Below are 72,089 nucleotides of genomic sequence, written 5' to 3' on the forward strand. Positions count from 1 at the left end.
CCGATGATGTCTCCAACAGGGACACCACCTGACGAAAAAGGGGGACTGTAAGGTATGGCGGAGGATCAGTGGCCTTAACAGGTTCCGAACAAACAAGAACTTACTGTTGAAACTCCCTAATTACTGAAATAAGCCAACTAGTCTCCACAAGCACAATAAATGTATTGACAAAGAGACAATGAACTATTGACAGAGAACCACATGTGACATCCGCATGCTCACCACGTGCTTATCGTGTGGACAGGAAGGGGGAAACTTTGAACGTAAAAATGTGTGTGTGTGTGTTTTCAGTTAAACACAGAACTGCATATTGCTAATGAAATACGTGTAATCCCTGTATGTTGTGTATTTCTGAGGTATATCAAACTCGTTAGAACTGTTTCGTTGTGTGTTTTAAACTCTGAGGCCTCATATTTAATAGCCTCAGTGTATATTCCCTTTTTAAGTGTACTAAACACACGTTTCTTGGTATCAAATTAAACCTTACGATTTGTCCGAGCTGAATTCGAATATAAGATCTCTGTAGAATGATATTATGCGATGTTTTACTATCTTTTGAGTCATTCAGCCCAAAATCTCTTACTGTCATAAACATGCAAATGAGCCTTGACAAAGGAATCATTCTCCTGTCCCAATGGAAGGAGAATTTTACGACCTCCAAAGGAATGTTCAGAGAAGTGCTGACCCTCACTTCATTCTCTTACTGAGAAAGAGAAATGAACCCTGTTAATCCTATATATATATTCTATATATCCATGTGATAAATATTGACATGTATCTAATGTGCCATCTCACATTTTCCCTTAAATGTGCTTGATCTATGTTTTCTTGCAAACTAATGGGTTAATGTTTCAGACTTTGCATACTATGGTTAACCAAAATCATATGTGTGGCATATTTGGTCTCTATAACTTGGTATTTTGAAGATTGAAATGACTGTGTACATGATATGTCGATAACAACAACATATTAGTATTACAAGTATATTTCCTATTTTCTTTCTTGCACATGCAATGAGAAATGTGAGAACAAAGAGCAATAAACCAAATTCCCGCCTGGAACCCAAACCCTTCTCATTGGTCGAGCCAATGAGAGGTGGGACATGTTTTCTAAGGGTATAAAACTACTGCGCCCACTTCCTTCTCTCTCTTATCTCTTCACTCTCTTATGCTCCTCTGGCTTCCTGCCTCTCTTGTTTTCTGGTCCTCTGAGCCTTGTGCTCTCTCACTCTCTCGCTGAATGATGCCAAACTAGAAGGCCCCAAGGACTCCCAAGCGTGTGCCAGGCTACGGCCTTGTCTCTGACTCCCACTGGTTCTCTCTCTCATCAAGACAACGTCATCAAAGATCAACTCAAGCCATCAACAAATTGCATCAGGACAGTTTAATTCAAATGGGACATGCAAGTATCAAACTTAGTCTCATTATTTGATACATTAAGTATCCTTAACCCCTTTCTAAAAAGGGCGTGTCAGAACTAATATGATGGTTTGCTCAGGCTGTTGATCTGCTGAATTTCAAACAATACTATAACTTCTTGCCTTCCTGTATTCTGCTTCAGCCCTCTTTCCCTTGGTAAACTGTATGAATGTATGTATATGTATGTTAGAGTAGTTTAAATGTTTAGTCTAGTTAATAAAGTCTTGTTCATGTCACATGTAAAGTTGTCTGTGTCTCAAGCTCATATCTAAAGTCACTAATCATAGATTTTGACTACTTGCTCTTAATACTTAGTAAGAAAGACATTTCCCATGCCCCGGAAATGTACCTTTCTATTAATTAATTAATTACCAATATTGAGTGTTCACGGGATGAACCGAGTATTTGGTTGTAATGTTAATGTAGCTACATCAAGTTAACCCGATTAACTGATCCAAGTATTCATAATCGATTATAACAAGTTATGACTGATTATTAATATTTCATAGAGCTGATTCGCTACATGTTTGTTAAGGAGAGGTGTCCTGTTACTTTTGTAAGCAACCCGACCTATGGTTTTTGCCTGGCAGATAATAAAAGGAGTGAAAAAAATCCCATAGTCTTGCATTATAGGAGTGACCTGAGCCATATCTTTGGACAAAAATATGATTGAGACTTGGGGATGGACTTAGTTTTTTCATAGAAAGTACAAATCTATAATTATTCAAAACAATTTCATTGCTCTCATCATCTAATTTCTTAGAGTACCACTGTGCAAAGCCTCTTTTGAAAATACATAGAGAGACATCGGCCTGTATTGCTGCTTATATTTATCGTATCCAGTACGATTCATATGAGACTCAATTATATGACTTTAAAAATAACAACATATAGGTTGCATTTGAGTCATATTTTAAAAAGATTGTAAAAAGAAAATTTGTAGTACCTTTTACTTTTTGATACTTAAGTATTTATAAAACCAGATACTTTTTACTTTTATTCAAGTAGTTTTTCAATGGATGACTTTAACTTAAGTATGGAAATTATTATTTCCGTTACTGCTTTATGCTATGCTTTGATTTTCATTTGAACAACTATTAAATGTCCTTAGTACAATTTTTCAAGTGTAAATTATTGACGTACCTCTTCCGAAGCAGTGAATGAACAGTGTTGTCACGTGTCATCTGTTACTTTTCTCAGTGCTGTTCAGGATGCACCAATCACAGTCGATAAAATATCTGGTTCCCAGTCTGTCGCTCACTTCGACGTTGTGTCAAATGACGCAACTTTGCTCCCCGACATATTACCTGCTCCCCACACTGTGAAGCCCCATCGGGTACTTCATTCATGATCGTCCCCTTAGTGCCCCCTGCTCGGAGCTTGAAGCTTGAACTCACAAACGAGCGCACACAGCCGGTGCTGAACTGCCGAAGTTCGCTCAGGTTCCACTGCGGCGATTCTGGATACTCCTGAGGCATATGACATCCTCAGCGGCTTCCGTGCCGCTCTTGTTTATGCATATGAGACCGCTTCAGCACTGGCTTCAGACTCAAGTCCCGAGATGGGCATGGCGCCGTGGCACATACCGTGTGTTCAACACCTCTTTCTGCCACCAGACATCCAACCCTTAGACAGACATCTGTTTTCTGCCCACAGGAGTCCCCCTACTGCAGCTGACCCTATGCGTTTTGGTCACCACAGACGCCTCCAAACAGGGTTGGGGCGCTGTGTGCAATGGGCACTCAGCCGCCGGCTCCTGGATGGGGCCCCGGCTGGGTTGGCACATAAACTGCCTAGAGTTGCTGCATTCTTGCCATGCAGAGGTTTCTCCCGCTATTTCGGGGCAAGCACGTCTTGTTTCGCTCAGACAGCACCACCACGATAGCATACATAAATCGCAAAGGCGGCATGCGCTCTCGTCACATGTCACAACTCGCTCGCCATCTCCTCCTTTGGAGCCAGCAGTGACTCAGGTCATTGTGCGCCACTCATATCCCGGGCAACCTCAACACGGCAGTGGACATGCTGTCGCGACAGGGCACGCTCAGCAGAGAGTGGAGGCTCCACCCCCAGGAGGTCCGGCTGATTTGGGAGCGGTTCGGCAAAGCACAGGTAGACCTGTTTACTTCCCAAGAGACCTCCCATTCTGGTTCTCCATAGCGAAAGCAGAATCAAAGGCTGTCCCCCTCCACCTGGAAGGTTTATGTAGCCGCCATATCGACTCACCATGACACAGTGGACAGTAAGTCCCTAGGGAAGCACAATCTGATCATCAGTTTCCTTAGAGGCGCCCGGAGACTGAACCCTCCCAGGCCATGCCTGTTCCCCTCATGGGATCTCTCCTTGGTCCTTTTAGGCCTTCAGAGACCCCCCTTCGAGGTGCTAGAATCAGTCGAGCTCAGAGCCCTCTCCTTGAAGACAGCTCTCCTGATCACGCTTGCTTCCATCAAGAGGGTTGGGGGCCTGTAAGCGTTCTCTGTCAGCGACACTTGCCTGGAGTTTGGACTGGCAGACACCCTTGTCGTCCTAAGACCGCGACCGGGCTATGTGCCCATGGTTCCTACGACCCCCTTCAGGGACCAGGTAGTGAACCTGCAAGCGAAGCTGCCCCGGGAGGAGGCAAACCCAGCCTTTTCGTTGTTGTGTCCGGTGCGTGCTTTGCGTACCTATGTGGACCGCACACAGAGCTTTAGATGTTCTGAGCAGCTCTTTGTCTGCTTTGGTGGACAGCGGAAAGGAGGCTCTCCAAACAGAGGCTTTCCCACAGGGTCGTTGATGCCATCACTTTGGCCTATCACACCCAGGCTGTGCCCGCCCCCTTGCGGGTTTGAGCACACTCAACGAGAAGTGTGGCATCCTCGTGGGCACTGGCCAACAACATCTCCCTAGCAGACATTTGCAGAGCAGCGGGCTGGGCAACACACAATACCTTCACGAGATTTTACAATCTCAGGGTTGAGTCGGTCTCGGTACTAAAATTACTCTCTACTGGAATAGGTGCTCCATAGGAAGGGCCTTTGTTTACTAATCCCCCTCTGTGTATATTCTGCGGTATGGTCCCCCTACTGGTGGGCCCACATCTCCCTTGGGCAGTCCCCGCTGCCCCCCGGTTGCCATGTTTGTAGCAACTCCTCCCTCACAGCAGGTAGGATCTACCATCGTGCCATTTCAACATGTGGCCTGAAAACCCATGTGACGTATTTCGCCAAACTTTACCTTCCTCCAGCCTGGGCAGGTGGTGGTCTCTGTGGGGTCTTTTCCCCCTGAAAGAATAGGAGTTGGAAAATAACGCCTTCCCCGATGCATGTGATAGCGTTAAAATGGCCCCAGCCACTTTAGCTCAATGCAAGAAACATCGAGAGAGAAAAGGCGCAGCTGGCGCGGCCTGCTCCCATGTTTGGCACGTCGTCCGGGGGAGGGACATGCAAATTCTGTCTGCCAAATTCTCATTGGCCTTTTCTCAAGATCAGAGGTAACTGAGGCCTTCAAGAAAGTCCCCTAGTGTCACTTCATTTGAAACAAAGGCTTGTTTACTCCATCAGGGAACGGAGGTTACAACAGTAACCTAGACATTTTCAGGAGTTTACATGGACAGATTTGTATCTTATGTCCAATCCTTGAATTTAATAGATTTAAAGCATACTTTCATGTACAAATGTCCTGTATAAGTAAAATATGTCCAGAGTTTTACATGCAGCCCAATTGAGGAAGACACCTTAAAATTTGAAATATTGTATTGTAGGATTTTAAAATGCTGATAGAACTCCCAATGAATGTTTTATTTTGCACATTGGAGAAGAACATCAGGGTAGATTGAAAAATAATATTTTTTCAATAAAATAAGACATTTGTTAAAAAAAATCAATAGCTGCAGGCAAAGGCCTGCTTTGTGCATGAGGCCTACTTTTTAGATAAAAAAGTAAGTACATATAAATAAGCAATAGGAGAAAAATTATGTTGGAATTGGAAAGCAGAAAGTGTGGAAAAATGTCAATGCTCCATTCTCCTCATAATTTGTTTATCTTGTGATGTCATTTTGCACAAGTAAATTGTTAATTTACTCTACACTTTTTTTAGATTTCCATTCGTTAAAAAATAACCAACTTTCAAATTAAACCTATGCCCTTGTTTACAACAACTTATCTGCAACTCTGAGGAAAGGTGTGTCTCACAAGGCAAGACAGTTTGTTCAATTGTTTGATAAACTCAATAGACCTCAACACTCAACCCCTCAATAGCGGTGACAATCATCAAACCTCGTTAATGATTGAGCGTGACAAAACGACAACAACAAAAAACAATAACAGCACAAATAAATTCAGCAAAAAACTAAATAAATAAGCCTATAACATAAACCGAATAATTTATTCATGTTGCTATCATGCTGTGAACTCACAAATCAGCAACATTCTTCAATTTGAAATGTTTTATTAGACAACTCTGTTAGGCTAGTTGGGACAACATTTGGGGGAATATTGTTGGTCTAACGTGTGTTTTAATCACGATGCAAAGTATTTAACATTTCTAAGTGACTTTGACTCAAAAATCCCCATAAACTGGATAAAATGTAATATTTTTTTTTACAGTGGTAAGCTGACAAGTCCTGTGATGTAACATCATAATATACTACATTTAAAAGCATTTTGCTAATTCTTTTTATAGATATTATGATTATGCATGACGTTTTAATAATAGTTATTATGCGTGCATACTGTCACGGAGCGCTCAGCTACGCCTCCCTCTGGTTTCATCCGCTCCCTCTCTCCGGAGTTTTAGAACTGCACTTCCCATCTTTCCCTCTTCCCTGCCTGGTCTATCTGATTATCCTCATCACCATCACCTGTTCATCATTATCTCCCCTATATCTGGACTGCCCCGTACATTGTTACTTTGCGAAGTGTTGTTTTGCTCAGCGGGCCGCAGATATAGGGGAGATAATGATGAACAGGTGACGGTGATGAGGATAATCAGATATTATCCTCATCATCCGGGTGGCCCTTGGACGGTCATGGCTACTGGCGCTGGCTCAGGGACGGTCGAGGCTACTGGCGCTGGCTCAGGGATGGTCGAGGCTACTGGCGCTGGCTCAGGGACGTCTGAGGCTACAGGCGCTGGCTCACTGACGTCTGAGGCTACAGGCGCTGGCTCACTGACGTCTGAGGCTACAGGCGCTGGCTCACTGTCGTCTGAGGCTACAGGCACTGGCTCACTGACGGTAGGGGCTGCAGGCACTGGCTCACTGACGGTAGGGGCTGCAGGCGCTGGCTCAGGGACGGTAGGGGCTGGCTCGCTGACCGTGGCGGGCGTAGGTGCTGATTCGCTGACCGTGGCGGGCGTTGACTGGGGAGCGGAAGCCTTTCTTCTCCTCCTCCTCTGGGTGGACAAAGCTGGCAGCACTGGCTCTTTGACCAAGGCAGGCATGAAGGGACGAACCACGGGCGAATGGAGAGTTACCACTGTGGGAGGAGCTACGGGGTCCTCCTCGACGACGCCCACAGTGAATGATGAACCGCAGGCCAGCAGAGTCTCCTCAACGAAATCGTGGAGCGTCCAGCCGCGCGTCGCCGGTGGCAACCACTCCTTGAATACACCGTTCAGATTAGCCCGGAAGAACACCACCAGGGAGGAGTCAGGGAAGTCGGTGGCACTCGCAATCGTCGAGAAAATCGCGGATGTGCTCTTCAACCGGACGGTTTCCCTGCATCAAGCTGAGCAGACTACAGTTGGCTTGTAGAACCGCTGGATCCATTATCTGGTCGGTCGTTCTCCGCTGAGCAAAACAACACTTCGCAAAGTAACAATGAACGGGGCAGTCCAGATATAGGGGAGATAATGATGAACAGGTGACGGTGATGAGGATAATCAGATAGACCAGGCAGGGATGGAGATAGATAATGACCAAAGGGAAAGATGGGAAGTGCAGTTCTAAAACTCCGGAGAGAGGGAGCGGATGAAACCAGAGGGTGGCGTAGCTGAGCGCTCCATGACACATACAGTATTCATACTTGTAATAAAAAAAGGCCAAAAAGTTGATAGAAAATGGTGAAAAACTTCTGACAACAACACCTATTTATTTTAGCCATGTACACTATATAGGAAAAAGTATGTGGACACACGAACCCCACACCCATATAAGCCCATATTAACATTTAATTTAAAAACCGTTTTCTCCCTTTGCTGCTATAACAGCTGCCACTCCTGTGGAAGGGTTTTCCACGTGATGTTGGAACTTGACTGTGTGAATTTTCTCTCATTTAGACACAAGCATCTTTGAGGTCAGCCACTGAAGTTGGGCGATAGGTCTGACTTGCTGTCGGCACTCCAAGTCATCCCAAAAGAGTTCAGACCAGGACTTTTGTTCTTTCATACCAGAATCAGTAAACCATTTCTTTAAGGACCTTATTGTGTGCACAGGGCTAAAACAGAAATAGTATGCCCAATTTAACTAAAAATATTTGTGTTATGAGATTGCATGGCAGTATGCTTGATTTTATGCATTTACATTTACATTTACATTTATGCATTTGGCAGACGCTTTTATCCAAAGCGATATACAGAGCACTTATTTCAGGGACAATCCCCCCGGAGCAACCTGGAGTTAATTGCCTTGCTCAAGGACACAATGGTGGTGGCTGTGGGGTTTGAACCAGTCTGATTACCAGTTATGTGGTTTAGCCCACTACACCACCACCTGCACCTGGTATTATTGGGTTTAGCTGAAATAGCCAGACCTGTTAATAAGAAGGGGATTTCCACATACTTTTGGCCATGTAGTGAACATCTCTACACTGCTGAAAGGCTGCTTTATCAAACACAACTAAGCACTTGCGATTAAATGCATTACAACTTGTGAAAATTAGCCTTGAGAAAAATCCCTGAATATGCCAACTGAGAGGAAGTTTTAAATTGTATAACAGATTTTCAACTAAAAAAAGTGTTTTAAATGGTATTTGGTGATTCACACATATAGCTGTTCAGAGGAAGATGCTGTTAAAGAATTGCTAACTAAATTGTTTTCTTACTCAGGAGGTGAAGAGTGGTTTCTAGCAAAACAGATCCAGTAAATGGTTTTACATTGAGGAGAAAAGAAAGGATTTAGAATTTCACATTACCAGCATTATTTTTATATATATATTTGTATGTATGTGTGTGTGTGTGTGTGTGTGTGTGTGTGTGTGTGTGTGTGTGTGTGTGTGTGTTTTGTTTGTTTGTTTTTTTTTTTTTTATGTACAGTAATTTCAAATCTGATGATTGCAACAACACCCTCCAAAAAAGTTGAGACAGACAATTTAAGACTAATAATTTGGCTAGTTGAAATAACAAGGCGATGTGAAACAGGAGATTTTAGAGGCAATCGTGTCTTAATACTGTACATGTATTAGGAGCCTCAAAAAACAGCCTAGTCCTTCATGAGCAAGGATCTCTTGCCAATTTGCAAACAGATGCTTCAGCAAATAATCTTCAGCACAAATAATCTTCAGCACTTTGGGAACAATGTTCCCCAAAGACAAATTGGAAGGATTTCACCCTCTACAGTGCACAATACAGTTAAAAGATTCAAAGAATCTGGTCAAATCTAGGGTTAATTGCATTATTACTAAGGTTTCTGGCAAAAACCATAGTAGTATTAAAGGAAATATTAAGAGTGGGACAAACAGCAGAATCAGACCAGGGTTGCTAGGACAACACTACACATTCACACACCGTCTTTACACCACACCACTACAGCAACACCTTCTGTCTGGTTTGCTGTATATTCCTGTGATTTCAACAGACTATTGGGGTGCAATAGTCACTCCAAAGAAATTTAGCCACAGTTGCAGCTTATTTCTACTGTGTTTTCGATTAATATTGTTATGTTGTGGCTTTTTCTTTGCGTTGTGGCTTCATTTTGTTGTGACTTAATTTTGTTGTTTGAAATATTTATAGTTCAAAGCTCATGTTATTTATACCACAACCATGAGCATAATTTAATATACAAATCTCAATGATGATCGTCAAAAACAACATATTAAGAATAAGATGAGCTCTGAATAATCACCAAACAACAGTAAATGAGTTACAACAATTACAATAATAGCAGTGTATATAAAATCTGCAAATAAAAAAGATATAAGCAGCTCAATGACATTTGCATAATTTATTTATACCACAATGCAACGCCACTTCTTTTCAGATTGCACACCTTGCTGAATAATGCTCACACCCTGACAGAAATGTCAAAAGTAAGTCATGAAAAATATGTTGTGGCTATTTTTAGTCTTTGAGGCTTACTTTGTTTAACAGATGGCAGAAACAGTGCTTGTCCAAACAAAGAGTTTATCATGTTTTGTCAAGAATAATCTGGGGAATGAATTCAGACAATGCCGACATAGATGTAAAACTCACACAGAGTGAAAATATGAGCAATTAATCTGCTAAATAACCACAAAATCTGCTAAATCTGTTCTCTAAGAGGTGTTTATTCTTAACATATATATGTATTTCTTATAGGCCCTATTTTAATTACATTTTTACATATTTATTTTCCCACATTGCTTTAGCGACATGATTTTCACTGATGTTTTAACTTTTATCACTTTTGCATATATATTGCCCATTATTTAATCGATTCTGTTGCACTAAATAAACATTAACATGCAGAGTTATGTGGGAAATTGACTTTAAGAGAAGTGTCCTGCGGTGTAATTCTTCATCGAAATCTTTTAAACTGCATTTTCTTATTTTGTATACTGTCATGGGTTAGGCAACACTTTACAATAAGGTTCAATTAGTTTATATTAACTTCTTTATTTAACATGAACCAACAATAAGAATTAATTAATAATCTTGATTAATGTTTTATTTCTATGCATAATCATTTTTAACATGAAAAGTTGTTTTCATGTTAAACGACAATCAGGTGCGAACAATGACAGAGTGATGAGGGCCGGGAATCATGGGAATTGTAGTGCAACACGGGGCAGACAACGGGGGATCGTGACAGTTGTACAGTATACGGTATAAATTATCATTAATTAATGCAATATTAACCAACATTAACAAACATTGAACAATTGTATAATAATAAATTAACATTAAACAAGATTATTAGATGCTGTAAAATTATTTTGTTAATTGTTTATTCATGATACCTAATGCATTTACTAATGTTAACAAATAGAACTTTATTGTGTTACCCTGTAATTACAAACTGCACTTGCCATTTCCATGACCTCATATTTATTGAAGCACTAGTTTATTTGAACTTCTGAAAAAAAGGCTGAAGGTGATTAAAATGGTTGTGAAGAAATTCTGACTCATCACAGCACCTCAAATACACACTTTCCCTTAGACATTCATGTGCATTTTAACCTAAAATCTTCATGTTGAGAAATAAAAGTAGTTCTACCGAGCTACAGAGTGCTTATTTTTTTAGTGCTTTCTCTTTAAAAATAAAAAATATATAAATAAATAATAATAAAAAAACATTCATCATGTTTGCAGTGGTTCAATGGATGTTTTAAATTATGACAAAATTAACACTGGTGGGGCCCATTTTTATGATCTCTGTCATTGGTTGTCTAGTTATTAGTTCATTCCTTATTGGTTATCTCATTATCTTGTTTCCCCAAGTATTTATGCCCTAATGTTCACCATTAGGTGTGTTTGACTTCATACAGCATGGCGCAGACCGATCGGCGCTGGACTTAAAGCAGTATATGAAGGTCAGAAATTTTGTCCTGTCAAGATGGCGAGCTACAGGAAGCCAGGAGCGCCAGTAAAAAGGCATATTATTGTGGCCCTTTGGGATACATCGAAGGCCATTTAATCTCACCTGCACTCAAAGGCTTTGTATGATTACAAACAAGTAATTTGAATAAGGTTGTGAGAAGTGAAACCGAATGTGAATGTTTTATGCCAGAGCATAAGTTCATGCTCTTTATTTTTTCAATTAAGTCTTAATAGCTGGTGTTGTTCAATCTCCAGCTGTGATTCTCCAGCTTGTTAATATTGTGCTATTATTTGTTCTATGTTTCAGCTAAATGGCAATCTTTTTTCTTTCACTAAATGTTAGAGGTCTATGTGACATTACAAAAAGAAAGGCTATGTTTTTATTTTGTTAAGAGAGGAAGGCACAAAGTGTTCTTTTCCAGGAAATGCATTCAAGTGGTAGTGATGGTACCTTTTGGTCTAATCAGTGGGGTGAACCAATTTTATTTGATTATGGTACAACTTGTTCAGGAGGCATTGTTCTTCTTTTGAACAGATTATATGGTTATTTTGCAGTTTAAAAACTGAACATTTTAGTTTTATTTTAGGAAATGTGTATGGTCAAAATAATTTGTCCCAAATAGAATCTCAATTTCTGAAATTTCATTGGTTATAGCAGAAATGAAAAGCAAGTATTCTACTGACTTCATTATAATGAGCGGTGACTCCAACATTGTGTGTGATGAGTGGTTATATAGGTCTCCTACTACATATAATGCCCATCATTATAACTCGTTAGTTGACTTTCAAACCTGACGCTTCTAGCAAGTCTCAAATTAACTTTTGGTTCATTTATCGTAGAGTTTTATTTTATGAAACATTCTCTAGTAAATCTGCAGCTCCCCAAACAGATCATTGTTCAATTTAATTGACAATAAATCAGAAAAATAAACCTTCTCATAATAAAGGATATTGGAAGTTTAACTCTAACCTTCTCAAAAAAGAGGACTTTGTGAAATCTGTTGAAGATATCTTTTCAAATATTATAAAGGACGATAGCCTGAGATCTTGGATAATTAAATGGGAATACTTTAAATACAAACTTCGCCAATTTTCTGTCCCTTAAATTAAACAATTAAATAGAAGTTATATTTTAGAAGAGACTTCCCTTATTAAAGAAATAAATGAGTGTTCCAACAAACTAACTTGAACAGAAATTGAAGATTGTTATCTTTGCAGTCACAGATAGATTAAGTTTATATGAGGAAAGCTAGAGGAGCATATGTTAGAGCTAAATGGGTGGTTAAGGGCGAGAAAAGCTCATCATATTTTTGGTTAAAAAAGGGTATCAAGACAGAAATGCTGTTAAGACTTTAATTATTAATGGTGTAGAGTGTTCTGATGCTAAATTAATAGCAAAAAACTCACTAATTTTAATACTCATCCTCTACCTCAATTTAGACTTGCATGCCCTTTTTTTCCCCATATCTTCTTTTCACCAACTGAATTTGTTGTATTTGAAGTTACTGTATCATCAAAATTTTACCCCAAACAGAACCCCCATTTGGAATAGCCATTTCATTCTGTCCATACACAAGTCTCTATGTATTCTTGATTGGCTTGCAAAAGGTATTTGGTCAGTGGTCCACTTAATGGATGGGGATGTGAATCTGTTAACTTTCACAGATGCAATCTATATTGTGAACGTAAACAATTTGAGCATGTTTTAAATGCCATTCCAAAAAGTTTTTTTCATTTAGTAAAAACACCTTTGTAAACTTCCTTTAAGGTTCATGCAAACTCCCATTCCTTCTATTTAATCATAATGACCTTATGAAAATGTTTCCCAACAATTGTATTTGTTGTTGTTTTAATTCTATACTGTATCCTACACTTCCATACCACAATGGTATTCTACAAATTTATGACAAAATAACTATAAAAATCATTGCAATGACTCCTCAAGCAAAAGTGGAAATATGCAATGAATATAATGTCTTGGCATTATTGTAAAATACATCTGTAGTATTGTGTACTATGTATACCCCTGGCTTGTTTCTAAAATAAAATAAAAAAATGTCTGACGCAGGTGTACATTGACGGGTCCTTAAACAAGCCCTCATAATAAATCTCCAACTGATTGACAAATTCACTTGTGAAATGGATTGCTGTGAACTGTGTGCCAATGATTGACTTATGATCAATAATATGGTAGTAAACAATACATTGTATTCTAAAGCCGCTTTTTTGTATTGTCTTATCAATGATTAACTCTTCAGCTACAAGAATGTAATGCATTTTAATTATCTGAATATTTTTAATTTTTTTATATTTATATATATATATATATATATATATATATATATATATATATATATATATATATATATATAAATATTTAAAGATAACTATGTATAATTATTTCATCATTATATATTGAGTTATTGTTATATGAGCTTTCTCAGCAAATATTTGTATATGTGATTAATCAATTAATTATGATTAAAAATTGTAATCGATTGACAGCCCTAGTAATTATACAAAAACGCACTATTATGTTAACGGGCTGCAGGATACAAGCACAATCAGACAGCAAAACAGCAATGTCACAAAAAAGGACATGTCCTCTGATGCAAAGAAAAGGAAAAAGAAGAAAAAAGAGGAAGAGGAAAAAACACCAATATAAAGGTATGTTAAGTAGCTAGGCTATGTTGCGAGCTAACTTTAGCTGGCTAGTTAGTTAACATAGCCTAGGTAGCATATCTTCTTGTTTTAGGAAAGTACATGTTTGATTAAACATGCGTAAATAGCCTTGACATCTTAATATATAATACAACAGCTAGTTAGCTAGTTTTAGATTAAAGTTTTTGTCTTCTGTGTAAAAATAACTTTCCTGGGTATATATATAAAAATAAACTTCTGTTCCATAAACTTGGTACTGATAACAACTTAACATTATTTACATTAGTCTACCATTTTGGGGTCTTTGCTATTATATTCCAATATCATTATGCCTCAGTTAGCTAGTTATAGATTATGAGTTGTTGTTTAGGTGTACAGATGACTTGCTGCTGTGTATAATAATTGTGTTGTTAAAATAACATTCTGTTCCATCATATATGTTCTTATGAAACTTCCCTAGGAGCACTGTTGAAATATTTTTGAGGTGGGGCACAACCAACGCCACCTGCCCCAAGTGCCAGTTCTACAGCTAATGAAGATACAGCAGGTGAGTTTTCAACAATCCCAGATCAGTATATTTAGACAGTTGCATTACCTTCTAATATGCCATCTAACATTGCTAGCTTTTATTATTATTATTTTCATCTTTCATCGGGTCCATCCTCTGCAGGCGAGGAGCACTTCCCAGGGCACGTACTTCCACTGATCCTACTGTTCCTTCCATGTCTGTTTCTACCTCAGCGGATGTGACAAGTTAATAGCTTTGTATTTGCTCAGTTTACTGCAGAATATCCAGAGATTCATATTTCTAAATATAATTATTAATGTAATTTCCTAATAGTTCCTTCTACTTCTGTGGTCATTGGGATTGATGTCACATCTACTCCCTTAGCAACTTCCAGCCTACACCATGGATCAGCAGCTCCTCCAGTTGACCCAGCTGAATGGTCATCTATCCTGTCCGACTCAGAAAGGACTGATCTGGTAAGCAGAGGGCCACTGCCTATAAAGGAAAACTTCACATTCCCTGAAAAACCTGATGGCCGAAGCTTCCACTACACTACACCTACAGAAAATTTATTAATGGGGATAAAATTTAAGTGGAGCTGCTCACTTATTCAAAAATAAATGATGCAGTCTACAGCTTCTGCTGCAAATAGTTCTCCAGGAAGTCCACAAAACTGGTAACAGAGGGACAACAAGATTGGGTAAATATAGGTGTGCTACTGTTATAATTAAAACCATGGAAGGGTAAAATCATTCCAGGCAGACATTGGTATGTTGTAAGAAACACAGCTACAACTAATAAAATTGATAAGGGGTGTGTTAGATTTATAGTGTGCGAATATTCGAGCATTGACAATATTCAATCATATTGGTGGCACCGAGGGGCCCCCAAATCAAATTCTGCTTAGGGCCCCATAAAGGCTTGGACCGACCCTGATTATGTAACAGTACATCATGATTATATCATGCTATATTATGTTTCTCATAGTAATATGTTTATTTATAAAACAATTAAAATGATTAAATACTGTTTTTTTATTGGCCTTTTTTCTTATACAAACAATAGGCACTGTATTAAGCAGCACATAACCTTTTCAAATGAACAATATTTCTTGTTATTTTATGTATCTGAATTCCATTTCATCTGCAATAAAGAAAGCAAACATTGCGCAATCGTTTGTGACTGTTGTAGGTTCAGCATGAGACTGGAAGCGCAATTATCTGCTCTCTTTTCAACTCCACCCCCGACTGACACCGGCAAATCTTACCGATCGGCAAATCTAGATGTAGTTCAAGTCGAGTTCACACACATTTAGTTTCTTGTCAAGTATTGTTGGTGTAACGTCTTTGTCATTGTTCATGATTATAGTATTGTCGTTGTTCATAGTCAAATCTAGTTTGTGTTCTGGTTATATTCTCTTTTGTTTTCACTTTGGATTTGAATTTTGGATTTATCGCACTTTTAAAATAAACTGCACTTGGGTTCACAATCATCTCGTCATTGTTTTCGTCCTGCTCCTGCTTGCGCTGCCTGCACAACATTAAACCCACAAACCCACGGGCCGGCCCTGGTAATGTATCATATTTAATTGTGTTTTCAGCTTTTATTTGCTCATTTTGTTGTGTTGTGCACCCCTGTACCAATGTAAGGTCAGCTCTCAGTTCTGCTCTGCTATGAATGAGCTCCCAATAGTTGACCTTTCAACATTCAGAAACAACAGGATGACAAGTGTACTTTATGTCAGGTTGTCCTGTAGTGGGCAGCTAAACTCTTTTCAAAACTGTAATATGCAGATGCTATGACCGTTCCTGCTCCTAATAAACAGTGTTAATATATAGTGGACTCAATCATTACATACTCATTTCTCATTCTCTATTATTTAAATCGCATACTACCATATTACTCTTACTACTCTGACAGTATATACTGTAGTGTGTATATGCATTGTATGCAAAAAATACCCAGATGACCCACTTTGTCAAAAATGTGTGATATATACGATAGAGCAAACTGCATGGAATGGTGTATTTCCAGTTGATGAATGAACTGAAATTACACCACGATTTTTTACATTTCTTTTTTGACTCATTGTTTGATCAGACTGCCAAAAATGAAGACATTCATTAAATGTAAACTATTTTAAAATAATAATTTATTACCTAGATTATTTTTTTAAGGATGCTATTCACAGGTGTCATTTATGGGTAGGACGAGTCCCTACCACTTTTTGCCTTTGCCAATTTTGTCCCCATCACTTTTTGAAATGTCCAAACTGTCCCCACCAAAAACAAAGTGACGCCTATGCTCACATCCAATATGATGAACCCATGTGACAACAACAATGTAGAATCTGCTTGAAAAATCATTTATGGAATAATGCATACTGTTTCACTTTTTATTTATTTAAAACAAAAACAGTATTTACTGTGATGAATATGCTGTGTAATTCATAATTTTTTTGTTATATATTATTTAAAAACATGCTTGAGAAAGACCGCCTTATTGATTCTATACATTTGCAGCATATTCTTAGCGTGTTTAAATGTAGAGCATCAGACCGTGGTGGTTGGGACCTGATGCATCAGGTTCATAGTTAAAAATGACCATTTATTAATGGTGTCAAGCTGTACCATTAATGAATTTGGTCCATATGTGTCAAAAATGTCTTTGCTCCTGTGATTTTGTAGAAATGTGTTTTTATTTAGGTGACAAATCCACGAAAAACCCAACTCAGACTTGACTTAGGCTTGCTTGTTTCTATTAGGCACAGGTTTTCTTTTTTTATTATTTTGATATGTTCCGGTATACACATTAATATGCTGTGAGAAAAACCCTTCATCCTGTCTTGTGGGGGTTTTATGCATCCAAAGCTGTCAAATGAGTTGGTTAGGATATGATGTCACTTGAAGTTCACTGTCTTCATGTTTGTTGTTGAGCAGGTGTCTGAGCTGCTAGGGAAATGTAAATTAATTTACTGAAAGTTACTGGCTTTCTCATAAGTGCACAGAGGTTCACGCAAATAACATCAGCAAAACTTTAAATATATATATATATATATATCCAGTGTTTGGGAGTAACGTAATACATGTAACAGGATTGCGTATTTAAAATACGAAATATAAGTAACTGTATTCCACTATAGTTACAATTTAAATCATTAGTAATTAGTATATATAGTAATTACATAAATTATTTTGATTACTGAAGATATTACTTTGTATTTTATTGTAATTTGTTTCATTTATTATTTAGTCCTTTCAGATGGAAAACATTTATACATATAAATGATGCAATCCAAAGTGCATTTGAACAGCAGTGAAACACTTTCTTATGATGTGTTACATTCATACGAGCAGACAGAGAAGTACGTTTGAAGTAAGTCTGGAGCAGAAGCAACTGCATCCTGGACTTCCTGACTGGGAGACCTCAGTCAGTCCGGATCGGGAACAGCATCTCCACCACCACCACACTGAGCACTGGGGCCCCCCAGGGCTGTTTGCTCAGTCCACTGCTGTTCACTCTGCTGACTCACGACTGTGCAGCAATGCACAGCTCAAACCACATCATTAAGTTCACCGATGACATGACCGTGGTGGGTCTCATCAGCAAGAACGACGAGTCAGCATACAGAGAGGAGGTGCAGCGGCTAATGGACTGGTGTAAGCTAACAACCTGTCCCTGAATGTCGACAAAACAAAAGAGATGGTTGTTGACTTTAGGAGAGCACAGAGTGACCGCTCTCTGCTGAACATCGACGGCTCCTCTGTGGAGATCGTCAAAAGCACAACATTCCTTGGTGTTCACCTGGCGGAGAACCTCACCTGGTCCCTCATTACCAGCTCTATAGAGGGACTATTGAGAGCATCCTGAGCAGCTGCATCACTGCCTGGTTTGGGACTTGCACCGTTTCAGACTGAAAAGCCCTGCAGAGGATAGTGAGGACAGCTGAGAAGATCATCGGGGTCTCTCTTCCCTCCATCAAAAACATTTACAAAAAAACTGCATCCGCAAAGCAACCAGCATTGTGGACGGCCCCACACACCCCTCACACAAACTCTTCTCCCTCCTGCCATCTGGCAAGAGGTACCGAAGCATTCGAGCCCTCACGGCCAGACTGTGTAACAGCTTCTTCCCCCAAGCCATCTGACTCCTCAATACTCAGAGACTGGACTGACACACACACACACACACACACACACACACACACACACACACACACACACACACACACTCGTGTCCTGAGTTACACTTTAATTACTGTCACTTTATTCCTGGCTGCTACCTCAATAACTGCTATGTGCATAGAACACTATCTCATAGTATGTTTTGTTTACATTTGGCCTGTATATGGTTGAACGACAATAAAAACCACTTGACTTGACTTGAGAAGAAATTTAAATAAACCTTGGGTAAATTGTCAGATTTGCGCTAAGCTAAAATGCTATTTCTAGCCATTTTACATGCACATGTTACCAGGCATGATCATGTTTTTTTATCATGAAAATTCACGTTGTATCATTATTATTTTTTTTCTAGTAAGACCTTTTGATTTTTGACATTTTGTATTGTTTACTTGTAAAAATATCTAAAAATCCTTAAAACAAGGTCAATTTGTTTTATCATGTTTTTGAAACAACACTGCAGAAGATATTTAGGTATTTTAGAGAATTTATTTTTAACATTTTGTATTTTGTCTTACTGAGTTTTTATTGTCAAACGAGTGAAAAAATCTACCAGTGCTGAAGATGAAATCCAAAGTATTTAGAATACGTTACTGACCTTGAGTAATCGAGAAGAATACATTACTTTATTGCAAGGTTATGGTGAGCATAAATTCAATCAGAGAAACATGATTTACTTCATGGTGTTACTTAAAAACTAAATTAAAATTCACATAAATATGTTAAAAGAGTCGCTATTACAGAGAACCTTATGTTGTTTCAGAATAATGAATGGCAAATAATATTTATAGGAGCCGATGACTCATGAATGTAAGTCTAGTCTGGTTTCTCTTGAAATTCCCTCTTCTGAGGGTGAGCACCAGGAGTGAAACACAAACGCTGCTGTTCAATCGGCATGCACAGCTTGTAGTCAGAAAGGGTAAAACGAGTATATGATGAAAAGGCAGTTATGGAGAAAGCAGGAAGTAGGAAGTCAATGATCACAGACAATGTGGTGCACTTAAAAAGAGCAGTGAGTCATTGGGTCAGACTACCACACAAAGCTCTCCTTAACCACAGGCCCCTAACACTTCAGTTTGAAGCCACTTCTGTTCTTTGTAAAAGAAAAATGTTCCCTCTGACTACCATGATTTTTGAATACCAAAAAATATATATGCCACTGTACAGTCTGTATGTGTTCAAAGAACAATTTTACAATTCTACAATAGCTTTTAAAGGCTCTTCTATATGTATTACACATATTACAGTCTTCTCAGATGGTCAGATATGACATCTCAAACATAGGTTTTTCAGAATGCAAAATTATGTTTTTTTTCTAGGGCTTTCGAGTTAACATGATAAACAAATTACGCAATTAGCCATGCATTCATTCTGTAATAAGGAATGTTCCTACCATCGGAGCAAATTGAGCTTGATATACCAACAAATTTAAGGCAGAAGGGGGCAGTCATCACGACTCCAGCTGTACAGACAACATGCCTCATCAAAACAACCAGAGCAGGCAGCACAGCCTTCCACGGATGACATGCTCATGTGCTCAAAGACAGCTTGACCAAACATAACAGAATGGAGGGTTCTCAATAGGGATAAGCCCAAAGCTGAATACCTTATTCGGAAAGGCACGAATAATGTCTACAAAACAAATGGCAGATTCATTTACATTTATGCATGTGGTAGACACTTTTATCCAAAGCGACTTACAGTGCACTTATTACAGGGACAATCCCCCCGGAGCAACCTGGAGTTAAGTGCCTTGCTCAAGGACACAATGGTGGTGGCTGTGGGGATCGAACCACCAACCTTCTGATTACTAGTTTACCTGTTATGTGCATTAGACCACTACACCACCACTGTAAACCTACACCATATCCATAGTAAACACAAAATACAGATTTCAAAATATAATAGTTTTTTATTATTGAAGCAAAATAGTTATCAAACACCTATATCACCCATGTGAAAAACTAACTGCCCCCTAAACTAACTTAATGCCACTTGAATAAAAGTACCAATTTCTTTTCATAAGAGCAAAATCTGTACATTATTCCAAACTTTTGGCCGCCAGTGTAAATGTTTTTAAAACTCTATACATGTGGCAATTCAAACATTAATATCTTGTGTTTCTGGAAATTTAAATGCATTATTAAAAACTACTTTTGTAGCAGTTTTTTGAATGTCATTTTAATTATACTTCCTTCCAATACTTCCTAAAAATGTCCTGTCTGCTACCTCAGTTCAAATTCAATAAAAATTCATGAGCTTATTTGGGATTTTAAAGGTATTCTCAATTCCATTCTGATCGGTGCACAAACCTGAAACAAAACCTGATCAATTTCACTGCAGTTAGAATGCAAATCAAGTGTCAAAGAGAATTAGACAATGTTAATGGATGTATTTCCACCCGTGCTAAAGACAGGAAGTAGCTCTTCACGTCAGCACATTTCAGTTTCAATTTCTGTCTTTCTCTCATTTCCCTTTTTTGTCAAGAGCCAGCTTATGAGAATACATTTGACAGCTATAACAAATGAATCACGCTTGAGTTGATCTTTGATGTAAATAACTGATGAATAAGATCCTTTGAAGAAGAGCTTCTGAAGAACACAAGCTACTAGTTCACCATGAAAACAAAACACATTTCTAACAATATTGCAAAGCTATTGACAGAATGTTGTTGTAGTTGCTCATAACTGAACCTTACTAATTAGGCCCAAAACAGTTCTTTGTTTTTGACACTGTTTAAATTAACTTTACTTACACGATTTAAGGTGTCAAACATGTCATTTACAGCTTAAACCTACTGTTTGTCAGTTCCTTATGAAGAGCTGTATTATGGTAACAGATGTTCTAAGTGTGTAAAACATTGGAAAACGTGACTATAATGAGAACGTTTTTCTTCAAGAAACAGTGCATTGTTAATATTTATTAACAGAGCAACATTTGCATAGAATTATAACATGAAGAGAAAATAAAATGGATAGAATCAAGCTGCGGTAAAACAGGAGATTTGTTGTTTAGACAGCAATATTTTTGCAAAAGAGAGTTCAAACACCTACTGTATAACCTCAGTGGTGAGTGATGAATGAAGAGGTAGACATACTTTGAATTTATTAATTCACACCAGAAAAAAATGGCAATTGTCATAATTACCGGACAACTTGGTGAACTTGGCCAGCATCTACAAAGACTTAAAAGTTGTTAAAACCAAAAACATTGTCAGTATTTTTCATTTCAATGTCAATGCAAAGGCAAAAACATATACAACATGTATGATATATCTGCACTTTATTTACAAATTATGTACAAATACTAATGAGATCAAGTTGAATTTTAATATTTTACTGTTCATAACCAGAATTAATCAACAATTAAGAAACGTCTAAGCTGCATCCAAATATGTACACTTTACAATAGTAAGCCGAAAACAGTTTGCCAATGGAGTTGGTTGTCCAAATCCTCAATATTCCTAAAAAAAGTGAGCAAGAAATGCTCGAATCCAACCTTGTCTCATAGAAAGAACATTACTATAACTACATTTTTGCAAACTGACTTTTATACCACAGTTTCCTGGTGAAATTAACTGTAGAGTTGCTACAACAACTTTGAGTTTTATTCACTTTCACACACATCACGACTACAGTGGCTGATAATAACTTTATAAACTTACGTTTAATTTACTTTTGCTCTATTAATCACACACTGCTATGTTATGATTCCAAAACACTTTTACTCTAACGCATTATTTGAAAAATTATACATTTTAATGATTATATTAGAGACTCACCTACATTTACACACTTATTCCATTATTAGCTTAGCTTGCGCGGTAGCTCACCTCAAAGTGATGGACTTTGGACTTTGTCCAAGTCCGTGGTTTTAACCCAGCCAAACACGCAAGCTGACACGCAAGCATGAGACGAAAGTGTCATGGAAGCGACACGAAATGGCGTGGTTGCTTCAGAAAATGTGCTTTTCATTTTGTTTTTGGACTCTATCGGTTAGGTTTCGTTGTGTTGGTTTAAGGTTAGGGAGGTACGTTTAACTAATTTAAATCTCCATTTAATATTCCCCTTTAAAACCTTGTCTGATTACATAATTGCATGGTAAACAGAGTGTGTCTTTCTCCTCCATTTCTTTGGCCCTTTAGCTAACGGTAGGTTTACAGCTCACTGCAAAGTTTTCTACAAAACAAACTTCAAGAAAAACAGTGACATGACACTCCCTTTTATTTCGGGATCAGTAAAAAGAATGCAATTCATACGTACAATGCATTTAATACATCTGTTTTATCCTGAAAATTTTTTCAACTTGTATTCAAATTCCAATGAATGTAATTTGTAAGGCTTAGATCAAGTAGAAACAGCATATTACCACTTTACTGTGTAATAACTTTGTACATGTGTTTCAATTTAGATGCATGTACAAATTCAGTAGTCAGATTCAGCAATGCACGGAAAAGCTTCTATCTGCTTGTGGCAGGGCAGAGGGCGGGGCTGGGTTGTGATTCAGCACATCCGGCCCCTAATCAGGCTAATCAAGCCTCTGAGAGGGATAAAGGCTGACTGGAAGCTGCAGTGCAAGAAAGAGAGCTTTACGGATAGCTGTCCGACACCTTTGTGTGTTTGTCTTTTTGGTTCAGTTAATAATTAAAATATTATTTATATTGTCAAACCGTTTCTCAACTCCTCCTTTCCATTAATCCCTTTACACTTCTATTGACAGCAGAGATGGGGGACTTGTGTTACATGACTTGTCTCTAGTCTGACTCGAGTCGCAAATTTAAGGACTTGTGACTTGCTTGACTAAATGAAGAAAATGACTTAGACTTGACTTGACTTGAACTGCATGACTTAACAATGACTTGAATCTTTTTATTATTATTATTTTCAATAACTTATTATAAACAGTAATGAAATGTGTTTAAAAATATATTGCAACATCAATTAATTAATTTGCAAAAATCTTTTGTAGCGCGACAAGTTTGAAATTACCCGACATTGCCTCTAAACTTGTGTGTGCATTTTCGAAACATTTTCAACAGTCAACAGTATACCATAACAATTTGATGGCAATATAAAAACATAACATGCAGATTTGCAGTCACAGCATTTTATTTAAAACCTGACAAGTATAAAATCTACAGAATGACTTGTGACGAAATCCAAGTGCTCTCATAGTGATTATTATGATTTCTAAAGACTTTAACTAACCCTTGAATGCAATACATTTATTCATATTTTATATAAATGTATCTCTGAAGGGACCTCCCTGTCTTCAGAAAAGTTTCGATGGCATTTTCTTTTCATCTTACCTCTGTATAATGCCTAGTAAAGTATTGCTTATAAGGGCAGGTCTGCTTTTTGTATAGGCATTACCAGGGTAACAGCTATATTTCTGCTGCATAAGCGCCACCTACTGTCAGAGAGCGAATTTGCATTTTCATTCTGCCGTTTTTATTAGATCAATTTGAAAATCTGACTGTAATTTAATATATATATATATATATATATATATATATATATATATATATATATATATATATCACATTGATAACAAACCACAACAACTTATGTTCCCTGCAATCGCTTATGAAGAATTGAGACATTTAAGTAAAAATTAAGAGTTATGATATACAATAGCTGAAATGTTTTTATTATATGTAAGAATTCAAAAAAAAAATCAACTTTGCAGGCAGATGGATGTTTTACAACTAGGAAATTCAGGTAATGAAATATTACGGTAAACAGCGGGTAGTTTCACTTGACAGGAATTCAATTTGACATGTATGGGAAATTACCCCTTAACACACTTAACACTCAAAAATGTGGTTCAGTTTGTGGTAGTTTACATTAGACCGACAACCCGCTGTCTTGATCTGTGAGCATCAACAAGAGGGAAGAGCATGAAGACTTAATTGTGTCTGTTTCCTCAGTTCAACTTCTCTGCCCCCAAGGAGGAAGCATATTTCAAAATGCTCGGTGAGGTTGAGCTGCTTGCCAGCAGAATGAAAGAGACCCACTTTAGGTATGTTTTTTCACCCACTCCTTTCTCAAATGAATGCTGAAAGCATTGGGGAAATATGTTGTTTTGCAAATTCACCCTCTAGGGGTGGATTTTTTTTTGCAATTTAATTGAAATTAAGTTTGTTTATTTTTTTCTGTGTTGTGTGTGACTTCCTTTATTACTGGAGCTCGTCTTTGTGTAAGAACAACCAAACAAAACCAATTTGTATTTCATCAAAGCAATATTACACCTTCAGCACATACTCTATAATGTGGTAATCAAGCTGATTGAGTCGTGGAAGTGTCTTATTGTTGAAACTGACCTCCCTAATCCCTTGTATATTCACTGGTGAAATGATGCAAACACAGCCGGTTCTCATGAACATTACATGACCGTGGTAACATTTTTGCAAAACGAAATGATGTGCTTTATTACATATTTGGCTGCACTTTCTCGTTGAAATGTCCAGCAGGGGGCACCAAAAGTCTATCGTCCATAGTTTTTGTGACTTTACTTTTATTCTAAAATGTGGAGAGAAAAAAAATATAATAAAGAATTAAGTAAGTGTTTCAACACTTTTGACCGGTAGAGTATATCTATATATATATGCATCCAAATCTGCATACTTCTTTAGTATATATTATGCCAAAAGCAGCATGGGTTTGTTGGAGTGAGCATGTATGGCATCTTTTCTCTTTTAAACGCTGCTTTTTAAAAAGTATTTAGGTAGAAATACAGATAGGTTGATTGATTGATTGATTGATTGATTGATTGATTGATTGATTGATTGATTGATTGAATGCAGTTCATTTCTCTCTTCACAGGAATAAGGATAAGAAAAGTCGGCTCAGTCTACTTCTGACAAAGTCTGGATCTCATGAAAATGTTAGTCCTGAGAAGAAACCACCAGTTAAAACTATCCAGTAGGTGTTTATTACACTTACACTCTTGAGTTGATTCCGTTATTTATTTAAACAGTATTTTTCTCAATTCACATGTAAGAAAATGCAGACACTTAAAAATAACCATGAAACACCATTCTACTAAATAATGTAAAAAAAAAATAATTCTTGTTTAATTTGATTTGTATAGCATTGCACCGGACATGGCTCTGAGATGGAGTAAATCATTTGAGGAGTTGCTGAGTCACTCAGGTGAGATCACCTCAGGACATCATGCCATTATTGTTTGCATATCACTCAAACGCCAATTGTTTCAGTCCCTCAGAGTCAAATTCTATTGTAGCAGAAGTATTCAGAACAGAGCATCCAACAGGAAGAGGAAAACTGCTTGTCATGACACCGCCAATGGTTTCTACGATCTACTTAAGCTTACGATGCTTTTGGGAAACTGTTTGATTCAACAAAGCAGTTTGTTTTGTGCCACCTATAATGCTGCAATACTCTTTCTTTACAGCTTTAGGCATGGTTGTAGAGGTGATAGTAGTCATAATTTTATTTGTTGTTATTATTGTTATTGTAGGCCATCTGAATATAAATCATGCATTTAATGATAACACTATGTTTTATCTGTTGTTGATTCAGATGGGGTAGAAACCTTCACTCAGTTTCTGCGCACAGAGTTCAGCGAGGAGAACACTGAGTTTTGGTTAGCCTGTGAAGACTTCAAGACCACTGAGTCTGCCGCCAAACAGATATATGCTGTTTTCATTGACAAGGAAGCCCCCAAAGAGGTATGCTAGTATACATCTTTTGCATACTATAGTTTTACAATCTTCAGAATCTTGCTATATATATCAATAGATATTATGTATTGAGATCAATGACTTCACACTCATTTTTTCACATAATAAATTATTCAAAATTACATTAAACATGCAATTTGCACAAAACAATTACATGTATACAACTCTTACTGGACATTTGTTCAAAGTCATTTTTATGATTTTTAGAGGGGCTTAAAGTTAAAAATGTAATGTGTTGGAGCCATCTGGAGAAATATCAAAGCCACATTAAAATTTGAAATTTTTGAAAAAATTTATTTTGGATTGAGTAGTGTAGAATAATCTTTTATTCTTATTTCTTAAAAATAAAAATACGATTTAAATAAAAAAATTAAAAAGTAGTAAAAAAATGTTTTCCAAAAACTTCTATCCAATATAAAATAATCAACATGTAGGTTTCCATTTTGTTGTCATGTGACAAACAAATAAACAGAAAGGACCCCATTAGACACTCAAGATCTTTTGTTTATTTATTTAATTTATTTAAATATCATATATTTCCAAATTTTTATGAAAAGGCATATTTTGCTCTGGTCAGATGGAGAAACACTGAGAAGAGTTTTATATTCTTGAGTCAAAAATACTCGATATTTTAAAAATAAATAAATAAAAACATTATATATATATATATATATATATATATATATATATATATATATACCCTGAAGGTTGAGTATTTTGATTAATAATCAAATAATCAAAAAGGGAAGAAACTAGTCAAATTATTGCCATAGTAATCCAACAGTAATCTGGTTACAGTTTACTAACAACAACAATTTAACAATACTGAAGTAATACAGGAGTTCTTGACGTGGCAGAGGCTTCAACACAATATTCAAACAAACAACTAGGAGTACTACTTATTATTATATAACAAGATTTATTATAATCAAACAGCAATGAAAACCGCCAATACTATATGAGTATAACAAAAAAACATAACATGGAAGTCCTAACTAAATAGTGGAGCTATATGCTAGTGTATGGATGTATGTACTGTATGTTTGGTAACATAGGAAACAAAATGGCGGATTAAACTCCACGTGGGGATCTAGTTTCGGAGGATCGGTTTCAACATTGAGAACTAGTTTCAAAATGGAGGATCATAAAGGGCGGATCCAATGATTATTTGAATGTGGAGGGAAAGAAAGATGGCTGGATCAGATCCAGAGCAATGGAGCAAATACAACGTGAGAGTGGTAATGAGCAGACACACAAAGGAACTGACGAAACAGGCGGGAGAATTTGAAACCCCAGCCTGAGTTGTACATAAAACTGCGGTGCTGCTCACTCTGTGAATTTCAGTGTGTGTGAGAGAGAGCGAACAAATGGGTGCATGCAATTTAACGGAGGATAAACGCTGGTAACAGCGCGATTGAATCGTTAGTTCAGATCACTCAATAAACAACATTTCACCCAAAAATTAAGATCTCACACATCAAAACCGCAATCAGCGATCGTAGTTAAACATACAATTTTAATCAAAAGATCAAACATTCTGCATCAAATATATACGATTTAGTTTTATAAGAAAAGTCACAGTTTCTAACCTAAATCTGCCCAGATATCAAGGTTTACTTGGGAAATCCTGTGTGATTTCAGAAGGGTTGTCCGTTTGAATTCCTGTTGCATTGAGCGGTCAGGAGAAAACAATCTAGAGTGGGTCCTATGTCTTACGCTCGTCAGCGTTTCTGCACTATTTCTCGAGTCCGGTGATGGAGAGAAACGCGGGAGGTAGTCAACGTTGATAGAAAACGATTGAGAAGGGAAGCTGGTAGCCTTTTCCTTTTTCTAAATAAATTCACTGAAGTCTCGCAGTGAAAATGAAATGAACCAGTTGTAATAAGTATACTTCACGACTGGAACAAAGCTAAGCTAATTTTACTCTACCGTGGCCAAATGGTGAGGTTAGAAAAACATTCTTCTAAATCTCAACATAACAAAACATTAACACTAACATTATATAATAACAACTTTATATTCATTTAGCACAAATACACATAAAATAACTGTTAGGTTTAACATTTACTCTCCTTGTGGAGTCCCATGCAAAGCATTCTGGGAACTAGAATTCATCTGCACAATTTCTATTAACTAAACTAATAAGTTAGTTTAAACTAATAAACTAAAAATATTTATGTTGTGGCAACACAAATGGATTAAGAAAAGCTGAAAGACACTTTCAGGTTAATCAGTTAATTTAAGTTCCCTTGGTTACATGAGTTTATGAGTAATATGAACATGGGAACATTTAGTAAAACTGACGATAAGTTTTTAGTGTTATGAAAAAAATCTGAAATAGGAACTTGAACTGAAAGACAAGATTATGACAAGATACTGAAACTTATATAGGCTGTTCTCTTCTTTGTATGCTCTGCAGTTCTGGTATAATATCTTCATGTACCAGAAAAAACACAGATCAGATATGTGGCATAATCATAGTTGGCACAGAACTCATACATTTTCAGCCTAATTTTTTCTTCTTACATTCCTCAAGTATCTTGACTTTCGTCACATTGCACAATATTATGGTATTTACATTTTGGTTAAAACAGGATGCAGTCATGTAACATCATTGTGTTAACATTTTTGCACTTTACCCCTCAGATCAACATTGATCACTCAACCAAGGCTAACATTGAGAAGAACATCCTACACCCCACCCATTTCTGCTTTGATGTAGCACAAGATAAAATATACAGCTTGATGAAAAGAGACTGCTATCCACGATTCCTCGCCTCCGACATCTACTTGACCCTGACCAAGAGGAAAGGCCCAGCGACAATGACCAAGAGAAGGTCTCGCTCCTTTGTGTTTAATGAACATGCTGAAGGCACAGCTGTCTGGTTGTAGATTTGTACTGTAGAGTTTTTGTTTATTTATTTATATATATATATATATTGTGAGTGTGTTATATTGTCATTAGCACTTGATCATGTGACATACATCTCTTAGATATTTATTAACAATACTTATTGTAGGCTTGTATTTAAATACTAATTATTATTTGCATATGGATCTTCTTGTAGGATTTCATGCCAAGTTCATTCAATTTACTTGTTTAGAATGAATAAACAATTATAAAGTGTACATATTTGTTTTATGATAAAAGTTTGCATTATATAAACTGTGCATTTGTCTATTAATTATAGGAATACAGCAACCTTTGCATCGCTCTCAGAGACCGTAAAAGGGTAAAGACCTTGAATCGAAAGACCTTGACTAAAATATGTTATAAAATATACACATCACTGAGGAAAATGTGAGATTGAACTTTGTAATTAGTACTTAAAATTGATTTTGGCCATCCATTTAAGGCCCAGTAAATGCAAAAAAAGTGAAGGCCAAAGTATGGTCCTGAATCTTGTGTAGCTAACAGTGAAAGTAGTTATGGTGTTGTCTTGTGGATAGCCAGAATTTTGAATACTGCCAAAAGTCTGGTAAATATTGCAGCTCAATTTTAGACAGGACTTAGAAAGGAAGACTGAGTGACTGACATATACCTTTTGTTTTTAAATGCTGTGTTATGCCTGTTTAGGTTTCAATTTGAAAATGGATGATTACCGCAATTATAGGTGTTGGAGAAAAACTCAGTTTCTGCAAACAGTAGAAAAAATAAAGAAAAGAAAATAAATTATTGGGAAATGTGTGTCAACTGTCATCAAAAGATGTATTTGATGTATTTCACAGATTATTTTATATATTTAACTCAGAAACAATATGGAATATAAAGTTAGTTTATACATATATGACAAATATGGCATTTGTTTTCTGCTAAGTGCCTCAAACAAACAGGGTTTCTCACAAGGTCCTCAAAGTGCTTAAAGTGCTAAAATTATGTAGTGGCAAGAGGTTTAGCACCGAGTGCCTTCATGCATGTTGTATTGCATGAAGGCTTTTTCGCTCACTGAACTGCCACTATTCTTAAAGAGACAGTACCGTTTTAGCGCTTGTTATACAAATGAATATAAACTCAATATAAATACTGGTGAATTGTGCGAATTATTTAAAACAGCTCATATAATTATGCAATTTCATGCATTATATTAATTGATAGCAAGTGTCTTAAATAAAAAATATGCTTTCACATATAAATAAGTTACTTTTCCTGAATGGTTTCATATTTTTTTTTATAGATTTGTTAATGGACATTTAAAAAAGTTTCTGACAAGTAAATACCACTAAAGTCACTCGTATTACAAGTTGATTACTGTTATCAGTTCTTACTCAGCAACACTAATATTATCAACCTGGTACCTTTCAAAAAATTGTTTCCTGATGTACTTCTAAAAACCTTCATATCCTGACTCACACAAATTGACTCACAGATCCAATCTTGGATCTTGTGATTTTTGCAAGTGCTTGCAAAGTTTGTGTGCAATCTGTATCAGAGAGTCTCTGAACGAACTGGTCACTGGGCAGACCATGATTTTCCATGCTGGTCCAAGCTGGTTCATTCTGCTTAGTGCTGGTCTAGCTGATGAACCAGCATAGGCATGTTGTTATCACAGCAAGACTCGATGCACCAGAAAGACTGAATGTTGTCTTGCTGGTTTAGTCAAGAAGCCATGATAGGGACCCTTAATGGGGAGTCTTTTTAGCAGGGAAACATAACTTTAGTTCTACATGTTTGCAGAAATGTGTCCAAGTTTCATAATATTCCCAGTGATTTAACCCTACCAATAATTTTCTCAGAGATACCCACATCTCCCTCCTGATGAGAATCATTAGAGCTTGTGTCAGGCTTCCAGCCGTCTTTATTGAAATCTAAGTCTGATCCACTGTCATCCTATCAAACCAGACTAGAAGTGTTTTGTAGCAAACATCAATTATGCATGCACAGAGTGGCTTTATTGTAATGCAAAATGTCTAACTTTGGATGCCACCAAATAGAGCTCAGTCTTGGGCTTCACTTTGTTTTAAAAAGTGGTGGGGACAGTTGGGGGGTGACATCACGAAGTGGCAAAACTCATGAATTTTAATTAGGATATGTGCAGATAATGTCAAATAAGCATTTACTGTTTTGCTAAATAGTCATTCTTGAAGACCAATTCAAGCACTCCAATAAATATTTTTACATTCATATTTAGTCATTTAGCAGACACTTTTATGCAAAGCGACTTACATATGAGACACATAGCAAGCAATTTGTCATACAAAGTTTAACAATATCTGCAGTGACTAAATGACTGACAATGTCTCATAGTGGCTGGAGTAGTACAATTTTTCTGTACATTGTACATTTTGTACAAGTGCAGGTTAAGTGCAGTGGTAAGTGCAATTAGTGTGGGTTGTTTAAGTGCTCACGGAACCGATGTGTTTTCAGCTGGTTCTTGAATTCTGAGAAGGTAACAGCAGATTGTGTGGAGGTTGGAAGTTCATTCCACCACAGAGGAGCAGAGAAAGTGAACAATTGTGAATTTTAGCCTCTTTGGGATGGGATAACCAGGCGTTGCTCGTTCATAGACCGCATAGAGCGAGCTGAAGTAAGAGGGTGTGGTTCCACTGGCTGTCCTGAGAACCAGAGTCAATGCCCTGAATATGATGCAGGCAGCTACAGGAAGCCAGTGGGGTGAAATCAAGAGTGGGATGACATGAGCCCTTTCTGGCTGATTGAAGACCAGACACACTGCTGCATTCTGGATCATCTGCAGTGGTTTAATTGTGTTAGCTTGAAGGCCAACCAACAGGGCATTGCAGTAGTCAAGTCTTAAAATGACCAGAGCTTGGACCAGGAGCTGTGTAGCATATTTAGACAGGAAAGGTCTGATTTTTCTGATGGACCGGGCGGTTGATGAGATGTGTGCAGTGAAAATAAACTAGTCATCTACCACCTCTCCCAGGTTCTGCGCTGTTCTGGTTGGTGTTAGTGTAGTTGAGCCAAGATTTATATTGAGTTTGTGGTCAACAGATGGGTTGGCTGGGATCATGAGGAGTTCTTTCTTTGCTAGCTTGTGCTGAAGGTGTCTATGGCAGGGCGGAGGGCGGGCTGGGTCGTGATGCTACACACCTGACCCCTAATCAGGCTAATCAAGGCTGACCGGAGATGGCAGTGCGACAGAGAGAGAGATTTACGTGCAGCTACCTGTGTGTGTGTGTGTCTTTTGTTTAAGTTTTATATTAAACTATTATTTATATTATCAAGTCAGTTCTCGCCTCCTCCTTTCCATTAATCCCTTTACAGTGTTGTACCTTCATCCAGGGTGAAATATCTGAGAGGCAAGCAAAGATATGACCTGAGACAGAAGGATCATCAGGCTGGCACAACGGGTAGAGTTGTGTATCGTGTGCATAACAGATGTAGGAAAAGCCATGTGCCTCAATGACCGGTCCGAGTGATGTTGTGTACATCAAGAAGAGGAGGGGTCCAAGCACTGATCCTTGAGGAAACCCAGTGGTCAACTGGTGTGTCTTGGACATATTTTACATAATTTATTTGATAACTTGACCCATATATTTAACACTATTAGTACATGGATTTTTTTAGTCATTGGATCAGTAAGTATGAGCCAGAGAGACTGATTGGTCTTTTGGTAAAGTTTTCACCTCTAGTACAAGAAGTTGCATTTACATTTACATTTATTCATTTGGCAGACGCTTTTATCCAAAGCGACTTACAAAAGAGGAAGAACATCAGCGAATCATCTTAGGGAGACAGTGGTACAAAAAGTGCCATATTACAAAGTTTCACTATCATCAGAATAGTACACCAAACAGATTTAATGCACAAGAAATGTAAATAATTTATTTTTTTTTATTTTTTTTATTTTTTTTTATTGACCGGTTAAGTGCTTTTGGAAAAGATGTGTTTTTAGCCGTTTTTTGAAGATAGAGAGTGAGTTAGCTTCCCGGATTGAGTTGGGAAGGTCATTCCACCACCGTGGTATGATGAAACTGAAAGTCCGGGAAAGTGTTTTGGTGCCTCTTTGTTTTGGTACGACAAGGCGACGTTCCTTAGCCGACCGCAGGCTTCTGGTGGGAACGTAGCTCTGCATAAATGTTTTTAGGTATGCTGGAGCAGACCCAGTGACTGTTTTATATGCCAGCATCAGGGCCTTGAATTGAATACATGCATGAACACGCAGCCAGTGGAGAGAGACAAAGAGTGGTGTAACATGTGCTCTCTTAGGCTCATTAAAGACCAGACGTGCTGCTGCATTCTGGATCGTTTTAAGGGGTCTAATAGCACATGCAGGAAGGCCTGCAATGAGAGCGTTACAGTAGTCCAGTCTAGTTATGACAAGGGACTGAACGAGCAGTTGTGTGTCATGTACAGAGAGGAAGGGTCTTATCTTCCTGATATTGTAGAGTGTAAATCTACAAGATCTTGCGGTTTTTGAAATGTGTTCTGTGAAATTTAGCCCATCATCAATGGTTACCCCTAGATTTCTGACCGAGTTGCAGGTTCTAATCTGCCCTAGTATAACTTCTCAATTTAATAAACGAAGATTGCATCTGTACGTCAGTGGGTGTATGTACGTCAACAAGCATTTATTGTAACATATTATATTATTATAACTATATTATTGTAACTCCAATACTGTATCGCCACATATTATAGTACACACTAATGAAATGAAAGTCCTGCTCAAGAACTGGATATGTTTCTTGTGCATTAGACACTTACCTGACAAAAGCTGCTTTAAAAAGTGGTGGGGACAAAATTGGCAAAGGCAAAAAGTGGTAAGGAGATGTCCCACCCATAAATGACTCCAATGAGCACAGCCATAGATGGATTAAAACAAATGTAACACATTTTTAAGTGCATCTTAGTCTCAAGTTAAGTTAAAGATCATGCTGAAGTCAAGCTTGTCAAATTTGTAATTGTTTGAATGTAATCCACTATTATCATTTAGCTTTTGCTTATCTAGTGTTATGGGTGTGGGAAGCAGGAGAAGGCAGACGGGTGGTTAGGATCCAAAAGCGGTTTATTGAAAGTAATAGAGCAAAAAACACAAAGAAAAGTCCACGATGGGAAAAAGTTAACTCAAACACAAAAGAACACACAGCGGGTAGAACAGACAGTGAACATAAACGAAGGGCAGGGTAAACCTCGAACGAACCAGGGGAACAGCAAGAGAACAACGGCATGAACAAGAAACATAACATGCAACGATACCGAACCACAAAGGAAAGGGAAAACAACAGGGTTTAAATAGACAGACACAATGAAGACTAAACGAGACACAGGTGAGAACAATGATGAGTGCAGGCAGTGAGGGAGGTTGGGAATTGTGGGAAATGTATTTTATACAAGGACAGTGAAACACGGGGCGGACAACAAGGAAAACATGACATGGAACATGATCAGTGGAGAGTGAAACAGAAAACACGGGGCAGACAACACGGGATCATAACATCTAGGGATGGAATTGTCCAAAGAAGTTTTTTAGATGCTCAAAGATCCAATCTATACATTTTTCATTTAACAGCATAAAGCCTAAAGGGGTGATTCACCTTAATGTTAATCAAACGAACAGCACAAACCCACAATGATCTTAACTAGCCATAAAATCAACCATCTTGGTGGAACAAATATTTTTAAAAGCTATAAAAGTAAAAGAACTTTGATTTCATGAATAATAGCTGGATGAATAATGGACTGTTTACAACTGTTTCAGAAACTGATAGATCTGACAAAAATGTGTTGTCACTACAAACACAGAATACTGAATACAGCTCTGACTTTACAGAAGATGTTGTATCGTAAAGTAACCAAAATTGGAAGTATGCTCTAATTGACCCTTTAGTAGCAGAGTGAAAAAACAACACTGGTTCGGGGAATGTATTTTCACTCAAGTGTTCACTCAAGTGTTAGTGTGATCAAATCTGTCCTCATGTTTCAGGGACATAGCAGTCGTATTAAAAGTGAAGGGGCACAGCTGTCAGTAGGTGGCCCGCACAGACCCAGCACTTTCAGTGCAGTATTTATATATTACAGTATATATTAATATACAAGTATGATATAAGTAATATATTAATATATATATATTATTTACTTTTACAATTTTTTTTGTATTTTAAAGATTCTAGTATTGCAAAATAATTGCAAAAATTAGCTGCAACAATAATACATCTTAAATAAAATAAAATAAATCTTGTGCTTCTGTTTCACACATGACAATTAAAGTCTGAGCACAAGCTGGTCCTGAATAAATGATTTAATCATTTACAATAATTTCATTTGTGCAGAAATTATTTTTTACTCTAGCTTGTGCATTGTGGGATTTTAATTTATCCAGGTGGCTCGAGTGTTTTGACTACATTCACCAAAATTCATTCAGATCAATTTAATGATTCAGTGCCCATTATTGGTTATGCCAGAAGGTGGTGATAAATGAGTGTCTTGTGTGAAATGAGTTAGTAACTGAATCAACAAATCAAATGACATTTTTAATCCTTTAAAATGTGTATGTCTACAGACCTACAAAGAGACTTCAGGAGAGGTTTTATGGATTATAACAAAGCAAATCTATAATTTCCCATTATAATTAGTTTCAATAACATCTGTACATTTTCATGTATAAAAAAGCACATCATTAAATGTTCTAAGAACACTGCAGATATATCTTTTTTCTTACAAATTGTCGACTGCACACCAACATAGAGGTAAAAAACAGGAGCTGATTTTAAAAATAGGTTTACATATTTAACTCAGATCTAGTAATGTGCTTAAATTGGCAAAAACATCCAAATAAACTATAAGCTTACAAACACAATGTAAAAAGCATAACTTAATGAAGACTCAGGTGCTGATATAAACTCCACTCTAATGTGTGCTTAAAAGATGGATTGTCCTTTGTTTTTATTTCTGCAGTGCATTTCACGTTATGCTACCAATGAATAACTCTCGTTTGTGTGTTCCTCATCTCTAGATTATTAATTTAGACCACCATCAATGCAGATCAAAAACATGGATAAAACAGCATTGTTGAAAGAAACTTTGTATAAATTAATGGAGCCGCATTGATTAGACTGTCTGAATGATTACCTATAACTTAAGACGGCCATAAGGCCAAAAGGTTTGTTTCACCTGTGATTGGCTGGATTGTCGCTCAGTCAGCCCAAAGAAACAAAACGAATACTGTATGCAAATCCACCATTTGGCCTCGGTATGGATTTAGCTTGGAAAATTATAGGGGACAAAAATCACCTTTTTAAACAGTGCGAGAGACATGTCCCCTGCGGCTGCTACACCCTTGTCGTGATTAGCACCCCACGGCGCTTCCTTGAGATATACCAGATGTTTAGCAAAAGCACTTGATCATGATGGAAATGAAAAGCTACATTTAACCACAATGGAGAGAATGCTTAATATGATTCTAAGACGTTACAGACATTACAGCTTCATTTTCTGTTATAGCATAATTTTCTGTAGAACTTCTTTGAAATGATGTGTGTTTTGAAAAGCACTGTACAAATGAAAATGACTTGACTTGAACAGTGTTTGACTATCTTGAATAAATTGTACCATCCTCTCTGTTTGAGAAACAATATTCAAAATCACTGACTGAGCTAAATTATGTGAACAATCCACCATCATTTTGCTAAGCAATACTCAGTACGAAGTATGGGAAGGATTTGGGGAGTTTTTGCTGTCATCTTAGAGCTGACAAATTAATAGCAAATCATCTCTCCATGCCACCATTTTGCAAACATGAACTGCATTTCATGGCACAGTAGTTGTGACCATTAGTGGATTTCTGTCAAAATCAACACACAAGAACTTGAAACTTTTGTGTAATATAACTAGACTGACAGTATGATAATGTGTTAAGATTTTTATGGCACTGAAGATTTGACACAGATTACATAAATTCACTCTTGTTCACCCTTGGTTGTGAGGAAGGAACAGAATTGAGAGGAAGTTAATTTAGGAACCACAACTCCTCCTGCTGGCTAATACAAGCATCATTGACAAAGCTCTTTTGGAAACAGCATTTTACAAAACGACAAGTATAGTATGTATACTATGCACAGTATGCAAATATTTCATATGCATAAAATATCTGTTTGACCTACTACATTTGCCAAAATGTGCACTATATAGCACAGCGTGCATAGAACACTGTTCTGTATATCAAAATGCAAAGCACTCGACCTTCCATTATTTTTCAGTGTGACAAAATTATGTAATTACACTAATGATATTTAATATTTCACATAACAACATGACCAAATTGGTATAAAAATGCAAACAACCATTTTTATTTCGATGATGATAACTGGAAGCCACTCATATGCATCATGATGAGGTCATGTGACAACAATGCAGCAAACTACTGTTTAAAACAAGAATTGCAAAATAAGCAGTAAAATGTGCAGTAATCAGTAAGCAAGTATTACATTCCAAACAAAGCCATTGATACATGAGTTAAAAGGGGTTAAATATCCAGGTTAAAAAGAAGTTGAGCTCTATTGAGGGCAATTGTGCAATGCTATTACCACAGTAAAATATAAAATATCATATTTTGACTACCTGCTACCTGATTTGTCCTTATCCCTCAAGCCTATGCCTACACTCACCCCTAACCTTAACCATAGCAGGGGGTCATTGGTCCCTATCCCTAAAGCCCACTCCTAAACATAAGGATACATAAAATGCGCATGACAGAATCTCTGATATTTTGAACACTACTGAACAAACATGCTTCTAGAAGAAGCCTTGAAAGTTGACATCACAGCTGGTGATCTGAGGAAGGCCACTTTCTGGTTCTCATAGATCAAAGCATGTCCTCAGATAAAATCTACGTAAAAACAGACATAACTCAAAGAAATATATATTGTACGTTGACATTTCATTGCATTCATATGAATATGATGTATGTTGTGCCTTAGACATGAATTCCATAAACAATTAGATCTAAGACAGAGGTGCCCAAACTTTTTCCTATGAAGGGCCAAAAATCTTGATTGAGGGCAGTGGGCCAAAAGTAAACAATGCATATATCAAACTGTATTATTTAAAATTAAATAACAATACTGCAAAAACTCTCAATTTAAAATCATCAAGCGTGCTATACTTGCACAATGCACATAATTCATTTCAATATAATTTTTATATATGTTGTGCCTCTTTCTCGTTTGTGAGTTACTTTGGATAAAATGTCTGCTAAACGACTAAACGTACGCGTCTCTTAAAACATAGCTACTGTCTCTTTAAGAAAAGTGCATCTCCTCACATTGAACACATAGTAGTTCTGTGCTGCTTTGCATAGTTTTGGAGAGATGAAGATACAATGGCATGACTTAATACAATCAACTAGGATATTGTTTTGCTTTGTGACAAAGAAGATATTAAAGATGATTTCTTATCATAGACCTAGTCTACACATTGTTTATTGGGCACCTGTAATACCCCTTTTCACAGGATGTAAATAAAATATTTGTTGTCCCTAGAATGTGGCTGTGAAGTTTCAGCTCAAAATACCCTACAGATAATTTATTATAACATGCTGAAAATGCCAATTTTTGGGTGGGAATAAAAACGACCCATTTTTGTGTGTGTGTCTTTAAATGCAAATGAGCTGGTGCTCCTCGTCCTATATCCAGAATAGAGTTTTGACATCTCTGCTTCGGATAACTAGACATCATAAGTGGAGTCAGACACTGATGAGGGAGAGACTACATCAGAAGTAACAACTTTGAGAATGAACCAGGAAGTTTCTGAATGTTTATTTGATACATCTATTTATTTGTTGTAGAGTTTTTTCAGCAGTTTTGCAAGGATGGATGAGCGTTCCCAGGCCAGTGTGGAGATGTAATCTCTCCACCTAGTCCTGGGTCTTCCCCGAGGCCTCCTCCCAGCTGGATGTGCCTGAAACACCTCCCTAGGGAGGCGCCCAGGGGGCATTCTTACCAGATGCCCAAACCACCTCAACTGGCTCCTTTCGACGCAAAGGAGCAGCGGCTCTACTCCGAGCTCCTCACGGATGAATGAGCTCCTCACCCTAACTCTAAGGGAGAAGCGCACCACCTTTCTGAGGAAACCCATTTCGGCCACTTGTACTCGCGACCTAGTTCTTTCGGTCATGACCCAGCCTTCAGGCCATAGGTGAAGGTAGGAACGAAAATTGACGTAGATCGAGAGCTTTACCTTCCGGCTCAGCTCTCTTTTCATGACAACGGTGCGATAGAGAAATACCGCCCCCGCTATCCCGATTCTCCAGCCAACCTCCACTCCATTGACCCCTCACTCGTGAACAAGACCCTGAGGTACTTGAACTCCTTCACTTGGGGCAATACCTCCTTCCCTACCCAGAGTACGCACTCCATCAGTTTCCTGCTGAGAACCATGGCCTCAGATTTAGAGGTGCTAATCCTCATCCCAACCGCTTCATACTTGACTGCCAGCTCTCCAGTGAGAGCTGAAGGTCACGGACAGATGATGACATGAAGACTACATCATCTGCAAAAAGCAGCGATGAGATCCCCAACCCACCGAACCACACACCATCCCCACCTCTACTATGCCTCGATATCCTGTCCATGAATATCACAAACAGGATTGGTTCCCCGTTTCCCCCTCCTAAGGTGGCGGACGGTTTTCCAGAAGCACTTTGATGGGGACCGCAGTACTTATCCATGGTTTCTCCGAACTTTTCCCGGAACAACAATTCCCGGAAGGCCTCTTTCTTCAGTCGGACAGCTTCCCTGACCACCACTGTCCACCACGGTGTTTGAGGGTTACCGCCCCTTGCGGCACCTAAAACCTTGAGGCCGCAGTTCTCCACCGCGGCTTCAGCAATGGAAGCTTTGAACATTGCCCACTCTGGTTCGATGTCCCCAACCTCCGCAGGGATGCCTGAAAAGCTCCACTGGAGGTGTGTTGAAGATCTTGTGGACAGAGTCCTCCTCCAAACATTCCCAGTTCACCCACACTACTTGCTTGGGCTTCCCAAGTCTGTCCAGAGTCTTTCCCACCCCCTGACCCAACTCACCACCAGATGGTGATCGGTTGACAGCTACGCCCCTCTCTTCACCAGAGTGTCCAAAACATATGGCCTCAGATCCGATGACACGATTACAAAATCGATCATCAACCTTCGGCCTGGGGTGCTCTGGTACCACGTACACTTATGAACATCCTTATGTTCGAACATGGTGTTTGTTATAGATAATCCTATGGGGTCTATGGTACTATGGAGTCCCCTACTGGGGCCCTATTCGGGACTCCATTCAGGGTCTCCAAGAAGGCAGAATACTCTGAACTGCTGTTCGGTGCATATGCACAGACAACAGTCAGAGTCCCCCCCCCACCCACAACCCGTAGGCGTAGGGAGGTGACCCTCTCGTCCACCGGGGTAAACTCCAACGTAGCGGCACTCAGCCGGTGACTCGTGAGTATCCCCACACCCGCCCGTTGCCTCACATCCTGGGAAACTCCAGAGAAGTATAGAGTCCATCCCCTATCCAGGAATATGGATCCAGAGCCTAAACTGTGCATTGAAGTAAGCACCACCAGATCCAACTGGTAGTGCCCCACCTCCCTCACCAGTTTCGGCTCCTTCCCCCCAGCCTTCCATGTCCCTAGAGCTAGCCTTTGCCGACCAGGTCTGGTCCGTCGCGTCCCACGGCCATCACTGCCACCCATATGGCAGCGCACCTGACTCCTGCAGTTTCTCCAATGGGTGGTGGGCCCAAGTGATGTAGAGGGGGGTGTCACGTCGCTTCTTCGGGCTGTGCCTGGCCGGGCTCCGTGACAGGCCCGGTCACCAGGCACTCGCCGACGAGCCCTCTGTCTGGGCCTGGCTCCAGACAGGGGGCCCCGGGCTTCCTCCGGGCAGGGTAACTCCTACTCTTGCCATTCTTTCCATGAGTCCTTGTGAACCATTCTTAGTCTGGCCACTCACCTGAGACCACTTTGCCTTGGGAGGGCCTACCAGGAGCACCTGGCTTAAGAAAACCGTAGAGGAAACCATTCATATTTAAAGTAATTTAAAGTCAATTCAAGTCAAGTTGAAGCAAAATAATGAAATAATTTAGTAGTAGTAAAACAACATACAGATTCAATGGAGAAACCAAAACAAACAGTTCCTAAAGGGAAATCCTGAGTATGACCTAAGCTTTTTGCACTCTAACAAAACTAATTATCACATCAAGGCTAAAGCTGAATTAACATGATGCAATTTTTCTTTAACATACTGAGGGTCTGAACAACTAGCTTTTAATTTTAATCAACCTGTATTTTACTTATCTGACCTTCCAGGTGAACATAGGAATTTTCAGAAATATGTACATTTCGGTTTTATTTTACATAATGCTCATTGGAATAGCTTGTGGTCCAAATGCATCTTATGTGAGAACCTTTTGTTCCCTCTGTATCAAGGATTTCAGTCCCCTGGCCATCAGTCAGTATCATATTATCCTCTGATCCCAAAGCATCTTGGACTTTTGCCAAGATCTCAGGAACTGATTCCTCATATTCATAAAATCAGATTGACACAGTCTTCTGGGGTGTCCATTTTCCATACACCAGATCAGCAAGGAATATATTCCTAAACATGGGAAAATATGATTCCTTAAACTAATTTTCAAACAACCCCCCACCTCCTATGGTTTGGGAAGAAACACCATGTATGTATTGCAACTATCCTCTAAAAATTACAGGTGAAAAATATAACTCTGGTTTCCAAAATTCAGGCAGTCACTCAAGTTAGCATAAAAACACACCAATACTAGTGTCAGTACTATTAGTGAATTGATCACTGCAGTGACCTTTACTATTTGCAGAGACAAAGACACCTGCGAAGCAGAACCAGCAGCCACACTGTGTCGTTGAATTGCAAAGCTTACAGATCCAGATCCAGCGATGGGGTCTAACACTTGCATCCGGTGATTATACCCACATAGAATCTCCATGGACTTCATAGTATCCTCTTGGAACAAGGTCGACACTGCTAAAATATCCACTTGGTCCATCGAAGATAGCAATGTTGCTATCATCTGTGATATATACACTGGAACTGCACATCTTAAATTGAAATGGGTAGTTGTTTGTTAGCTTATATGGTAAAAAATAACTGTAATGTTTTCTAATCATTTGCACACACATAATTGGCTGGCCAAATAGGTGATAAATCTTAAGAATCTAATTAAAATTTTTTGTATTACTACACCTGAACAACACAGCAAATTTTATCAGTTGTCATGTCATCCTCCTATAAAGTTACCCTCTTGGGACCCTTGAACAGTGTGTATATATCATTGCCATGCTGAGACTGATCAAATTTAAGGGTTTCCGTTCTTCTGAAAATTCTGCACATGTTTTTCACATAACTTAATCGATCAATTCATGTTACAAATTCAGTTTTTAGGCATATATTCTAAAATATAATATTTGGGGAGTATATTGCGTTTGGAAAAACTGGAAAAAATACAATTTTATGTCTATATCAAACCAAGGTAATAAATCAGTAAATAGAAAGACATTTGTTTTTTTCGTTATCCACTTTTTCTATTTCAAAATGGATTTGGAATGAACAGAAGATACACAGATTACCTGGCAGCATCAAAACTGTATTAATGCATCATATTAAACAATAATTCAGTGAAGACTTGGAAACAACTGAGAAATGTGCTTTTTACCTCAATATTTTCCTTGTAATCATGCATATATTCAAAGTAATAATATAGAGTTGTCTAAAAGGTCTTCAGCATGTCACAGATGGCATTCACAATGTGCATGATGACAAAGAAATGTGTGATGCAGCAGTTTCCTTCAGAATCAAAGCACATGCTTGTCATGTTCATATAAATAGAGAGAAGCCTCATTTTTTGGGCAACAGGAAGTGGAGTAATTCCAGAAATGTTCTGTGATAAACCATTTAGACTTTGGTTTCATGAAATTGAATGATCAGAATGTAACCACTTATTAACCGGTTACCAGAATTTATATATAATGTTTTCAGTCCGGAACAACTGAAAGGGTTAAACATACTGCACACAAAATCATAAATTTTTGGTGTTTGTGTTTGGTGAATGTTTTCAGTCCCTGGTCCTGTCTATGGGAATCTGCACAGTCAGGGATTTCACCTGGTTGACTTCTGTTGACAAAGAATTTCCCTTTGCAAATTTTGTGTGAGGGTCCTGTTTGGTGAAATTTGACACACGAATCTGCAGAGTTGACCTATTGGAAGTTGCTTGAGTATGACCTTTGTGTGGGCTATGCCTACATGGGCGCATTAAAAGGCTTAAGCCCAAGAGCCTAAACTTTATACCCACAATATTCACAATATAAGATGCATTTATTTTAGCAATGAAAATTACTTTCTCCAAGTAGTAAGTGCAGATAAAAAGATGCTCCTTGGCCAGAAACCGGTAGTTTTTACACTCAATTCACATCTGCCCTTGTCTTCTTTGCTGGCGGAATTTTGTTGTGCAAGAGTAAATGTGACCCAGTCTTAAAAGTATATACTGGTTGCAATAAGTGTTGCCCAGTTACAAACCAGTCTACACAGCAAAGTTAAGTTAGAAGAAAGTATGCAGCACCCAGTTTGATTCATTGAAAATATTTGTTCTGCATTCTCACCATAAACAAAGGGAATTCTAAATATATTTAATGTTTTCAAGCTTGACAAAGGGAATGCCTGATCTCACTGACCCTGTCAAACAGAACCACACTTGAGAAAAATACATCAGACCCACACACACGTTTTCACAGGTGCAAACAAATTACCTAGACAAATGAGTCGGTCTTCAACATGACTGTTTTCAGCTGTGGGTTCAATACACAGCCCAGCGCAAATTTACTGATGCATTTCAGTCAATTTTATACATTTTATTAAAATGAAAATATTAATTCTTGATGCTGTTACAATTTTCTTATAGTTTGCACCAGTGACGTGCGGTGATGTCTTAAAGAGGCTAGGCACTGAGTTATGAAAGCCAGATTACCTGATTTATTGTTTAGGCTAATAATACGTAATAACAGTGAACGTTACACACAAGCGCGGCATATCAAGAAATGTACAAATCAGGATGTATATCGTGTACTCACTCTCTCTCTCTCTCTCTCTCTCTCACGCACACACACACACACACACACACACACACACACACACACAAGTGCGTAAACAGTGAACGTTATGCATTTATCAGATCCTTCAAAACCTCTCGGTTTTCCTTTACCTTTTCATTGTGGTAGGTTATATTCAGCTTCCTTTGCTCGTCAAGTGCAAGGTCGATCCGAGATTTTCCAAAGGTTTTCAGTGTAATTTGACACTGGATGTGAGCTGACGACTTTTCATGCTTGGTTAAAGCTGCGGGCAGGTTGTTCAAATCACAATATCCCGCTGAAGTCCAAACAGTCTGACTGGTTGAAAGAAGCAGGCAGGGATAGCAGTACAACCGCTGATTGTTAGCGCAGCTACATAGCCAATCTTTTCTTACATACCAATCAGTTTGAAATGATCGGATAATTTTTGGGCCCTTTTGCTGTACTAGTCCATCTAAGGCTGGCGTAGACCTCCCTCTTGCAATTAACTCCTATTTGGAATTAAAATCGAGCTTGGAAAAATTTCTTAATTCCGTGATTACGGCCGGTGCTGTCATTTTGAATTTGGCGGGGATTAGGCATGTACGCTAGCTGTGGTGTAATGACGTTAGCTACGCAAATGTCCAGGAATATCTCGATTTTAATTGGTCCATGTCTGATACGTAACGGAGATGATTACGGGCATAACATATTTACGTCAAAAGGCACAGCAGATTTGTGCTTTTTGCCGTACATGTTAAAGAATACAGGATCGAAGTGCGCATGCGCAACATGGGTTTTCCGCTTGTCGTCTGCAATGAATAGACCGTAAAAGCACTGCTTATTCTACCATTTGTTTTTAGTTGATTATGCGTAACTGCTACATTTGTCATCATAACGTCTAAACAATTGGAATAACACACATATTGCATGTATAAAAATCACAAGAATAAAAAGTAAAAATATAAATACAAGTTTATTATTTAATAAACATTTTATTTTTGAATTTTGGCAGGGTAGGCAGTGCCTAGTTTGCCTACCCAGACCGCACGTCAGTGGTTTGCACACTAGCCCTTTCAATTTTGTGGACAAATCCAAACTGGAAAGAATGTGTACACAAGTGTGGATGCACACCAAGTAAAAGTGAATACATAAGAAAAAAAAGAACCCTGAAAGTTTTGTAGTTTGTGAGTTAGAGTGAATTAATAACTTTGATTTCAAGAATCAAAGGTAAGGTCCTCGCCCTCACCAGCTTGTTTGGAAACCAAATTCTCTTGGCTGTGTGTATGTGATTATGCATGCAAATCCAGCAGAGGATTTTCCATTGCTTCTGTAGATTTACATGGCCATTTACTGAGGTAATATTAAAGGAGTCCTCAGAATCAGCCCATGGGACCAAGTAAAATTAAATTTTTTATTAATGTGATTTGGATAAGTTTGTGATGCTTTGATACAGTATGCCCAAAAATTGTAGGAAAAAAATAAATGCTAAAAATAAAAGGGTGAAATTAGTCACTTGCTTGTTTGTTGCCTTTTGGCCCTCAAATCTGGTGTTACTGTACCCATAAATCAAACCACAACCTGTGGTAGGAATTTTTAATACATTTTTCCACTCTCCACCCATGTCCTATACACAAAATGTGCTGTAACATTGACTCCTGAGGTTTAATATGACAGCATCTGATGCCACAGTAATCAATATCTTGTATTGGCAATATTGCGTTGATTTATTGGCAATATTGGCCAAAAAAAAGTATCTGCAAACTGGATAATAAAAGTACTCAACCCAGTCACAAATTCTTTTCTATTCTTTTTTCTCTTTTTCTCCTTTTTCTCCCAATTTAGAATGCTCAATTCCCAATATGCTCTAAGTCCTTGTGGTGGCATACTGACTTGCCTCAGTAAATGAGATCACATTAAACTCTAAGGATGACGCACAAGAGCAGAACTACAGTTCACGCATGAATGAGGAGAGGAAGAATTACACAGCTCACAGTCCAGATGCACTCTAAACTTTCCAAACCGTTTCAGGTGATGTAGATTGCAAAGTATGAGGGGAATTATAATGCAAAAATACAAAATAAGTAAATACAGAAACACTCTCGTTGTGGAATAAGTGGAGCTGGAGCTGCTGATCCGCTCCGCTGAAGCAAAACTTGGGTGTCAAGCGTCTTTAAAGGAAGCACCCTGGCGTTACTTCTTTAATGCAGTTATACTTAATGCGTTATAGCTTAATTAAAGTTGAAATAATACAATGCAAGTCATGTAAATAAAAGTAAGTTGTAAAGCGAGTTGTTTTACTGGCAGAGAAGAAGTGTAGGTGATGTAAACTGGTTCTTAGGAAAATGTGGTCATCGCCATGGAGTATCGGTAAGGACATGGAGGCAGGAATCCAGACTTAAATCTTTAATGTCCATCAAGTATTTACAAGGGTATACATACAAATCTGAAGGTGTGTGTGGTTTTCAATCATGATCGCACACAAGTAAACAAAGGGAATGGAAAGGATGGACAGGAAAAGATATCTTTAACTCTCTGCACGACTCTGACTAACTGAGAATAAACAAGTCCTGGATGTTTACGTTAGTGCATCCCAGGGCCAGTGCTGCATTTTGATTGGCTGTCCTTTCTTGTTATCGGTGCATGATCAGTAAAAGGGACTACCCCAAATCTCTGCTCAGTCCCACCTATACCATACATAGAGCCCTTGCACCCGATGCTGAATCCCCATTGGCTGATCCCTGCGTGATCAGTGCATGGGCAAGACCTGGGTCACTCAGAGGGCCGAGCTGGGTTTTTTTTCTACAAGAGTTATGCTTACTTTTTGAAAGGTATCCGCAACCTAAACTTCAAACCTAAACCTAACCATCGGAGGAGGACTAAAAATGTAATGTGAGAGGGAAAATGCAACCTCTGAATTACCCACGCCACTGATAAGATGAATGCGATTACTTTCTGGTATTAACTATTATTAACCAAATTATAACTATCCGTGGGATCCAAACCTCGGTCGCCCTCGTTGCTGATGAAACACACTTCTGGTCGCATCACAAGGGAAGGTAAACATACTAAAGTCGAACAAAAATCTCTGACAGGAGATGGCACTTCTCAGTGTGTTGGCATAATGTGGCCGATACTGGAACTCTCTGGAGCAACATGCCGACTTCCCTTGTGATAACGTTTACCCTTAAATGTAACCCCTGCATATCTTTTTGCATTTAAAAATTTTCATAAAGGCATTATTGTGTATGTTTATTTGGACCTCCCAAACCCAAACTAACTACCAGAGGTTATGGCTTGACTTGAAACAAACATAGTTTTATTTTTCTCATTTATTGGGGAAAAATGTGATCACTGATTTTTTCATTACCTGAGATTAAGATCTTGATCTTGACTAATATCTGAGGTCTAAGGTATATATTATATTTTTTAAAGTGATGGAAAGTTGTACATGAGATGTGATACAGCTGTGTTCCAATATCGGTAAAATGGCTTAATGATAATAGGGCTATTTCCACCACATCCTATTTGGTTATGGCACAATTTCCATTCTGTAATTTCAATATAGTTAATATGTGGCGATGACCTAATGTAGACTCACCTGGGCCATCACACAGGCAGGTGTGGGTGTGGTGCCAACTTGATCTATGTATTTCTAATGCCCCATTGCATATCACTTCCATCTAAACTGCTCCAGGAGTGCTGTAAGGTGGCTTACCCCATGCTCACATGCAAAAGCAAGGAATTCCAACCTGCTTATGCAAACTGTGCACAAGTAGCTGGGGTGAACTCCTTTATTAGTAGTTGTCACCATGGTAAGCTTCATAATAAGTATTGCTCATACTTCAAATAAGGGATTTGAACAAACCCTAATGATACCTTTAATCATTATGCTTGTTAAATTAGAGTTATGCTTTTACTTTTTTTAAGGTTTATGACTTATGATTTTTACCAGGCAAATAATAAAACAGCTGAAAATCACATTGACTTAGATTACAGTAAAGAAACAACTGCATCATAGAGACTTGGATGTTTTTTTTTTTTTTTACTTGGACCAGTAAGTAACTACCTCACAACCACCTATAACATCCTAGCAACCACTAAGCAATGCCCTAACTTCAAATCGGCTTACACTCCTTTTATTTCAGGAAAAGTCCCCCTAGAGTCTCCTATGGTAAAGCATCTTGCTCAAGGGCACCAATATGTCATGGCTAGCACCTTACTAGACTAAAACGAACAACCTTCCAATTACCAGCCCAGCTGTAGCCACTGCACCACAATTATGCATTTTCACGTGCCTCAATACCCAGATTCTTGATCTAATAAGCATATGTGAAATTTATTACATTTATTAAGGTGTCAATTTAGAGCTATACATTAGAAACAAAAATAACTCATTAAAAAAGATATATATCCTATGCACTTAATCATGTATGCGGTCCATATTTAAGGAATATTCTTAGCAATTCAAGCTTGATGTGCCACCTGTTTTCAGTAGGGGTCAGTAAGCAAAACATCAAACCACACTCCGTGATAGCACAAGATGAGGATGGACACGTTCCTGCATTCAAACAGCTTGATGGAGTGCAATTCTGAATGCAGGGATCTCAAGATGTGTTTTCTAGGTTTCAAACTACGTTTAACTTGACAAAGTGACCTAAAAACACTGTGTTTATAAAGCGATCCAATTAAATCGAGACGCTCTAAAAGTGTACAACATGTACACATCCTTGGAAAAGCCCTTATAATAAATACATCTTGGACAGATTGACAAATGAAATTGCAAAATGGATTAGTGTGGACTGTAGGCCAATGATAGGATTATGTTCAGTAATATGAAAATAAATGATACATGATACAAGGCCACTTTTTGTATTGTCTTCTCTAGGGGCTTTTCTAGAGACTCTGGGGGGCCCAGGCAGAAAGGGCCTTTTCCTCTTCCTCTTGCTTCCGTTTCCTTTTCATATGCCCAGACGGGTAAATCCGCTTCATGGTCCGTTATTTAATTAACGCTCTGAAACTACAAAACGTTTGACAGTAAGCTTGTAGCATGGGGGGCCCTTTAGGGGGGTTCCGGACATGTGATTGCCTTGTACCATCAAATAATTTAAGGGGGTTCCATGTTGTCGTTGCTGTGGTCCAATGTAATAGCCGTCCTTGAGGGTGCCCCTTCCAGCTTGGAGCCCCAGGCAATTGCCTGGTTTGCCTACCCCATTGCAATGTCTCTGGTCTTCTCAATGCTTTACACAATAATGTAATACATTTTAATTATCTAAATTATGATATTTATTTATTATATTTCTAATTATTTATATATAACTATTTTCTAATCATTAAATATTGAATTATTGTTATTTGAAGCCCGTCCTCAGCAAATATTTATATGTGATTAATTGTGATTAATTGGATTCATCAGCATATAATGTAATTAATTATATTAAAGTTTTAATTGATTGACAGCCCAAATAAATGTATATTATACATTTGTTATAACAATTTGATGAATGTATTCTTAAGAGCCTCACTAGATTCACACGGAAAATAGCTTGAGAAATGAGATCAGTATACAATAATGACATGAAACTACAAAAAAATAAGTATTTTTGTTCAAGTGTATGATTATGCATTTCACATGTAAGTTGCAACAAATATTTTTAACAAGAAATGAAAACACACCACAATCTGATGCTTTAAAATAAAGTGCATTTTTCTTTTATTATTGTTGAGCAGGCCAGAAGCTGGTGAAGATGATCTCTCCGTGGCCTCGCAGACCGGCGAGGTGACCCTGCCCAAAGCTTTGCATGCTGATTTCCATGTGTTCCATTCATGGCAGTCAATGTTTTTAGACCCTGCAAAAGACATAAAGAGTCCCAGAGTGAAGCCGACTTAATGCAGAAGACACTGACAGAGATGGCCATAAAGTGAGTCCCTGATTATTAATCATTCAATCAGCATTATTATTGTTAATTGATATTAAATGTGACTTAAGAAGAACTTTGTTTTATAGCAACAGACCGATGGGCTTCCATTTATTTATGGTCATAAGAAACTGTAATTGTGTCAAAATTCGAATTTGATTGAAATTTTAGGATTTGTAATCAGGATATATTTTTAAAATCTGTATCACAATCAGCTTCTCCAGTGAGGGATCTTCATGTAATTTTCAAGGGTAGATTTTGTTGCTTTTCTCAGGAACCTGTTGACGATGTGGACTCCTGGGGTGAGTCCATCGAAAATCTTCTATCCTGTAAAGGTAAGAAGATCCTCCACTCTCAGTTCTGAAGGTCTGAATGTATCCTATGGAGTGGTGGTGGTGTAGTGGTCTAAGCACATAACTGGTAATCTGGTAATCAGAAAGAACACTGGTTCAAGCCCCACAGCCACCACCATTGTGTCCTTGGGCAAGGCACTTAACTCCAGGTTGCTCCAGGGTGATTGTCCCTGTAATAAGTGCACTGTAAGTCGCTTTGGATAAAAGCGTCGCCAAATGCATAAATGTAAATGTAAATCCTATAATAATTGTGAAGTATAAAGGAGACTGAATACAGGTATTTTAGGCCTAATATTTCCTAGTAGAACCTCATAAGAGTTTGGCTGAAAGATTTGGCTGAAAATGTTCACTAGAAATATATATTAAAAACAGAAAATATACACCTAGAAATATCCTATTTCTATATCCAATTTCTGGTGTGTTGAGATGTATTTTGTTTTTAACTAATTGTGTATACTGTATGTTAATATATATTTAATATATGTATTAACATAAATAAACATTTAAAATATTAGTTTGTTATGGAGTAACAAGTTTTTGCATTTTTAAGAAAATAAAAGTGCTAAGTGTTTAGGTTTAAATGTGTTTCCAAAATGGACATAGGAATATGATAAAAGCACACATATATAGGCAGTGTTAAACGTTTTACAATTAAGGTAAATGTATCATATATTTGAAACAATGTTTGCCTGTTTTGAAAAACGTAAGGCAATACTGCAGGAATATGCAGATGAGGTGTCAGGTGCTGCAGATTGATATGCATAATGCAAATTCTCAATAAAATAAGTTTGCAAGAGAATTGTTTGCAAACGTTTGGTCATGATTCTGCACACAGTGCAAAAACAACACAGGGATAATGTTAATGCCAGTCATTTGAATTCAATAAAATACCATCTAATCTCATAGAATCACATTGTTTTACCTACAGTTTTGCTAAATAATTTTTACATGGCGTGTTGTACAGTATGTATCGCAGCAGAGTTCTGTAGAAGGTTCACTTGAGGTGCTAAAACAGCAATAGCTTCGTTTCCATCCATGTATTTTAATGCAAATTTTGTTTGTCAAATGACTGCTATGATTACCTCCCAGAACTGTCTAAAACACTTTCGTTCCCATACTTGTGGCTTCTGACGCTGAACGTTTTCATAGCATTTATCTGTGCACTCTAAACTGCAAGTAATTTAGTACCTTTAACAAAAGAGCCACATTCCGTCAATGGCTACTTCAATTTATCTTTTGTGCCTACGAAGTGATGATTTTGTGCTTTTGAACACAAGGAATGGAAACGTTGCTTTTTTCGCAAATTGTCACAAGTAAAAGAGCAGATTATCAGGTCATAAACACGTTTTGCCCTGTTCATCACACAATGCTATATTATTACACTTTTACTGTACCGCAGTACTTGTAGGGGATGCATTTTAACATTTGCATTACATAACCAACTATGTTTTGAAGCTCGTTCAAATATGTTTAAATTGTGCAGTAGCTTAACCAATTGGGCATTGCACTCGCGATTCAAAGAACCATCGGTCCTGGAGCGCCACAAAATGCTGTGGTTGCTTTAGCAATTGCCTTTTTTATCTCACTTTTGCTTTTAGTTAAACTATCAGTTAGGTTTAGGTTTAAGGTTTAGGGTAGGGAGTTTTGTTGATTTAAAACTCGATAAAGCATTAGCCTTAAACACCTCATCTATTTGTGAGAACGTTTAATATAACTAGCTTTTAGCGCCACACAGTGGACTTTTCACCTTGAAACTGTCGCGATATTTGCCATGGACCACGTAAAGCCCTTTTGCAGTTATGTCCTCACAGTCATATCATTACCAAGAGATCAGGCTGTAAATACTGTTAAAATATTATGGTCATATCCCTCTATCAATCTTCATTTTAGTGACCTAATATTTGCTGTATAAAATCCAAACAATGTTATTTCAAAACTTCTGTGTGAAATCTTTGTGAAATGTTTTGCATGAAAATTTTTGTTTCTTAAAAAAAAAAAAATTCTCACGAAAAACGTTTTTGTAAAATTTCATTTTTAAATGTCAATATTAAATTTGGTACATAAGAAACAAACTGTATTTTTATATATATATATATATATATATATATATATATATATATATATATATATATATATATATCCACTACCATTTAAGAATACACCTTCAGATGAAAAGAAACATTTCAGTCAAGTGACCCCAATCTTTTGAACAGCAGTGTATATATATAGTGCTGTGGAATAGTATTTGCCTGATCTTTTTTTTACTAAATAATTTTAAAAAGTTAAACAAAATCTATCATAAAACAAAGGCAATCTCAGTAAAACAAAATACAGTTTCTAAATTATAATGTTATTTATTGAAGCAAAAAAGTTATCCAGTATCAACTGGGCCTGTATGAAAAAGTATTTGCTCCTTAGTTACTAAATCCCCAAATCTATGAAACTGCATTCATAATAGGGTTCAGCTGGACTAGACACAACCAGGCCTGATTACTGCCAGCCCTGTTTTCAAAATAGAACTTTTTCAACAGCAAGAAGTTGACTAAAAGGTCTCACCCAGTAGCACACTATGCCAAAGTCGAAAGAAATTTCAGAAATGATGAGGAAAAAGGTGAATAAAATACTTCAGTCTGGGAAGGTTTACAAAGCTATTTCAAAGCCTCTGAGACTCCAAAGAACCACAGTGAGAGCCATTATCTTCAAATTGAGAAAACTTGTCACAGTAGTGAACCTTCCCAGAAGTGGCCGACCTTCCAAAATTCCTCTAAGAGCACAGTGATGACTCATCCAGGAAGTCACAAAAAAGCCAAGGACAACATCCAAGGAACTGCAGCCATCTCTCGCATCAATAAAGATCACTGTTCATGACTCCACTAACAGAAAGTAATTGTCCAAAAATGGCATCTGTGGAAGTGTGGCAAGGCGAAAACTACTGCTAGCTCAGAAGAACATTAAGGCTTGTCTGAATTTTGACAAAACACACCTTGATGATCCTCAAACCTTTTGGGACATTTTTCTGTGGACTGGTGAGTCAAAAGTGGAATCCAGGGGTCCCAATACATCGGGTATAAATCAAACACAGAATTCCACAAAGAACATCGAACCTACGGACTAGTTGTTGTGTGAATGTGTGGGGATAATTTGCTGCTTCATGGCCTGGGAAACTTTCAATAATTGAGGGAAACATGAATTCTGCTCTATATCAGAAAATCCTAAAGGAGAACGTCCGGTCATCAGTCCGTGAGTTGAAGCTCATGCGCAACTGGATTATGCAGCAAGACAATGATCCAAAGCATAGGAGTAAGTCCACATCTGAATGGCTCAAATAAAGCAAAGTTAAAATTTTGGAGTGACCTAGTCAAAGTCCTGGCTTGAACCCAATTGAGATGCCATGGCAGGACCTTCAATGGGCAGTTCATGCTCAAACCCTCCAATGTGGCTAAACTAAAGCAGTACTGTAAAGAAAAAAGGGCAAAATTCCACCACAAAGTTGTGAAAGACTGATCTCCAGAAAAAAAGCGTTTGTTTGCCATTGTTGCTGTTAAAGTTGGTGCAACCAGCTATTAAGTTTAAGGGGGCATTTCGTTTTTCACATGGGTGACATATGTGTTAGATAACTTTTTTGCTTCAATAAAAAAAAATATACACTGGCGGACAAAAGTTTGGAATAATGTACAGATTTTGATCTTATGGAAAGAAATTTTTATTTTTATTCACCAAAGTGGCATTCAACTGATCACAATGTATAGTCAGGACATTAATAATGTGAAAAATTACAATAACTTCTTAAACTTCTTCAAATAGTTCTCATCACAAAATCCTCCACATGCAGCAATGACAGATTTGCAGATCTTTGGCATTCTAGCTGTCAGTTTGTGCAGATACTCAGGTGACATTTCACCCCACACTTCCTGTAGCACTTGCCATAGAAGTGACTGTCTTGTCGGGCACTTCTCACACATCTTACAGTCTAGCTGATCCCACAAAAGCTCAATGAATGATCCATAACACTCTTTTCCAATTATCTGTTGTTCAATTTCTGTTTCTTTGCCCACTCTATCTTTTTCTTTTTGTTTTTCTGTTTCAAAAGTGGCTTTTTCTTTGCAATTCTTCCCATAAGTCCTGCACCCCTGAGTCTTCTCTTTACTGCTGTATATGAAACTGGTGTTGAGCGGGTAGAATTCAATGAAGCTGTCAGCTGAGGACATGTGAGACGTCTATTTCTCAAACTAGAAACTCTGATGTAATTATCCTCTTGTTTAGTTGTACATCTGGCCTTCTACATCTCTTTCTGTCCTTGTTAGAGCCAGTTGTCCTTTGTCTTTGAAGACTGTAGTGTACACCTTTGTATGAAATCTTCAGTTTTTTGGCAATTTCAAGCTTCGTATATCCTTCATTCCTCAAAACAATGATTGACTGATGAGTTTCTAAAGAAAAGCTGTTTCTTTTTTTCATTTTTGACCTAATATTGACCTTAAAGACATGCCAGTCTTAAAAAAACACAGCCAATGTTAAGCTTCATTTAATGAACCAAATATCTTTCAACTGTGTTTGATATAATGGCAGGTGATTTTCTAGTACCAATTGATCAATTTAATATGATTAATCAAGGATAAGGTGTTGGAGTGATGACTGCTGGAAATGGGGTCTGTCTAGATTTGATAAAAAAAATTACTTTTTTTCAAATAGTGATGGTGCTGTTTTTTTTACATCAGTAATGTCCTGACTATACTTTGTGATCAGTTGAATGCCACTTACTCATGAGTATTTGAATGTATGTTGTGTTTTGTGTGCTGATGCACCACGCATGGGATACTGGTGTAGTACGGCTATCCCAACCAGGCTTTTAAACTAGTCTAACCAACTTCATCAGAAAGACCATGCTGGTCAAATTAGACCAGTACAAAGCCAGCACTAACCAGCATAATCCAGCCTAGACCAGTATGGGAACTAGGGATGTGCCCAAAGCCGAATACCTAATTCGGAAAGGCACGAATAAGGACTTCAAAATGAAAAACTGATTCATCCGAATAATATAAAACATATTTGTATGACTGATTATCCAAGAAGCACAAGGATAAAGCAACATTTTAATTAAACATCCAAAATTGCAAAGAATTTATGAATCTGTGCAGCCAATATTTTTAAATTATAAAATTATGAATGAAAATTTTCCGTGATAATTGTCACGTCTGCAGCTTATCAAGTGTAACATTACAACATCATGTACACTTTCCACTGAAATGTTTATGATAATATATCACACATGAGTCCCATGTATATATTTATAACCTAAACCTGAGATATTAAATTCCTGACCTGAAATGACGATTTCACATTATAGCTCGTGATCCGTCTCTTTAAGTTGACCACATTTATATCCACATCAGTGATTAAAAAAATTATCTGGTTAAGACTTAAAAAAATTAAAATGCTCCCTAAAGGTTAAAATGTTCCACAGAGTATTCATCTATTAGGAATATTCCTCCTTATGTAAACAAAGGAACTGAAACATGCTCCATTTCTTTCTTCTTCTTCTTTAAAATGTGTTCTTGAACTCTGGTAACGCGCTATATAAATGTAACATTATTATTATTATCTTTTTGATTTATTTAACTAAATAATGGTGTCCTATCCTACAAATTCCTCATAGTCTTGCAGGACTTTCACCTGTTGTAGGCAATATTGATTTGACTTTAAATTATTTTAATGTTTTAACTTGTATTTATTATTCACTACAAAATGTGTGCTTGACATTTCACATTTTGCTTGACACCTCCTGCCTCAAGAATAATGTTATACATGAACAGACAATATAATAAAATAATATTTTTTTAAATAATAATTATAGAATATTATTTGTATTATTATTATTATTATTATTATTATAAGGTTATTCTTATAAAAATGTGTATACAAGGCATATTTTATTAATAGAAACTATAAATGTAGGAGTAACACGTAACACGTTTTGTTTTGACACACTTCCGGGTTAAGCCCCGCCCACACACGGTTCTTTCTGAATACGGAGACAGATACAGATAATTTTGTCAGAACAAATACAGATACAAATACAGATAATAACTTGACTGCACACCCTTAATGGAAACTGCATGCTGGTTAAGCTGGTCTTTTTAGCAGGGCTAGCAAACATACAAATGCTAACATTTGCATAAACACTGAAACGTGCATTGTTGATATAGTGACCCTCTAAAGCGCAATCATTTTACGGATTAACAACTTTTGAGACATACAGATGTTTAAGTAGCCTTATTGAATCCATGAATATGAAATACATTGAATTAATTGGTTGAGTTTTTTTGTATTTACAATGAATTCGTTACATGATTTTTATTTACAAGAGAGACATCTCTATAGATGATAAAAACGAATTGCAGGGTTTTAGGAGGATACATTTTTTATCTTTATATTTCAGTTATAACATCTAAATTGGAGCAGGTTTTTTAAAGTCTCTAATAATGACGTTGTTGTTGTGTTGCAGCGGGGCAGATAGCTTTACAGGAGTTCTTGAAATCTGAATACAGTGAGGAAAATATTCTGTTCTGGCTGGCATGTGAGGAATACAAAAAGGTCAAAAGTGTTCCAGAGATGATAAGCATGGCGAACAAAATCTACTCTGAGTTTGTGGAAACGGAGTCACCCAGACAGGTGAATTATCCCATTCTGAACAGTGCAGAACTCTTTTAACAGGTTTTTTTAAATGCTCAAATCTAAAGATAGCTAGAGAGCTCTTGGTTTTGTTTCCATTTAAGTACAAACACCTTATAATAACAATACATGCCAATTGTGCTTGATATATAGGCTGTAGGGATGGCTAAAATGTGTTTCCCTTGTTTTCAGGTTAACATCGATTCTGGGACTCGCACAAACATAACAAACAACATCTCTGAGCCAAACCTGAACTCATTTGATACTGCACAGAAGATGATCTTCAGTCTAATGGCGAGAGACTGCTACCCCAGATTTCTCAAGTCCGACATCTACCAGTCCATTCTGCAAAACAGAGGAAAGAGATGACTTCATAATGGTATACAGTTTTTCAGAGTGTAACTATTGCCAGTAATGACTTGTACATTTTATTTTATATTTGATAAGCATTATCTTTTTAGTTCTGGACTGCAATAGCTCTGTTTTCATTGTTATGTTGCTATTAAAAACTATTTTGAAGGAAGGAAGGAACGGATAGACCCCCAAACAAGCCTCCTAAGTTAATGTCCCCAAATAAAATTTGCATACGATCGGTCATTAAAAGCATCAAAATAGTAGCTATTCTGGTGTTGTACAATAAACTTTGGTTTTATTTTCCCCCTCCAAGAGAATAAAACAATTTAACTATATATAATTTTAAAGAGCAAGACAAACAAATTGATACAACGCACAAATGTAATGTGCAATTAACAGAAATAGCAATATAGAATTAGAAGAAAACTTGAATTTAAACACTGAACATAATGATAGATATAGAGTTTTTAAACTATATCTACAGTTCACTTCTATAGTAATACAGCCATATAGGTCTGATGTGTAATTATTTGTCAAGCAATTGTTTACTATTATTATTATTATTATTATGGTAATGTAATTATTTTTGTTATTATGAAAAATGTATGCTTTTGAACAACTTTTTTGAACAGTGTTTCTTATGATTGATGTTGTTATGATCATCAGGAGGAAATTTGTAATATGGATTTAAAAGCTATTTAAATATGAAAACTCTCTTTTATCCATGCATGCATATCCTGGAATCCTTATATATAAAACAATTAAATAAATAAAAAATGAATAAATGTAAATAAAACAAAAAATAGTGTGAGTAGCCTACTTTATATATTTATTTTCTTTATTTTCCATTACAGGATTTGTACTAGTTCAATGTATTAATGTATTATTGTATTTATTATGTTTATCACCTACATTTGTAACCTTGTTTTTGTATAAAGATATGTTTTCAACTGTAAATACAACTACCATAGTCTAGCATAGCCAGACTGCCTGGTCCACTTTGTAATTTATGGCCCTGAGCATATTTTTTATTTTTTTATTTATTATTTTTTTTGTGCTTGGTTTGAAACAAAATGGCCCTCAGTCAGGGTAGATGCCATATTTAAGTAGCCCAAATTAAAACAAGGGATAGAAATATAGGAATAGAAATATAGGAATAGAAGTATACAGTCAATTTAATGTTTTTCTTTTTAATTAAATATTTTAAATATGGTGTCTACCCTGACTAAGGTCCATTCTGGCCAAGAACAGAAACTCAGAGAGAGACTATCTGATCAAAAGCTTTCAATCATACAGACGCTGTTTAAAGGTGGATACATATTAATTTGTTGCTACCACAATAATAAACCGAAGTGGGAAAAACACATTCACATAATGGCACAGCAGTCTCTGTAAATGGCTGTACAGAAAATACAGAAAAATGAGCGGGAAATGTTTGTAGACCTTGTCTGTAGACTTCTATCCTTCCAAAAGTAATAAGCACAGATAATTTCACATACTGTAGGTATGTAATGTTCAGGTAAATTCCTCTGAATGACAAAAAGGGGCCAAATTTAACTGAATTCCCCCTAACTCAGATGACAAAGTTGTGGATATCTACTTTACTTGCTTCAAAGTGTCTCTAACATAATTCTGAAAATATTTTAAAGATTTATTGACATCATAAACCTTGCAAATCCTGTGATTCATTTCTTCTCAAAAGCGCTCATTGAAGCAGTCTTTGAAAACAACACTTTGTGCAACAGCCAGCCAGTCAGATTTTGGCAAGTGACATTTTTGTCCAATATGCAGCAGATCAACAGTCAACTTGGTGACTACCAGGAATTTAATCATTTATTGTGTTAAATGGATGCATACATATAATTGACCACCTGGTGGTGTCAGAGTATTACAAGCAATCATTTCAGAGTCTAAATGGATAGTTCACCCAAAAATGAAAAATATCTCATAATTTACTCACCCTCATGCCATCCCAGATATGTATGAATTTCTTTCTTCTGCAGAACACAAATTAAGATTTTTAGAAGAATATCTCAGCTCTGTAGGTCCATACAATACTAGTGAATTATGGATAAAACTTTGAAGCTCCAAAAAGCACATAAAGGGAGCATTAAAATAATCCATACGACAGATAAATCCATATCTTCAGAAATTAAATAATAGGTGTGGGTGAGAAACAGATCAATATTTAAGTCTTTTTTTACTATAAATATTCACATTCATGTCCACATTCGTATTGAATTGCATTGTTCATGCACATCAAAGAGATTTATAGTAAAAAAAAAAAAGGACTTAAGTATTGATCTGTTTTTCAAATCGATTCAGAAGACATGAATTAAACCACTGGAGTCTTGTGGATTACTTTTATGCTGCCGTTATGTGCTTTTTGGAGCTTTAATGTTTTGGTCACCATTCTCTTGAATTGTATTGACCTACAGAGCTGAAATATTCTTCTAAAACTCTACATTTGTGTTCTGCAGAAAAAGAAAGTTATACACATCTGGGATGGCGTGAGGGTGAGTAAATGATGAGAGAATTTTCATTTTTGGGTTCCTTTAACTGGCACAACTGTTCAACTGTTCCTTTAACTGGCACAATTATTAACATGTACAAAAATAATATTGCCAAAGTGTATAAAGTGGCTTAATAGTTCTAAAAGCAGAGAAAATATTAAATAAATAATGTAAATAAAAAAAAGAAAATTAAGGAACATGGCTTAAAGAAAAAAGTAAAAAAAAAAACAAATAGAATAAAATAAAAGTAAAATGGCAATAAATTTAAGTACCACATATGCTTTAGAGTACCCACCTTATGGTTACATTTATTCATAGCAGCAGAAGAGGATAGAGAGGTGTTTTAGGAACCTAAAATACCTCTCTAAAAATTGGGAACACAGAAAACCTAAATAAATTATACACTATTTTACAGAAATAACTTAGAAGAAATTGGCAGAATTTGCCGTTATTCTCTCCCATGCCTACTACATGCCTCTGAATTTTGAATGTCTTTAAAACATTTGATGTCACTAACAAGGCAAACTTTGGCAAATCCAGAGATTGTTTCATCCTCAAAAGCGGCTGTAGTGTCAACCCTGAACCTTGTCAACATGACTTCAGGTAGACTGATAAAGAAAAGTCCAGTGTGCTTTTACATACAGTCTTCCAATCAGACTAGAGCAGGCTTGAATTGTGAAAGCATTTTCCAGTTTTGTGTGCAATATGCATCAGATGGTTATTGCACAGACTGTGGGTGGTCCGTGGGTGTGCTGTCTGAGACTACTTACTCACTGATTGAGAATTTGTGGAGGGAACGTAGATTTGCAGAAGTGATTGGAGGTAGGAGGGTGCAGATCCGGTGACTGTACGCAAACATGTGCCTTGATCTTGATGCAGGTACACCCTAGAAATAAGTAGTTCCTCTGTGAATTAGCATATTGAGTACAGACCAAGCAGAAAATTGTATATAAAGACCACATGAAATAAAATGTTTTGCAGTTTTAGTCCAGGTCTCTTGGCTTTGATGCCATGCTATTATTCTCCTTTACGTTTTAGCAGATATGTGCTTTTAAAAGTCTTTCTCCTCTGGGAAAATGAACCAAAATGGTTAATCTCAGTGACATGTAAAAATGTTTGTCCAACAAAATGCACTGACTCCCATTTTTCCCACTGTTTCTTACAAAAGGGATTAATACATCAAACATAGGCTCGTCAAGCCATATCATGGGTTTGATTTTGTTTAGTGAACCTAACATGATAATTGCCTGATATGCTCTATCTAAATAAAAAAGAACTGTATTCAAGCATGTTGGGCACTCTGACTCTGATTCATAAATGCTGATAGTGAAAGATAAAGTTATCAGGGGCTAGGTCTGGAAATTAAGTGAAAAGTGATGGCCGAAATGTGGGATTGCAAGTTTGGAACATAAACTTTAAAGGGTTAGTTTACTTACTCATCAGTCATCTACTCACCCTCATGCCATCCCCAATGGCAGTTCTAGAGACAGAAGCCAGGCCCCCCATGTGCCCCCAACTCACTGACCCCCCCAACCCCCGGTCGGACGATGCAACACTCACTATTTTTTTGGCGCCCATCTGTGAACATTTCACCCAGAAACTGTAGCTCAAACATGCCCTGGCATTCAAAAGCACTAACAGCTTCGGCCACAGGGGGCAGTGGCAAGGATTTCTGTAACCTAAGACTAACTTCAGCAGAAGGACTTTCAACCTGCTGTTACCGAGTTCACTGTAAGATTAGGTCTTTCCCATTGCCAAAGGTCAGAACATCAGATAGCCAAGTCCTGACCCAAACCTACACAACTGGTTGCTGTGTCTAAAGTGTAACTAATAGCTACATGGCTTTAAAACAAGCATTACAATATTTTGCAAGCACCACAGAGCCTCTGTTATAACTGGTGTGGAAACAGGACAAGACAGACGAGAGGTGCGGATCCAAATGCGGTTTTATTAAGGTTGACACAGAAGAAACAAAAGGTAAACACAAAGGAAAATCCACGATGGGAAAACGGGAAACTAAACAGCACGAAACAGATTAAACACGATGAAACAAAACTCAAACATAACTAAGAACTCGGGTAGGGAACACGGACCAGGCTGACAACATTAAAGAAATGAACATCCGCGAACAGCAGGGTAACCTCGGACGGTACCGACAGGGAACAGGGTAACCACGAGGGAACACGAATAACACGAGTAGAAACAGGCACCGACATGAAACGTCATAAACATACAAACAACGATCGACAGGGACTGAACAAAGAACTGGGGTTTAAATACACAGACAAAGTGGAGACTGAACAAGACACAGGTGAAAACACTGATGAGTGTAGGCAGTGACGGAGGCCGGGAATTGTGGGAAATGTAGTTTGGACAAAGACAGTGAAATGCGGGGCGAACACCAAGGAAAACACGACATGGAGCGTCACGACATGGAGCGTGAATGGTGACGGGTGAAACGAAAAACACGGAACAGACAAGGAAACGTGACATAAACGTGATAGTGTGACAGAGAACACAGGGCAGACGAACAGGAACGTAACAGAACCCCCCCTAAAAGGACCAGATTCCAGACGGTCCTAAAGCAAAACCCACACAGAAGAACAAAAACAAAAGATCAGGGGACAGGTTCAGATGGCCCGGGGGCTGGCCATAAGGCAAGGGCCGGTTCAGGGGACCCGGGAGGTGGCCACAGGACAGGGACAGTTCGAGGAGGCCTGGGAGGTGGCCACAAGACAGGGACAGGTCTAGGGGGCCTGGGAGGTGGCCACAAGACAGGGACAGGTCTAGGGGGCCTGGGACGTGGCCACAAGACAGGGACAGGTCTAGGGGGCCTGGGAGGTGGCCATCGGATGGGGGCAGGTCCAGAGGGCCTGGGAGGCGGCCTCAGGACAGGGACTGGTCTAGGAGGTCTGGGAGATTGCCGCAGAACAGGGGCCAGTTCAGGGGACCTGGGGTGTGGCTCCAGGACAGGGACAGGCTTAGGTGACCTAGGAGGTGGCCATAGGGCTAGGACTGGTTCAAGGGGCCTGGGGGGAAGAGTGGCCACTAGGGGAGCTGGCGGAACCAAGGAGGACTTCTGAGACGGAGCAGTCGAAGACTTGGGTGGTGGCGCCGAAGGAGGCGTAGGCAAGGCCGCAGGAAATCCTGGGGGCGGAGCTGCAAGGGGCTCTGGAGACGAAGCTGAGGGAGGCTCAGGAGGCGGAGCTGAGGGAGGCTCTGGGGCCTCAGGAGGCGGAGCTGAAGGAGGCTCAGGAGGCAGAGCCGAGGTAGGCGGCGCCGTAGGAGGCTTTAGGAGTGGAGACCTGGAAGGCTCTGGAGTCTGTGGGGGCAGAGCCGTAGGAGGCTCGGGAGGCAGAGCCGTAGGAGGCTTAAGAAGCTCTGGAGGCGGAGCCGAGGGAGGTGGCGCCGTAGGAGGTTTCAGAGGCGGGGCCCTAGAAGGCTCTGGAGGCGGAGCCGAGGGAGGCTCAGGAGGTGGAGCCGAGGAAGATGGCGCCGTAGGAGGCTTTAGAGGCGGAGGCCTGGAAGACTCTGGAGGTGGAGCCGAGGAAGGCCTAGGAGGCGGAGCCGTAGGAGGCTCAAGGGGCGGAGCCCTGGAAGGCTTGAGGGGCGGAGTCCTGGCAGGCTCGAGAGACTTGAGAGGCGGAGCCCTGGAAGGCTCGGGAGGAGGAGCCCTGAAAGTCTCGAGGCGGAGCCCTGGCAGGCTCGAGTGGCTTGAGAGGCGGAGCCCTGGAAGGCTCGGGAGGCTTGAGAGGCGGAGCCCTGGAAGGCTCGAGAGTCTTGAGAGGCGGAGCCCTGGAAGGCTCGAGAGGCTTGAGAGGCGGAGCCCTGGAAGGCTCGGAGGGCGGAGCTCTGGAAAGCTCAGGATGCTTGGAAGGCGGAGCTCTGGGATGCTCGGAAGGCGGAGCTCTAGAAAGCTCGGGAAAATCAGAAGGCGGAGCTCTGGAAAGCTCGGGAAACTTGGAAGGCGGAGCTCTGTAAAGCTCGGGAAACTCGGAAGGCGGAGCTCTGGAAAGCTCGGGAGGAGGAGCCCTAGTAGACGAGAGACTTGGGAGGCGCTGGCTCTTGGACGGTCGTGGCTACTGGCGCTGGCTCAGGGACGGTCGAGGCTACTGGCGCTGGCTCAGGGACGGTCGAGGCTACTGGCGCTGGCTCAGGGACGGTCGAGGCTACTGGCGCTGGCTCAGGGACGGTCGAGGCTACAGGCGCTGGCTCAGGGACGGTCGAGGCTACAGGCGCTGGCTCAGGGACGTCTGAGGCTACAGGCGCTGGCTCATTGACGTTTGAGGCTAACGGCTCTGGCTCACTGACGTCTGAGGCTACAGGCACTGGCACATTGACGTTTGAGGCTATCGGCTCTGGCTCACTGACGTCTGAGGCTACTGGCGCTGGCTCGGGGACGGCCGAGGACTCAGGCTCGCTCACAGTGACATGCGTGGGCTCTAGCTCGCTCACCGTGGCTGACGAGGACTCAGGCTCGCTCACCGTGACATGCGTGGGCTCTGGCTCGCTCACCGTGACATGCGTGGGCTCTGGCTCGCTCACCGTGACATGCGTGGGCTCTGGCTCGCTCACCGTGACATGCGTGGGCTCTGGCTCGCTCACCGTGACATGCATGGGCTCTGGCTCGCTCACCGTGGCTGACGAGGACTCAGGCTCGCTCACAGTGACATGCGTGGGCTTTGGCTCGCTCACCGTGACATGCGTGGGCTCTGGCTCGCTCACCGTGACATGCGTGGGCTCTGGCTCGCTCACCGTGACATGCGTGGGCTCTGGCTCGCTCACCGTGACATGCGTGGGCTCTGGCTCGCTCACCGTGGCTGACGAGGACTCAGGCTCGCTCACAGTGACATGCGTGGGCTTTAGCTCGCTCACCGTGACATGTGTGGGCTCTGGCTCGCAGACCGGGGCTGGCGCGGGCCGGGAGGCGGAAGCCCGTCTTCTCTCCCTCCTCCGGGCTGATGAAGTGGGCCGCGCTGGCTCGCGGTAGGTGACTGGCGTGACGGTCGGTTCGCAGACAGGTGGGGCTGGTGTTACTGGGGCCGCCGGAGGTGGTCGAAGGGACTCCTTTGTGGATGGCAAGGTAGAGTCCTTCTCAGCAACGCCCACAGTTAACGGCGAGCCGCAGACCCGCAAAGTCATCTCCACGAAGCTGCAAAGAGTCCACTCGTGCGTAGTCGGTGGCAACCGCTCCCTCAACGAGGTGTTCAGGTTGCCCCTGAAGTAGACCACCAGGGCAGAGTCCGGGAAGTCGGAGACGCTAGCCAGCTTGAGGAAGTCGCCTATGTGGTTCAACGCCGGTCGGTCCCCTTGCTTTAGACAAAGCAGCCGATAGTTGGCCTGTTGGACCGCTGGATCCATTCTTGGGTCGATCGTTCTGTTATAACTGGTGTGGAAACAGGACAAGACAGACGAGAGGTGCGGATCCAAATGCGGTTTTATTAAGGTTGACACAGAAGAAACAAAAGGTAAACACAAAGGAAAATCCACGATGGGAAAACGGGAAACTAAACAGCACGAAACAGATTAAACACGATGAAACAAAACTCAAACATAACTAAGAACTCGGGTAGGGAACACGGACCAGGCTGACAACATTAAAGAAATGAACATCAGCGAACAGCAGTGTAACCTCGGACGGTACTGACAGGGAACAGGGTAACCACGAGGGAACACGAATAACACGTTTAGAAACAGGCACCGACATGAAACGTCATAAACATACAAACAACGATCGACAGGGACTGAACAAAGAACTGGGGTTTAAATACACAGACAAAGTGGAGACTGAACAAGACACAGGTGAAAACACTGATGAGTGTAGGCAGTGACGGAGGCCGGGAATTGTGGGAAATGTAGTTTGGACAAAGACAGTGAAACGCGGGGCGAACAACAAGGAAAACACGACATGGAGCGTGAATGGTGACGGGTGAAACGGAAAACACGGAACAGACAAGGAAACGTGACATAAACGTGATAGTGTGACAGAGAACACAGGGCAGACGAACAGGAACGTAACAGCCACAGTGTTTACACCTTTTATGGAAATCAGCCTTCCAATGTATAACTTAGAACTGTCTCTGAATATTAAGTTGGTATAAGAGAAAGTATTTTAACCCTGACAAAATAATACACTTCACATTTAAACCTTGAAGGCATTCTTGACTGTTTAACTGGCCTCCTAAAATGCCATTCTGGTTGATAGATCTACAGACGTGCCTTTTCCTCTCATATTTATTATCTTTTGCATTTAAATGTAGATGTGTTCTTGTCATCTTGTGACATTCATCTCAGAATTTATACAAAAGCTGGATATATGTAGTAATAAAACTTCCCTATATAAAAATCCAAATGCATTATGTGAGAAAACGTGTTCCCACATACATACAAATAGCATGAATTTTGCTACATTTGCATAGGTTACAAAATAAAGGTATTGGCAGGCAAAATACATGGTTGTTTTGGACATCAGTACACCTAGAAACTACAGAACTGACACATATGAAACCAACAATAACCTTAGGAGAGAACATACACTAACAGTCACATGTTTACAATTCTCAGTTTTTTCAATAACAACTCTGTCACTCAAATTTGAGTGTTGGGCGGAAGCCAACCAAAACATTTTGAAACTACTATACCTGCCTTTCTGTTAATTGGGTACAATTTTTGGAAGAGTATCCATACTCATACTTAAGTAAAATGTATCTGGACACTATAACAGGATGTGTTGTGTCCATTTGCTTTTTGTGTTGTTGTATATACCCTATTGCCTCAGCAACTTACTCTTCTTCTCTTATAGTTTTTTAGTTTTTTCAGTGCACATTTTTATCCAAAGAGGAAACATTAGCTTCATTAACATAAAACCACAATGTTTCAAAAGTCATGATGTCATATGCTACTTGGAGTGTCTTAAAATCATCTTAGCTAGAATGCAATATTCATGGTAGCATTTTCTTCTTGTCATAACAGGTAAAACTAGATTTTCAAACTTTATGCCCATGCAAGACTCGCTCGCCCATGCCAGGCATTACTGTTGCTGTATGCAGTTACTAAGCTATGCTGCCTGAGGTTTACAGCAAAACTCAATCAGTTTGTCTGGTCAGAGGATGCTTACAGAAGTGGGGAAAAAATCTTGTATAATCAGGCCAAAAACAGACTGGCAGAGATCAGAGAGGCTAAAAAAAAGCTATTCTGAATAGCTGAAAAAACAGTTTTTAGCTAATAAACCTGCATCAATGTGGAGAGGCCTGAAAGACTTTCCCAAATACAAGACACCATCCCCCAACACTGTAGGGAATCAACAATTGGCTGATGACCTAAATGTGTTTTACTGTAGATTTGAAAAGCCCAGTCACACCCCACACCCGCTCTGACCTTCACAGCACACAAATATTTACACATCTTGCAACCCCTCTCCTCACCTCTCCTACAATTAAGATCTGTTTCGCACACTTGTCTAAAATCCTGTGCTGACCAGCTAGCATCCATCTTCACACAGATCTTCAACAGATCATTGGAGCAGTGTGAAGTTCCCTGCTGCTTCAAATGCTCCACAATCATCCCCATCCAAAAGAAACCCAAGATCAAAGGACTTAATGACTACATACCCGTTGCTGTGACGTCTCTGGTCATGAAGTCATTTGAGAGACTGGTGGTTGTCCCATCTGAGGAACATCACTGAAACTGAATCTGGATTCCCTGCAGTTTCCCTATTGTGCAAACATGTCTGTGGATGATGCAGTCAATATGGGACTGCATTACATACTTCAACATCTAGACAGACCACAGACTTATGCAAGTATACTATTTGTTGACTTCATTTTGGCTTTTAACACCATCAACCCCCCTCCTATCGACAAAAGAAAAAGCCACTTCTGAAACAGAAAAACAAAAATAAAATATTAAATTGGAAAAAGAAACACAGACATTGGACAACAGATAATTGGAAAACAGTGTTATGGATCTTAACCCCATTGAGCTTTTGTGGGGTCAGCTAGACTGTAAGGTGTGTGAGAAGTGCCCGACAAGACAGTCACTTCTATGGCAAGTGCTACAGGAAGTGTGGGGTGAAATGTCACCTGAGTATCTGGACAAACTGACAGCTTGAATGCCAAGGATCTGTAAATCTGTCATTGTTGCACGTGGAGGATTTTCTGATTCTGATTCCAAGGTGTTCTGAGTGTTTTTAGTGTTTTTAGCGCATTGCGGTTGCAACAGTGTAATGCTGCCTTTACGTGCTATCGGAACTAACGTAAATATGATTTTTCTTCTCTGAAGTAGCCCTTGAATGTTCCCTTAAATTGTCATTATGACTGAGACACTCAAAGATAATTTTGATAACTGAGTTTCCGAGTTGGAAGAACAATTTAAATATTCAACATGGTGGATGAGAGCAATAGTGCATGATCCATCCAGCCATACATCTTCTGTAGCCACTTGTCCTTTGTAGGGGCACGGGTAGTGCTGGAGCCTCTCCTATTATAGTGATCATGATCTATAACTCTGCAATAAATTAAATGGCATCTATGCTAATATTATTTTATTTGTTTCCCTGTCGCAACCTCGGGACTCCTATCCTGAGGTCACCAGAACCGGCTGGATCCTGCTCCGTTCCTGCGTCATGTTGGACTCCTGAACTGCGATGCATCTCACTGATCTCTGCCTGCATCACCTCGGTATAATGATGGACACTCTTGAAATGGAATACATCGACTATCAATTAATTAACAAAACCCTTCATCAGCCAGATAACAAGGACCATTGCATCTATGTGAACTTCTGCAGTTAATCCAGGATGGACTTCAAAGACATTAGTCATTAATCTTACAGATCATAAAACAATCTTTTTTAAACACTGACCTTTAACACTTACTTAATTTCAAACCATGACTTGCACTATACATAAGTAATATTAGCATTATAGTAATGTTTAGTCAGAGGGGAACTGGCCCCCACAGTGAGTCTAGTTTCTCCCAAGGTTATTTTTCTCCATTAACCAACATCTTATGGAGTTTTGTGTTCCTTGCCGCAGTCACCTTCGGCTTGCTCACTGGAATTATAAATAAAATTATTATTTAATTACTTATTTTTAAACACAATTCACAATCGTATTTTATCAAACTACACAATGATGACTCTAAGACATTATAGACATTACAGTTTTATCTTCTGTTAATGTCTGATCTTCTGTAAAGCTGCTTTAAAACAATGTGTGTTGTGTAAGGCGCTATAAAAATAAAAATGTCTTGACTATACCAGCTGTCTCAAACCGAAGGTAGGGAAACACCCTGGACTGGTGGCCAGTCCATCACAGGGCAACACACATTGACATATACATTCACACTCTCATTTACATCAATGGGCAAATTAGGGTCTCCAATTAACTTAACCTGCATGTCTTGGGGACTGTGTGGGAAACCGGAGCACCCGGAGGAACCCACACGAACACAGGGAGAACATGCAAACTCCACAAAGAAAATCCCAGTTGAGCAGGGACTCAAAATAGTGAATGATGGTTTTATAAATGTTTATAAATGCAGCTACCATATTATCGCTTTATTTTTGGTAACACTTTATAATAATGGTCTGTCATTAATAGGTAATTATGCAGGAATTAATGCAGGACAAATGAGTAGTACTACATTAACACTTTAGTTACTACTATTAATATGGAAACATGATTAGCCAATCAGTAAGTAAAAGCGAACTGATAACTGAGGTAGTTCACTGTTAGGTAATCAATAATTACTGAATTTGATCTGCCTCATTGAGAACTATTAACAACTATGGCTGATTTAAAATAACTACTAATTAATTACTAATCAAAACTATAACATGTGTTTAAAATTTGAATGATTATGTTTTAATTGTGAACAAGATCATGAAATGTGCCTTCAGATAAACATGCATGGGTTCTTTGTGGGAAATAATTTATGAATGTAACAGGTCACTAAATGAAGGCTACAGTGTCATAGTCAAGGATGTAACCACATATTCAGGATTGATGGGGACCAAATGTAATAATGTAATAATTAACAATGGAAAAAAATCCATATCAGTACACCAATATTGGATAATGAATTGTCCAATATTGGTGTAATGAATACTCAAGTGTTTGTTCCTACATTTTATTCATTTAATCAAACAGAGAGTTAACAAACATTAATAGACAAAAGAAAAATTATGAATCATTTAAATAATTGAACATAATTGCATAGGCTACAAACCTTTAGCAGGATAATGGTTTAATTTCTGATGCTCATGGTTACTACATGTTTTAAAAGTCTTATTTCTTAAATGGAGAGATAACCAGCGTGCAGCATGAGGCCGATTCCACATGTGTACTTCTGCCCTAGACAGTCCACTCTGTAAATACGGTCAGTTTTTATCACATAAATTTGACATGCTTCCTCCTTTGCCAATGTTCCGTATGAACAGAACAGAATGTATGTTAATGTTTACAGCATGCAGGCGGATAGACGAGAGGGCGGATCAAAATCGCATTCGCTCTTCTGAAGTTCAAGATGAAACCGAGTATGGCTGCTGCATTGCGAGCTCCGACCCAATATTGCAGTTTTTTGTTTGTTTTGTCTATAATTCTTGTGTTTTTTGTCTTGGAGAGTGCAGATCTATTTCCAAAGAGAGATGAGGGATTGCTACATTATATGCCTTACAGTCTGTGGAGATTCCAGACTCAAATATCGAACTCGTGGGGTTCTCCGTACACCGTGCGGACAGAGCAAAAGACCTCTCAGGTAAAAGCAGAGGGGGTGGTGTATGTTTCATTATCAACAAATCCTGGTGTGATAAGAACGTACATTCTATCAAGTCATTCTGCTCTCCTGATCTGCGATTTCTCATGCTTCTGTGTCGACCATTCTGTGACTGGGGATTTTAACAAAGCCAACCTCAAGTCAACAGCACCGAAATACTACCAACTGGTAGCTTCAACACACGAGGGGACTGGGTTTTGGACCTTAGCTACTCTCCTTTCTGGGATGGCTACAAATCCCTCCCCTGCCCAACATTTGGCAAATCAGACCACTCTTCCGTTCTGCTTCTGCCCGCTTACAGGCAGAAACTGAAACAGGAAGCACCCGCCCTCAGAACAATCCAGTGCTGGTCGGACCAATCAGATTCTATGCTACAAGACTGTAGCGAATGTAACCTGATCCTTCTGACGGGTGAATATCTGAAAAGCCATAAAGCCATGGGTCCAGACGGCATTCTGGGCCACGTCATCAGAGCATGCGTAAACCAACTGGCTGGTGTTTTTACAGATATTTTCTTGTCTGGTCCCCACATGCTTTAAAACATCCACCTTTGTGCCTGTGCCAAAGCAATCTGAAATCACTTGCTTAAATGACTGGTGTCCTGTTGCTCTGACCCCCATCATCAGCAAATGCTTTGAGAGGCTAATCTGTGATCACATCTGCTCTGTGCTGCCTACCTCACTGGACCCACTGCAGTGTGGGTCCAGTGAGGTAGCAGTGTGCTTACCGCAACAACCGTTCCACTGATTATGCCATTGCATCTACACTACACACTGCTCTTTCCCACCTGGAAAAATTTAACACATATGTGAGAATGCTGTTTGTAGACTACAGCTCAGCATTCAACACCATAGTGCCCTCCAAGCTTGATGAGAAACTCCAGGTTCTGAGCTTAAACAGCTCGCTGTACAGCTGGATCCTGGACCTCTTGTCAAGCAGATGCCAGGTGGATAGAATGGGCAGCAACATCTCATCACTGACCATCAACACTGGAGCCCCGCAGGGCTGTGTTCTCATCCAACTCATGTGTTCCCTGTACACACATGATTGTGTGGCAACATATAGCTCTAGGATGTCCATCCTTTTTTAAAAAGCATTTTGCTAATTATTTTATAATTATTATGCACACAGCACGCTAAGCTTAAACGCTATTTCTAGCCATTTTACATGCACATGTTACCAGGCATAATCATATTTTTTTATAAAAAAAAATTCACGTTGGATCATTATTTCTTTTTTCTAGTAAGACTTTTGATATTGGGGCAAAAATCATGTTCTCGATAATACTTTTTGTATTGTTTTCCTGT

The 72,089-nt window shown here is 38.8% G+C and overlaps 1 protein-coding gene and 1 pseudogene across 1 annotated transcript; both read left to right on the plus strand.

Moving 5' to 3' along the window:
- The first annotated feature begins 24,381 nt into the window (after positions 1–24,381).
- LOC127645377 (regulator of G-protein signaling 18-like) lies at positions 24,382–29,203 on the plus strand (annotated as a pseudogene).
- Positions 29,204–50,076: 20,873 nt separating this feature from the next.
- LOC127645379 (regulator of G-protein signaling 21-like) lies at positions 50,077–58,285 on the plus strand. Its single transcript, XM_052128979.1, has 4 exons — positions 50,077–50,121; positions 50,374–50,453; positions 56,974–57,140; positions 57,333–58,285. Exons 1-4 carry the CDS (start codon positions 50,090–50,092, stop codon positions 57,507–57,509), a joined length of 456 nt encoding a protein of 151 aa, XP_051984939.1. The 5' UTR covers positions 50,077–50,089; the 3' UTR covers positions 57,510–58,285.
- The last annotated feature ends 13,804 nt before the right edge of the window (positions 58,286–72,089 follow it).

The sequence above is a fragment of the Xyrauchen texanus genome, chromosome 6 (assembly GCF_025860055.1).
Source record: "Xyrauchen texanus isolate HMW12.3.18 chromosome 6, RBS_HiC_50CHRs, whole genome shotgun sequence".
NCBI lineage: Eukaryota > Metazoa > Chordata > Actinopteri > Cypriniformes > Catostomidae > Xyrauchen > Xyrauchen texanus.

Bases quoted from the DNA above. Each gene is read 5' to 3' on its own strand.
- LOC127645379 (XM_052128979.1), top strand. From the start codon at position 50,090: ATGCAGAAGACACTGACAGAGATGGCCATAAA. The intron at 50,122-50,373 runs GTGAGTCCCTGA...TTTCAAGGGTAG, and splicing joins CTGACAGAGATGGCCATAAA to ATTTTGTTGCTTTTCTCAGG. The intron at 50,454-56,973 runs GTAAGAAGATCC...GTTGTGTTGCAG, and splicing joins AAATCTTCTATCCTGTAAAG to CGGGGCAGATAGCTTTACAG.